Source organism: Suricata suricatta, chromosome 1 (assembly GCF_006229205.1).
Source record: "Suricata suricatta isolate VVHF042 chromosome 1, meerkat_22Aug2017_6uvM2_HiC, whole genome shotgun sequence".
Taxonomy (NCBI): domain Eukaryota; kingdom Metazoa; phylum Chordata; class Mammalia; order Carnivora; family Herpestidae; genus Suricata; species Suricata suricatta.
This window is the reverse complement of record NC_043700.1, coordinates 25,467,923-25,540,011: the sequence shown is the minus strand read 5'-3', so window position 1 is coordinate 25,540,011 and position 72,089 is coordinate 25,467,923. Positions and strand designations below refer to the sequence as shown.

The 72,089-nt window shown below is 44.3% G+C and overlaps 2 long non-coding RNA genes across 2 annotated transcripts; one reads left to right on the top strand and one right to left on the bottom strand.

Annotated features, from left to right (window-relative positions):
- Window positions 1-24,764: 24,764 nt before the first annotated feature.
- LOC115288479 lies at window positions 24,765-42,850 on the bottom strand. Its single transcript, XR_003907036.1, has 3 exons — window positions 42,754-42,850; window positions 27,276-27,470; window positions 24,765-25,508 (listed from the first exon to the last, which is right to left on the bottom strand). It is a non-coding gene; the product is annotated as an uncharacterized LOC115288479 (long non-coding RNA).
- A 113-nt stretch (window positions 42,851-42,963) lies between these two features.
- On the top strand, window positions 42,964-62,096 carry LOC115288438. Its single transcript, XR_003907010.1, has 4 exons — window positions 42,964-43,135; window positions 43,238-43,351; window positions 50,909-50,988; window positions 61,779-62,096. It is a non-coding gene; the product is annotated as an uncharacterized LOC115288438 (long non-coding RNA).
- The last annotated feature ends 9,993 nt before the right edge of the window (window positions 62,097-72,089 follow it).

The following is a 72,089-nucleotide window of genomic DNA, read 5'->3' as shown; positions in this document are numbered from 1 at the left end:
GCAAGAAACTAGATTGATAGAAATGATCTAATCTAAAGACCAGAAAAAGTGGTTAGGTCTACAGAGCCTTTCCCTTATTCAACTCAGCCATATGACTGACTTCCACTCCCTTTCCCCAGCAGAAGGTTTAGGGTTTATTCTCCAGAGAGGGCAAAACAAAAGATCTCTGGGTTAGGAGAGCAGGCATGGTTGAGGGCGGTGGCACAATATGGAAAACAGAAAGATGGGGTAAAAATTTACATACTGAGGCAGCTCCCCTAGTACCCCCTCTAGTCACCAACACCCCATCCCATGCCAGCTCTCTTTTCTCAAAATGTTAGCAGCTGGGCTTCAGGCTTATATTCTCCAAACAGGATATTAGAATGTACTATGTTAGGGAATCATACCAACCAGGCATCAAAGACTCAAAGATGGTGACAGCCAAGCCTCTATTCTACAGCAAAGAGTCTTAGCCAGTTTCCATCTAGGAGAAGATATGCCCTGATGGTTGCATTCTAGGAGCAGGGTGAAGAAAGAGAGCTGAGACTTCCATCATTCCGTATGCAAAGTTTTATAGGATGCTCCTGTTTTCCAGCCCCATCCTCTCCTGTGCCAAATATCCCTCCCAACATGGTTGTCTGAAGAATGAGGCCTGGAGGAGGCTTACTCCTACCTACATTCTCTTTTAGAATTTTGAACTTTTAGAATAAGTATATATTATTCACATTAATTTTTCAGTGCTTAGTAAAGGGACTGACAGATACATGTGAGGAAATCTCTCCAAAAGTACAATGAAAGGAAAAGAGAAGAAAAACAGAACAGAGGTAAGAAATGCAGAGAATCAACTCATGAAATCTGACATCAACTAATAGCTGTTCTAAAAAAAGAATGAAGACAATGGAAGAGAGGAAATTGTCAAAGAAAGAATAGAAAACCTTTCCAGAACTCAATAGTCTGAGTCTCCAGATTGAAAGTAACCACAGAGTGCTCAACACAATGAATGAATAAATAATGAAAAAGGGATGACAGGCCTAAAAAAGAAGATACTAAAAGCCTTGAGAGAGAATAAAAACGGTCACATACAAAAGAAATGAAATCAGAAAGGCGTCTGAATGCTCCAGAGTCACACTGGAAGCTAGAACACATCAAGCCAACACTAGCTTCAAAATTCGGAAGGAAAGAATTTTCAACCTAGAATTCTAATATCAGCCAAATGGGCAATCAAGTGTGAAGGCAGAGGAAAGGTATTTTCAAAGATGCAGGGAGTCAAGAATTTTACCTCCAATGCACCCTTTCTTAAGAAGTTTCTAGAGAATGGGCTTCAGAGAAATAAGGGGGTAAAGATGTCAAGCACAGGAAAGGTGTGAGGAAAATCTGAGCAGCGGCTCGACAGCAGGCGTGGTTTAAAACCAATCCAGGCTGGAGGAAGAGGATAAAGGGTTCGTGAGGGCTACCTCTGTACCTGACTTGATTATCAGATATTTGACCATTTGAAAGTGAAACAGGAGGTGTTTGACAGACCTGAATGATCGTGTGTGTCGTTGTCTATGTGTGTGTGTCTATGTGTGTGTGTTGGGTGGGGTGAGGGTTAACGAAACTTAAAGAAATTTTCTAAAAAGGCAATTAATTATCTCCAACATAAACAAAACGCTCTGAAACAAGCTGTCACTGTGGCCCATCCCTGGGTTCAGAGGTGAACAATATACATACAACACTAACAAAGTAAACACCAAATACAATGTAACCCTTCAGTCTTTGGGAGAATTAGAGAAATAGAAAAGAGGAGTATACAAAAGTAAACTTGACTGCTATACAAGAAATTAATAATATTTAAAGTTGATAAATCTAGAAATAGCAGTATATGCAAATATTTAGCACCAGGGAGGTAAATACCAAAAATTACCAGCTAAAAAAAATAGATTGGAAGTGACCACCTCCAGACAGCAAGAGCTCAGATTTGTTGTAGAAATGGGGAAAGGTATTTTTTATTATTAGCCTTTAGGGGTGCCTGGGTGGCTCAGTCAGTTAAGTGTCTAACTTCTGCTCAGATCATGACCTCATGGTTTGTGGGTTCAAGTCCTGATTTGGGCTCTCTGCTGACAGCTCAATGCTTGGAGTCTGTTGAGATTCTGTGTGTCTCTCTCTCTGCCCCTCCCCTGCTTATACTCTCTCTCTCTCTCTCTTTCTCAAAAATAAACAAAAATATTTAAAAAACTCATTACCCTTTAAGTACAGCTTGATTTTTAACCAGGCTTTGTATAATTTTGATAAATTTGAATAGTAGTTAAAAATAAAGAAGTACAGGGGTGCCTGGGTGGCTCAGTTGGTTGAGCATCTGGCTTCGGCTCAGGTCATAATCTCACAGTTGGTGGGTTCGAGCCCCGTGTCAGGCTCTGTGCTGACTACTAGCTCAGAGCCTGGAGTCTCTCTTCAGATTCTGTGTCTCCCTCTCTCTGTGACCCTCCCCTTCTCATGCTGTCTCTCTCTCTCTTTCTCTCTCCATCAAAAATAAATAAAACATTATAAAAAAAGAAGTACAATAAAATAAAGACTGAATTGTCACCCATCAGAAAAATTCTAGAGAATTACTCTGAGTGAGGTAATAAAGATAGCTAAGAATTAAGTCATACTCACTGTCTGCCCATGCCATTTATTACTAATTGCCCTTTGAGGGGAGATAATTACAGCAGACTCCTGAAATTTCTTCCGTCATCCTCCTTTCTTCTATTCTATGCTCTGTTTAATTTCAATGATTAGAGTTCATAGAGACATATTAAAATAAATTTGGAGGCGCCTGGGTGGCTCAGTCAGTTAAGCGTCTGACTTTGGCTCAGGTCATGATCTCACAGTATGTGAGTTCGAGCTCCACATCAGGCTCTGTGCTGACAGCTCAGAGCCTGGAGCCTATTTCAGGTTCTGTGTCTTCCTCTTTCTCTGCCTCTCTCTCTTCTCTCTCTCTCTCTCTCTCTCTCTCTCTCTGTCAAAAATAAATAAACATTAAAAAATTTTTAAGAAAAACTAAATTTCAATTTTTAAAAATATTCTAGAAACATCATTTTTTTTGACAATAATTGTAAAAAGTAAACATTTTGAAGACTACCAGTTGTATAAATCATAAAATGAGGATAATCCATTGTGTATGATTAATAAAAATCTCTTCTTCATGGAAGAGATTACTCTTCCCCCGAAGTTTCAGATTTGGCAGATCTTTAGAGCAGGACAGAGCAGTCTGAAGACTACTGATCTACAGAGACCCTGGGTTCATAGAGCTTCTGTCCTCCTAGGGCTGTTTAAGTTTGAAGCTGTTTAAATCTTGAAACGTCGCCATCAGAGCTAAGTCATAATTTCATCTCAACATCTCCCTGGGTCTAGAAGTAGGACTTCCCCCCATGTGGGCAATGCCCAATCACACCGATCACTTGGCAGGAAGTGTAAGCACTATCATCACTGTCCTGATTATCACGATTCACGAGCTTCCTGGTTAGGAAACTCTGGGAAGATCAAGTTGGTTGTGATACCCCAACAGATGACCTTGAAATTAGCAGCATAGCACCCTCAGGTTGACCTATGGTTGATAGGTTTGTCAGAAACCGTGATATTTTTTCATAGTCCATGTATATGACCCTGTTCTCTTGTCTCCCGGGTCCGCTTTATTCTCAGCAAGAGCCCCCAGCTCTGAGAATTCCCATATTACTGCAGTTGGTTTTTCTCACTGGGCTCCATGTCACCTGTACTTCTAGGAAAAATGCCTTACTGCTCATGTATCGAACACTGTGCTCACACACAAACCCATGCACCATGTATAGTAAACATGCAGGATAGTAGTCTCATCCTTCTATTAAAGACGAGAAGATGGATTCAGAGAGGTTAATTAACTCGCCTAAAATTGCACAGAGGGATGCCAGCCAGTGCCATTCGAACCGTTATATTAACTGACCCCTCCCTTATCCAACTGTGGTTGGTTTCTCTTATATGCAAGAGCAAAACTATAATATATTTAGATGATTCAGACCCATGGAATATTATTCAAAGGTCAGATGTCTCTTCTTCACAAGTTGGTATAAGAGCCTGGACAAGAAATCACTACTTTAAAGAAAGGTGTGAGATATATTCAGAACCTGAAAAATGTCTTGTCTTTCATTAAAATCACATATGCTAAAGGTCAGTCTAACATTATCAGCGTTGTCTTGGGGGTTTTTGGAGAAGGAGGGGAAAGAGTGGTGTTTCAATCATTTAAATGATCTCTTGAGTCTCTCTTAGTTTCAACATAATTCCTTAGTAAGTTGACAGCATTTATTGCTTTGAAGGGTTTGGGTGTCTATTCAATGTATAGCTTCCCCTTCCTTTGAAGGAAACATTTAATAGTTATCTTCTCCCAGAGCACTCTGGGGATGTTTTAGAGATCTATGCATCTTCGAGGGGGAAGTGGTTTCTTACATTAAAATATTGTTTTAAGCATTTAAAGCCGGCTTTGTTAATCTTCCATTTCTTAAAAATTGGGACATCACAGTGACATTACAAGGGAGCAGTTGTCTATAATTTGCACAGCTAAATTTGGTTTCTGGATTGTCAAATATGCAAACGTATTGTTTGGAATAATAGTTAATAATAGTTTCCAAGCAAGTGGGAAATAGAGCCATTCTCATTGAAAAGCTGGAGCCCAAATGCAACTGCCTCTCCAGTAAGATAATGAGTTAATGAGGAGGACTTCTTTCAAACCAAAAACCAACACTGTCATTCAGGGTTATCTGGGCACCCAGCACCTTGAACATTAAGTCGCTAGCCCATCACTATGTGATCACTAAGAATAGACCCATTGCCGCCTCTTTAGCAAGGGCTTGAGCTAAACAGCTGGCATTTATATCTGGGGCTGCAGGGAACAGATGACTACAAGAAGAATAAGGTCCTGGCTTACAGAGCGTCTGTTGTGAACCAGGGCAAGCTGCTGGATTATGAAAGGCAGTGCATGTAAAACTCTGAGATTCCAAGGCACCTGGAATAGCTCCTTTGATGCCCAGAAAAGCCTTCCACATCCCCCCAGCATAGGCTTTGCCCTGGATGTTCTCCCTCTGTCCCTCCAAACATCCCCTCTGTCCTTCACCACTCTGCCCTGAACCCCCGGAGCCCCATCTATAAGTATAGTACCCACGCAGCTCCTGTGACCTCTGTTTTGGGCCAGGAGGAGGAACCAGGAAGAGCAGAGGATGCAGGGTGAGTGAGGAAGGGGTATGTGTTCCCTGACCTTCGCTACTGCTCTCACAGGTCCCTGCCACCCTCTCTGCACCCTTGACACTCCCCACCCCTCGAACTTGGGGATGATAATGGCTTCCTGCCTTGGGGCTTCACCATCCCTCCATTCTCTCCAAATCGGCTCCACTTCCGTGAACCGATCCTCCAAGGAACTCTTCAGTCCCCCACCTTGAGTGTCACAGCGTCCCTATGGGACTCCGACGGATGCCACGGTCTTTGTCCTCTTCGCTTGTAGCTAACTGAGGTTGGCTCTGCAATTCGAAGACTTCAGCTTTTGGAGAATACAGACGTGGGTAGATGCAGATACTAGGCAGGATGCCTGCGCTTAGTCCTAGCTCAGCTGCTGGCTCTTTATTAGCTTTCTGTGTAAACTTGAGCAACTTGCCAAAACTTCACTGGCTTTTAAAGCTCTGTGTCTTCAGATCCCCAACTACACACCCGGTGCTCTGATTCCCCGCCCTCCCGTCAGGCCTTTCCAGAACTCTACTGCCACACCGGTCTCCACACACGTAGTGCTCAATTATCCAAACACACGAAATATTCTTTGCCAATCGATGCTACTTTTCAACCGCCAAAGTGCAGAGCATGATTCTCAAACCATAATAACTTCCCAGTTCTTACTAACTAAAAGCCTTGGGAACAACTCCATGTATGTAAATGTATATCCATAACAAATTATGATTATCCACGTATTTTGACCAGTTTGCCTTCATGTTCTGTTATAGACTGTTGTATTTCCTTTTCCTAAGCCATTTGGAAGGGTTTTTTCTTTCTTTCTTTCTTTCTTTCTTTCTTTTTTTTTTTTTTTGGAATCTCTATATGCAACGGGGGCTTGAACTCATGACCCCGAGATCAAGAGTCACACACTCTTCCAACTGAGCCAGCTGGGTGCCTCTGGAAGTTTTAAAATGGAACATATAGCACATCCTAATATGTATGTATATAGGTGTGTGTGTGGCTATAACTATCTAAATCTAATCTGTCTAGGGGTGGGGACAGAGGGTAGATCCATGATATATAAAGGATGGTCTCTAGTCATAGAGCTCTGGGTTTTAATTCCAGCTCATGCCCCCTCTAAGTCACCTCAGACAAGGTGCTTAGACTCTCAGATCCTTTTTCCTTTTTTGTAAACGTGGTGGTAATCCCATCTCTGCCTCCAGTTATTTGTGACAATTAAATTATTTATTTTATGTAAAGTGCTTGACATATAGAAGGCACTCAATAAGTGTTCATTTCCTTCCTCCCGGAATTATGACTCATAAACAAAGGAAATCCTAAAATTCCTTGCAAGTTCTGTTTGTTTGTTTGTTTGTTTGTTTCCAAGAGTCCTTGATTCTTTGAGTGAAACTGCCCAGGACCAGATACTGTGACACTAGAGGCTTAACAGTGTGACAAAGTAAGCTTTCTACTGCAAATATCTTCAAGTTAATCTTATCAAAGCCCCTGAGGTCAAATACTTAATCACTGGAAATTTAGGTGATTAATAAGACTTCATAGTGGAAAAGTCTTAAATTTTGTTACCTTCCTCCTGGCTCCTAAGAAACTAGAGACACCTCAAGAAGTTACCATGAAGGTATAAATCAGCTTGTTAAATGGCTTCAGCCCAACTCATCAATCTGTCCTGTCTCAGGAACTAATAAGAAAATACAGATGCAAAAGGAAACTTCCAGATTTGATGCATGTGCTCACTGTCTTGATGTGGTGATTATTTCTGGGGATTTACATACACGTGCAGTTTATTATCACATGCCAATTTTAACTCAATAAAGCTGCTTTCAGAAATTACCCAAGAAAAAGAAATTTTTCAAAAGGAAAAATATCGGGGCTTCTGGTGGCTCAGTTGGTTAAGCCTCCAATTCTTGATATCGGCTCAGGTCATAATCCTCCGATTTGTAGGTTTGAGCCCCACGTTGGGCTCTGTGCTTACAGCACAGACATGGCTTGGGATTCTCTCTCTCTCTCTCTCTCTCTCTCTCTCTCTGTCTCTCTGCTTCTCTCTCCCCCCCCAATAAATATTTTTTTAAAAAGGAAAACTACTTCTTCCTGTACACTTGGATGTTTTGTACATTTTTCTGTATATAAGTTAAACTTCAATAAAGTGCTGCTTGGGTGAAAAATAAAGGATGTCATACAGTGACTATAGTATACTATCTTCTAAGAAATAGAAGGAGTATAGGAATTTATATCTTTATGTGTTGTTAACTGCAGAAGAGTCCTGGAAAATGAAATAAGGATCTAGTGGCGGGGCACCTGAGTGGCTCAGTCGGTTAAGCGTCTGGCTTCGGCTCAAGTCATGATCTCATGGTTCGTGGGTTCAAGGCCCCGCATGGGGCTCTGTGCTGACAGCTCAGAGCCTGGAGCCTGCTTCAGATTTCGTCTCTCTCTCTCTCTCTCTCTCTCTCTCTCTCTCTCTCTCTGTCCCTCCTTTGCTCATGCTCTGTCTCCCTCTCTCTCAAAAATAAACATAAAAAATTAAAAAAAAAAAAAGAATCTAGTGACAACGATCCATATTGGTGGCCCAAAGAGAGGAGGATGAAGGCAGAGGGGTGAGGCTTTTTAAAGCGCACCTTTTTAAGGCATCTTGCTCTTTGAACTCTGCAAAAACAAAAGGTAAATAAACATTCTTTAAAAGACACTGAGTAAGAAGGTGATTGGGGTGGGGGAAGGGCTGAAGCAGGGAGGCAAAAGGCAAGATGAGCATGTTCTATGATCGATCCGAAACAACTTGAAAAGTACAAACAAGAAAAGCCCAAATCGGAACATCTGCAACATTCAATGACAAAACCGTCCACGATTTGAGGTCCCTGAGAAGACATAAGCTATTTGCCACGTGTCTCGTCTCCTGTCCTGGAGTATAAAGATTGCTGTACTCTGAACAGATTGGCCGAAGTATTTGAAATCAAACAAACCTCCCTAGAGTGTACTCTTATTATGATACCAAATCACCCAGCCAGGAAACCTATATCGAGAGACCACAGTCCCGGCCCTGACAGGAACCCAGAGAAGGGTCCCCAGAAGCTGAGGTCCATTCCTCGAGGGACTTCAAATCTGATCACAGGTGAAACGGCAGGGGCCAATTCTTGACTGTTGTCATGTGCTGAATGAGCAGGTCCAAGTTCAAAGGGACGAGCCCAGCCAGAGATGACGTCCTTGACTTAATTTCGCAGCATGAATCCTTAGCCAGTTCACCACCAAGCCCCACAGTGCTGGAAGGGAATGGCTTGAGCTTATGAGAAGCCAGAAAGAGCCGCACACGCTGCTTGGCTGCACCCCTGCTCCCCTTTAGGCAGTGCTGGGGCTCCAGAGGGCCCTTCTCCCTGGGTCCCCTCCTTCCTTCCTTTTCTGTCTCCATCCCCGGATCCTGGGCTCATCCCTCCTCAGCTGTCTGGATTCCAGCCAACAAGTCCCATTGCCCTGTGTGTCTCCTGGGCTTACAGAGCACTTCAAACCAGGTGGCTCGGGACAACAGAGATGTAGCCTCTCACAGTTCCAGAAGCTGTCAGTCTGAAATCAAAGTGCTGCCAGGGCCACGTGCTCCCTCTGAGGCCTCAAGGGGAGGATCCTTCCTTGCCTTTTCCAGCTTCCGTTGGCCCCACGTGTTCCTGGGCTGGTGGCAGCATGACTCCAATCTGTGCCTCTGTCTTTTCAGTGTTCTCTGGGCATGACTATGTTTGTCTCTTCTCCTGTTCTTGTAAGGACGCCCGTCACGTTGAATTAAAGGTCCACGTAACTCCAGCACAACCTCAACTTAACTTACATCCTTTTTTAAGCAGATGTTCATACTTAAAATTTTTGTTTTAATGTTTATTTATACTTGAGAGAGAGAGAGCATGAGCAGGGCAGGGGCAGAGAGAGAGGGAGACACAGAATCTGAAGACAGACTCCAGGCTTTGGGCTATCAGCATAGAGCCCGATGCAGGGTTCGAATCCACCAACTATGAGATCATGACCTGAACTGAAGTCGGATGCTTAACTGACTGAACCGCCCAGGTACCCCTAATTTTTTAATTAAGTAGGCTCTACTCACAACATGTGGCTCGAACTCATGACCCTGAGATCAAGAGTCGCATCCTCTACTGACTGAGCCAGCTGGGTGCCCTTTAACTTATATCTTCATTACATGTGCCAAGACTCTTATTTCCATTCACAAGTATCTGGGGTTAGGATTTCAATCTATCTTTGGGGGGGCACACTTGAACCCACAGCACCCCGGATCCCCAAAGTCTACAGAGAGGGATCTCCACTGTACCAAGTCTTATTTGTCATTGGGTTGTATCTCATAGCAAAACTTCGCTGGGTAATTATGTTTCCTGCCCCCTCCCCCCCCCCTCCGCCCCCCACACAGCGCTGCAGTGTGGGGGAGGACGGACATGAACACAGGGATGAAGAGGGTAGAAAACCCACTTCCTTCCACCATGAGGAGAGTGAGCAGAGACAAACAGGCAGACGGCAGAGACCCCCTCCTCGATACCATCTAAGTTCCGCTCTCTGGAGGGAGGCTGTCGCCGGAGGGGGTGGGCTGTGGGCGAGGAGACGTGCCCTCCAGCCCCCCTCCCCACCACCTCTAAAGCTGCTTAGCACTTCAGATCCCTGGGTTCCCCTGGCTGTACAAGAAAGAGGTGGAACTCCACTGGTTGAGTCCTTTCTGGCTTGCCAGGGTTCTGATTTCAGGGCGACATCTGGGGTTTCCCACCATCGCCGACTCTGGGTTAACCAGAGGTGAGTGGGCGTGCAACCGGCAGGATTGGCAAAAAGTAAGGGGCAGCCCCAGAAGGGTGTGGAATGTGGTTCTTCAGGATGGTGGCCCAGCCCCTCTCCGGCTCCGTTAGGGTGTCATCTGGGTCCTTTCAACTCCTCCTCTTCTGCCAGTCCTTTTCCTGCTCGTTGGCACCCCCCTCAGCAGAGGGTGAGGGAAACTGAAAAAGACCGGCTAGACTTCCTGTCTATCAGCACTTGACTTAGAAGGTCTTAAGCACGGCCTTGGATTCCTGAAACTTGGCCTCCCGGCATCCCCACCCCTGGTATCCTCACCTCTGGTTTCCAGTAGGGTATCCCAGTGCACCCATTGCTCTCTCCTTCTTTCTGCAGGTGCTCCCCTGAACCACCGGGTGCTGGGTTCCTTCCCATACGCTTGTACTCATCCCCACAATCCTAAAGCTGTCTCCCAGAATCCGCAGTGGGAAGGAGATACCTCCCTACGGGCAGTGGGGATTCGAGGCACAATGAGAGTAATGGGCCTGTCTTCTGCTCTGACCTTCAAAGAGGGACACCAGAGGACAGGAGACCAAGAGCCAGGGGACACATCTGATGTTGTGTTTTACGCATTAGAGTTTGACCTCAGGCTACTTGTTGGTTCAGGAGATGGGACAGTTTGTTCTGAGAGTCCCTATAGCTAATGGAGGTGGGATGGCCCCCAGACCAGGTCTTATGTGAGCTGGGGTCTTGCAGGTTCCCGGATGAATGTGTATCCATCCACGTCTCTGAGCTCTCTGCTCCAAATAGTGTTTTTTTTCTGGCAAATATTCTTGATCTCCTCATCCTTCTGGCCTCCAGCAGCCCCCTTGCTTGGATCAGAATCATCCTAATTGTGTACTTCCTCCACTGTCAAAGTTAACATCCAGTGCTTATGACCGCAATTGCTTCATTTAGCTTCTCAAATGTTTTTCACATTGCAACGCAATCTCTACTCAAGATTGATCTCTTCTTTCCTTGGTTACCGTTTCTCAAGTCCTGTTTTGACATTGATTTCATCCCAGCTGTTTTATTTCAAGTGAATCCAAGTGGATTTCCTCTTTTTTATTTCTTTTATTTCTTTATTTTATTTAATTCTTTCCTAGGGAAAATTGGTCTTCAAGAACATTAAAAGACCTTTTGACCTTTTCAAGCATAGAGTCCACTGTCTCGGTATTTTTGCCTCAGTGGCCTCCAACCCAAGTCCCCTCTTCTCATGTGCTGTGGTCCATGCTTTGATATTCCTCTATCCAGTTTATAGGTAGAGGAGTGACAGGGTCACAGGATGCCTGGGATCCTTCCTGGCTGGCCTATAAATCACTCCTTCCATGGCACGTCACAGAATTACAAATCAATTAGCCCCTGTAGATCCAGTTAGTTATTTTTGCAAGCAAACTCCAAATTGGACTCCACATTGGACCACATGCAAGCTCCAAAACTTATTGGGTTAAAACAACCATTCCTTTTTATTATTTTATTTTATTTTTTTTTGATAGAGAGAGATAGCGCAAGCAGGGGAGGGTCAGAGAGAGAAGAAGACACAGAATCCGAAGCCAGCTCCAGACTCTGAGCTAGCAGTCAGCACAGAGCCTGACGCGGGGCTCGAACCCATGAACCGTGAGATAATGACCTGAGTCGAAGTCAGATGCTTTACCGATTGAGCCACCCAAGTGCCCTTAAAACAACCATTTCTTTACCTCACACTTGTCTAATCTAGACAGGGTTTATAGGGGAATTCGTGTCTACTCCACACAGTAGCAGTTGGGGGGAACTCAAGTAGGGACTGAAGAATCACTTCCCAGGTGCCATATTCTCATGCCTGGAAAGTTAGTGCTGACAGCAGGATGGGAGGTCAGGGCTGAGAGCTGGGGGCCTCAGTTCCTCTCCACATGGACTTCTACCTAGGCTACTTGGCTTACTGTCATCATGGTGGGTGGGTTCGAAAGGTGAGCATCCCAAGCCAACAGGGCACTCTGATGACCTAGCCTCAGGAGTCACACAGTGTCATTTCTACCATACTCTGTTAGTATAGTCATAAAGGCCACTTAGGTCCAAGGAGAAGAGACATAGACCCTACCACTGGATGGGGAGAGGGTCAATGTCACATTGTAAGAGCACGGGGGATGAAAGATTGCCTTTTATGCTGAAATATTTGCATACTTGCTCTAATAGAAAAAATTCTGTTTTCCTCTGACATGTTCAAGTAGCAGTCACTCTCCCAGGAGAGGCACCGTGTCATCCTGTGATTCTACAAACACCCCGGCACAAGACTACGTGCCTACAGAGGTTTAACAAGAATAGCCCCACTGACCCAGAGCTGGCATGCAGTAAAGGGTAGTTACAACTTTCATCATTATTTAATAATAATAATGTTAACTGGCTGGGAAATGTCAACTGAGGGGACGATAAAATAACTCTCCCTGATAGGTCATAGTAAATTAAAATCCAACCAACCCATTTTTTTTGTTTCTTTTTTCATTTTTTTAATGTTTATTTTATTTTTGAGAGAGAGAGACAGACAGAATTCAAAGCAGGCTCTAGGCTCTGAACTGTCAGCACAAAGCCTGATGCGGGGCTTGAACCCAGAACCGTGAGATCATAACCTGAGCCAAAGTCAGACGCTTAACTGACTGAGCCACCCAGGTGACCCATACACATTTTTTTTTTAAAAGAGTGAGCTATTTAAAACCATCTGGCTTTTCTACCTTCTGAGAGGCATTGCCCCACTGGAAAAACCCCGGGAAGCCCTTATAAGCTTTACACTTGCCAGGTGTGATTAACATTGGGTTCTCAGATGTCTGCTGTTAGCAGCTGTACCATGCTAACTGATACACAGCCTAACACCGCTTTCCCGAGCTTCTCTTTTTCCGAGGACTTGCTGTTTCCACAGAAAATTCGCTCCAGTAGCAACTCGCAGCTTTGAAATATTTTCTAGCACTGTGCTACTCAAAATGGGGTTCATAGACCAGAAGCGTTTGCCTTACCTTGATAGAAATGCAGATAGACGGGCCTCACTCCAGATGTACGGAATCAGAATCTGTGCTTTTAAAAAGCTCTCCTGGTGATTGTCTTGGGCACACTGGAGTTTGAAAGCACCGTCCTGAGAGACTTGCTCTGGGTCAGCTTAACCCTGCCTTTCCTTCCCGCCGCCCTACAGGGCTGCCCTTCGGGCTGCCATCTGGGCCCTGGTCAGCTAAATAACCTCCCCCACTTCCAGTCCGTTCCCACATCAGCCATTCCCTTGAAAGAGCCCCATCAGTGATCTGGTCCTCATCATAGCACAACCACTGTTTATGCCCCAGCGTCTTCTGCCTCAGCCAAACAGGGTGCAGGTGTCTCTGTTTTATTGCCATGGAAGGTGCCAGATTCACTGCCTGTCATAAACGTTATCCATCTGCCCTGCATTTCCTCACTAGTTAATTGGCTTAAATTTGAAAAAGAAAACCCCACTGTCCTCTAGAATGAATCCACTGAAATTTGATTTCATAACCTCAGAGATTTGAGACATTGCTGTGATTGGGGTTCTTCTGACTGATGTATTGGGTTATTTCATTATACCAACAATCCTACCAATTTTCTTTAAAAACTCTCTGTTGTCTTACTAAGTTTGAATCTGAGACAAGATCTGAAACATTCTTGGTTTTAATCAACTCTTTCTGTCTGTGGTTGGGAGTTTTGTTTGCTTTACCAAGGGGACCAAAGTCTCCTTGGAATACTTATTCCTTATACAGAACAAAAGCCCATATATTGGAAATCCAAAATGAGACACAAATAACAGGCCTCACATTGGACCACATGGCAAGTGTAATATTGGGCTGGTAGCCTGGGGAATACCCGGATGCCACACTGCATTGTGCTCCTTACCGTTGTGTCGTTATCTTGTAAATTAGCACAAAGTTTATTCCTCAGCCTCTAGAAGCTCAGAAATTTGGTTTTGTTGGCACAGAGATGGTGGCTGCTCCTCTCATTGCAGAGACAGATCATGAGTGGAAATCGAAGTGGAAAGCCAGTTTATTTGTTTACACTGTGACATTACTCCCTCTGGAAATGGAAAACCCCAGTCTACATATAATCAGTGCCTTATTTTCCTACAGCCCCTCTACCTGGAAATGAAACCACCTTCTAAGTTGAATGTAGAAATTTTACAATAAGAAATCACTGACACAGGAATTAGAATACTTAAAGTACGTATGACCAAGGCATACTCTCAGAAGGGAGTCCCGATGGAAGCAACATCATAATCTGAGGGTTGCTGTTCTGGGTTTAACTGAGTCCCCCCCCCAACCCCCCAAAAGAAATGTGTTGAGCTCCTGACTCCCATTCGCTGTAAATGTGACCTGATTGGGACTTAGGGTCTTTGCAGGTCTAAGTAAGTTAATATTAAGGTCATAGGGTGACTGTCCATTCTGACTAGTGTCCTTATAAGAAGAGACACAGAGACACACAGACGTCACAGCCATGTGACAACAGGGGCAGATATTGGAGAGATGAATCTAGAAGCTGAGGAACACCAAGGATTGCTAGGAAACACTAGAAACTAGAAGAGCCGAGGAAGCCTCCTCCCTTCCATATTTCAGGGGGAGTGTGGCCCTGTACACATCCTGATTTCAGACTTCTGGCCACAAGAACTGAGAGAAACAAATTTCTAGTGTTTGAAACCATCCAGTTCATGGTGTTTGGTTACAATAGCCCTAGGAAGCTAAAAGGAGTTGTTTTTCTGGCATGGAATCTGAATGAAGGTAATTGGAACAATCCCATGTTAAATGGTAGCACGCTATGAGCGCCAGCTCACCTTTCTTATTACAGAGAAGGCCTTTCAAACGGGACTGGAATATTTGAAGTCCATTATCTGAGGCCACTCCTACATGGACACTGCTTATGGGATTCAATAGTACTTGCGGGGTCAGATGCCATGTTGTTGTTTTTTAATTGTTTTTAACATTTATTTTTGAGAGATAGAGAGAGACAGATCATGAGCAGGGGAGGGGCAGAGAGAGAGAGGAACATACAGAATCGGAAGCAGGCTCCAGGCTCTGAGCTATCAGCACAGAGCCCGATGTAGGGCTCGAACCCTCGAACTATGAGACCATGACCTGAGCTGAAGTCAGACGTTCAACAGATTGAGCCACCCAGGCGCCCCTGATTCCATGTTTAATAGAAATCCCACACACTGAGGCACATATCCCCATTTCCAAACAGCAAACAGACCAAGTACAGTCTTCCAGAAGACCCAAAGATCCTCGGGAATAACTAATTAATGGTATTCCCTGCCACCACCTTTTTTCCCCCCTGGAAATACAATCCATATTCTGACAATGCTGTGTAGCTGGCAAATGTCCTAGAAAAATCTTCCTGGGCTTCACTTCCACAGCTCTTATTCTCTGACTTCTGAGGCTTCCTTGAGGGGTCAACAGACCATTAGCCAAATGAGTCAACTCCTCAAACTCAACATGTTGCACAATTTTGTTCCAAGGATTTAAGCGTTGGTTTGAATTTTGAGTTTGAATGGAAGGTAGAACAACGGGCACCTTTGGGCACCCAGCTTCCCTCAGGTCTCCATAAACCCTGGCAGTGCCTTCCTCCCATCCCCTCTGGTCATGCATGCTCACTGCCACCACCTCTGGCCAGCTAGCTCTCTTCTGTCTGCATGAGGAGAGGTTGGAGGCAACAACTAACGGCCCTCCAGGCCTTCCTCTGAAGAGGGGTGGGTAAGAGCAGTTCCTCATGAGGCACAATCAAAAGTGAAAAAAATCCCAGACTGATGGGCCACCAGGTCTAGGACCCAGGGATCGCTCACGGCCATCACCACACAGGCAGTTAAATCACATGACTGCAAGTCTATTTGCAGAACAGAGAGCTTCTCCAGTCCCGGCTGTCCAAGGATTCCCAGCCAGGGCCCCCCCCAAAAGCTGCCTTCAAAACCTCCCAGGGAGAAAACTGTTACTCAGAGCACCTAAGAGCTCTATCTATAATATGTGTATTTGGTGCCTGCCTATACCAGCACTACCACCTACCCCCACAGACACACACTTTTCTCCCTTCGTATGACTGAGAGAGAGCACAGCAGAAACAGAGCTTGCCCCGAAAACCGAGTTTTCCTTCTGCCTTTAGAGCCACAAGGAGAACATCTCCGGCGAGTTGGAATGTCCATTCTGTGGTTCTGACGGCCCAGGGATCAGAAATACTGAGCTCCCACTCACAACCTCCTGACATTCATTGACATTTTCAGGTTTCCTTTGAAAAGCATGTATTTCGTTTTATCAGCCGGCAAGTTGAAACAGCCAATGTCTGGTTCAATCCAGCAGAGCAGCGCGTGATGACCACTGAAACGTCTGTTTCTGGATCTCATCTTTGCTCCGGATCCTGGCCCCTTTTCACCAAAAAGGGTTTTTCTGTAGATATGTTAATACCTTTCATCTGGACACCCAGTCGTATGTTGAAGATCTGGCAGCACTTGCAGATGGGGTAACTTTATCCCTCTTGCTCTGATCATAAATTAATCTTACACCTAAGATCCTCACAACTTTATTTCCCAATGTGGATGGGGAAATGGGGCACTGGCCTTCCCAAGTACTGACACCATGTACTGCTTTGTGACCTCAGGTGTGAGGACAGAATAGCAGAAACAATAAAAGGGCTATTTTAAAAAGCTGTGCGTATTACGGAAATACTGTTGCTTTTCTTAGGGGTTAATGGTGTAGTGATTTGTAAAATGTCCTTAGGGGGTGCAAGCTGCAGTATTCAGGGATAAAGTGTCACAATTTGTACAACTTACTTCAAAAAAATTTTTTTAATGTTTAGTTTTGAGAGTGGGGGAGCAGATGAGAGGCAGATAGAGAGGGAGACACAGAATCAGAAGCAGGCTCCAGGCTCTGAGCTGTCAGCCCTGACGCAGGGCTTGAACTCACAAATGATGAGATGATGTCCTTGGCCGAAGTGTGATGCTTAACCAACTGAGCCACCCAGGTGCCCCGTACAACTCACTTTTAAATGAACCAGCCAAACACACACACACACACACACACACACACACACACACACATACACACACACACACACACATACACACACACACACACATACACACACACATACACACACACATACACACATGCACACACACATACACACATACACACATACATACACATACACACACATACACACATACATACACACACATACACATACACACATACACACACACACACACACAGCTACATACATGTAGATAAAGCAAACAAGGCCAGTGCTAGCAATTGTTCAGTCTAGGTAAAGCGTATGTGAGTCTATCAATTTCATAAATGTCTACAACTTGTTTTAATTTTAAAGAAAAAAGAAACCGTGTTGCATTCGGCATTCTAGGGTAAAAGGCCGAAAGAGAGATGCCCCCTTTTCCCAGCAAGGCTGGTTCTTGGAAAAGCCAGCGGCGTCATCTAGATGAAATTGCTTCAGACAGAGATGTTAAATAAAAATCCATCTTCATTTTGGACAGGGAGGTCTTTGGAGAGCTTGTTTATGGCACTGTGGCATTTTCCACTCTCCGCCTGGGGCCGGGAGACAGGGAGGAGCAAGAGACGGAGGGTGTCTGCGCCAGCACATGCGCTGTCCTGGCCAGTCCAGGAGCAGGCGAGAGAGAACACAGGAGGTGCTCAGTAGAAAGTGTGGAGTAGCCTGCAGATGGGGACCTGGAGAGCTGGGGCCGCCATGACAAAATACATGGACTGGGTGGCTTAACCAACAGAAATTTATTTTTCACAGGCTGAAGTCCAAGATTGAGGTGCTGTCTGGTGAGAGGTCTCCCTTTGGGTTGTGGATAGCATGCCTTCTCCCAGTGTACTCACACAGCCTTTCCCTGTTTGCACGCACACTCATGTGCAGAGACAGCGAGCTCTCTGGACCGTTTTCTTAAGAAGACATGAATCCTATTGTATCAGAGTCCCGCCTTCATGACCTCATTTAGCCTTAATTGTTTCCTGCAAAGCTCCATCTCCAAATTGGCCACCCTGGGGGTTAAGGCTTTAACTTATGGATTTGAGAGACACACAAACATTCAGTCCATAAATGTCTCATATTGATTTTGCTTCTGTCTTCTGCATTGTAATTCCATTGGACTATCTTCAAGCCCTGGAAAGTTCTTTAAACACAAGAGCCTTAGGTGAACCATTTCTTGGAGAATGGGAGGGTCCTTCCTTCCCTGAGAAACAGACTGAACGGAACCCGTGCGGCACAGACTGGCCAGAAATGGCCAGAGCTGACCAGGGAGGAGCCCTGAGCAGTGGGCTTCTGGAGCAAGCCAGTGAGTGCGTTAGTGGCATCTCTCCTCTGTCCCAGAGGGAGCCTCAAAGACGTGGGGAAGGGGCCGGGTTTCCTGCAGAGTCACAGGAGTGAGGCTCAGAAGGTGTCAGGAGGCAGAGAAAAACTAGGACTACGTGGATTCTATTGTAGCAGGAACATAGCTTTGCTTTCCATCACCCCCCGTCACTCCAGCAAGGGGAGAAGATGTTTCTGGGAAGGTCTTTTTTTGTGTGCCAAGCATGTGGTTGGTTTGTGAAAGCAAGCTGAAAGGTCAGAAATGTCGGCCTCAGTGCCAAACCCCTTGGAAGGGGGCACCTAATCTGCACTGTTAGCGGCAAAAAATTTGGAACCTGGGCTGATCCAGGCTGCAGTGAATGAGACCCAGAGACTGTGGGAGGCACCACAGAGGAGATGGGAGGTGGCAAAAGGCTCGCCACTGCTTGGTGAGACACCGTCCCCACAAACACTCCAAACTTTGACTAAGTTCAACAAGGCTCAGGATATGCTTGGCGCAAGAGAGTCCCTAACAGGAACCAAGTGAAAGGTGGCCCTCAGCATCCCATGGCCCAGGCTGAACAGAGAGGCAGAACATTTAGATAGAGCCGATGACACGCACAGACTTACTTTCGGGTTTGAGCAAAAATGGTTGGTAGGTACTTGAGGTTCCTTAGCACAGGTAACAGTATCTTCAAAAGCCATTTCCTTCCACTTTTACTAGTGGTTTCTCCACGCAGTACGCTCCAGTGTCCTCTTGTTTCACGCCAGTAATTTAACTGCTTTCTTTGCATTGTAATTTGAGGTTTGGCTGACTCTTGAAATACATATCGCGTCGCTGGATTTACGACAGGATGAATAGAGTGCAGAACCAGCTAAAGCCTCAAAGACAAGCACAGCCCCGTTCCCAAGGCAAAAGCGAAAGGCCAGCTGGACCTCCTCTCTCCTCTCTCCCCTGGCCCTCCCTTCCCGTGCCACCGGCCATGACCTTCCCCACACCCTGAATGCTGCTGGAAGGCTGCTCTACATTCTCAGCGTTAAGAGAGCAACTGTCCTGTGATTTGCCGGTGTCCCCCCGGGAGCTGGGGCTGAATTACTGGGCAATGGCAGCGGATTAGTTTAAAGCTCATGTTTAAAGGGAGAGAAAGACAGGGCTTTCTGAGATAACTTGCTCCAAGTGGGTACACCACTGATCCGCGCCCTCAAGGGTTAACAGCTGAAAGGTAATTGGGGTTTCTGGCTACAGGGAAAGCTGCCAACAAGAGTCCCTAACCCAAGCCTGAGCCCCATTCTTTTAATACATGACTTCCTCCAGCATTTCCTCTAGCCTGGGAGAGAAGGATGCAAATTTGTCTAACCTCTGAAAAACCTTGTGGTATGTGCAGAGTGAGCGTTTCAAGCAGAAAGAAAGCAGAGACCAAGGGCCATTTCCGCCCACGCGCCTCAGCTCGGCCTCCAGGGAACACCACGTGGTTTGTCGGCACCCTCCCAGAGTCTTTTCCAGATGCCGTTGGAGGAAAACCTGGGCAGCATGTGTCGCCAGGGAAGCTCAGGTGCGCTGCGCTGGGTCCAAGCAGGCAGGTGCCAGGCCACGGCAGGGACCTCTGGATCTGGCCTCCATCTCCACCGCCCCCTCCTGCATCTTTGAGCCAGTCCACGCAGCGAGCGAAAAGGGATGCCTACAGATCGGCCACACCAAGGTGCGTGGGTGGGAAGCCGAGAAATGACTGGCCCGGTGACAGCCACAAACATACTGGTGACTTCATAATGGGCAACACCGCCGCCCTGCCCAAGGTCTCGGTGAAAAAGAAGTCATTCACTGCAGCTTTTGCGCACTGGGCTATTTATACAGACGGAACCGGAGGCCGGGAGGTCAGAACTCACCATATTCTGATCTTGCCAATCATGGACACCAAAATGGCCCTTTCTTATTGCTTAAATGTATTAAGAAAGAACTGGCTGATTCCACTGTAAGGAATTTGACTTCAGCTCCTTTAAAGACAGGCTCCTTCCCACCTTCCTTCCGCTGCTGCCTGATGCCACAGCCCGAGTGGCAGCTTGGCCAGGTGCAGCCACCCTGAGGGAAAGACCGTGGGTGGGGATGCAGCTTGGAGGTCCTTCCAAGCAGGAATGTGCCAGTATCTGGGCTGGAGGCCACCTGCATCAGTATCCCCGCACCGCGGTAGGAATGCAGATTTTATTCAGTGTAAGTTCCACCCTCTCTGGGAGTGATTACAGAATCTGTTATTTTTTTATTAAAGATTTTTTTATGTATATATTTTTGAGAGGCAGGGAAAGGGCAGAGAGAGAAAGAGAATCCAAGGCAGGCTCCAAGCTCAGTACAGAGCCAGCACGGGGCTCCATCCCACAACCTTAGGATCATGACCTGAGCCCTGAAATCAAGAGTCGGATGCCTAATTGACTGAGCCACTGTATTATAAACAGCCTCTCCAGAAATTTCTTATGCAGATTTGAGTTTGAGAAGTACATCTCTTTCACCACATCGGGAATTCACTAAATGCAGGTTCTCTATGGGGTGGCATAAACACACACACACACACTTGAAGACTCCAAAACTAAAGTTAAGACGGCAGAACCTTGGGTGTGTGGGCAACCTGTCAGGGTGGTGACCCTGCTCATCCGCCCTTACATTGTGCCACGTGGTCCCTCTACACGTAAGCCCGTGATCCCATGGAGAGAGACACCAGTGGTGTTGAGTGCTAACCGTTTTGCTTATCAGCTATGACGTACTCACCAGGCATAAACATTATCTCAATTTTCACATCCGTGTGGGAGGTACGATCTCCAATTTCCAGACAGGAAAACTGGGCTCAGAAAGGATAAGGAATTTGCCTATGCATATGAGTACTAAGCGTCAAGGTACAGATTCAAGGCCAGTCATCCAAGCCCAAAGGCCGTACCTACCAAAATCTGTTTCATAAATTCCAAAAGGCGTCAGAGGATGTGGAACTCTCAGGACAGGTGAGAACTCTGGCCTGACGTGGTCCAGCTTCCTCAAATGCTGGTGAGAGGCATACAGTGTAAACACCAAGTTCCCTCGTTTGTTTTGTCTGGCCTGCTTAGTGTCTTTAAAGAAACTTGAATTCATCAGCATTTAACTGGAGATTTTATATTAAAACCGAGATTTTTCCTGTTTTGAAAAGCAAAAGATTTTATAACCTCGTCCTGGTAATGGTCAACTGTCCTGGTTTTGCTTTGAGTCTTGGCTCTAGGCCTTACTGGCTGTGCAACCTTGGATAAGTCACTTGACCCCTCTGAGCCCCCTCCCTCAACTGGAAAGTACATATGGTAATAGTATCTACCTCATGGGCTGTTGTGAACATGGGATAAGTGAGTACAGGATCCGTGCCAAGCTCTTGTGCTTAAGAAATATTAGTTACTATAAGCTGAGAGGGGGCAGGCTTTGGCAACACGCTGAATACATGACATGGCCAAGACTCACACCCGGATTCCGGATTCCAATCCCCAAGTTGCTTGCACTGCGTCATCCTACCATCCACGCCCCCAGCTCCCGCCACTCCCTGTGAATGCCCAGGTCATCCTGCCAGCAACGAGGAAGGCCGAGTTTTCCGAACGTCTAGCTAGATACATCATTTTGCCTCAAGAAACAAAGTGGTCACGGTGTAAAGAACACGAAATTGAGATTCAGACTGTAGTCTCAGCAGGCTTATTGGCCCCCAGCAAGTCACTTGTCTTCACTGGGCCTCAGTCCCTTCATCTGTGGGATGCAAAATACTCGTGAGCTGACCTGTGTTCCCCTCCAATTCATATGTTGAAGGTCTGAGCCCCAGTACTTCTAATAGAAGTGTATTTGAAGATAAGGTCTTTAAAAAAGTGACTAAAAATGAAGCCTTTAGGGTAGGACCCTCATCCAGTATGACGAATGTCTTATTAAAGGAAAAAGAGGGGGACCTAAGTGGTTCAGTCATTTGAGCTTCCCACTTCTGCTCAGGTCATGACCTCATGGTTCATGAGTTTGAGCCCCACATTGGGCTCTGTGCTGACAGCTCAGAACCCGGGGTGTGCTTCGGATTCTGTGTCTCCCCTCTCTCTGCCCTTTCCCCCTCTCAAAAATAAATAAACATTAAAAAAAAAAAAAGGAAAAGAGACATGTGCACAGAAGAGAGCCTTTCTGCTCACTGAAGAGACAGGCCTCAGAGGAAAGCAGCCCTGTCAGCACCTTGATCTTGGACTTCCAGCCTCCAGAACCATGAGAAAATAAAGTTCTCTTGTTGGACTCATGAGTCTGTGGTATCTTGTTATAGAAGCCCCGGCAAACCAATATAGTCTGTTTTACAGAAGAATCCTTGAAAAGCCTGGTACATAGGAGGTATTTGGAAAGGGTTAGCTATTGCCCTTCTGCAGTCGGAACCAAGAACGTGGGACTGTTTTGCGTTCGGAGGCTGCGCTGGGAGCCGGCCTGCTCTGCTGGCACGGTCTGCCTGGGGCAGCCCGGGACGTGCAGGCTGCGTGGCCAGAACGCCCTCCGCCTTGGACAGGACTAGAAAGATAACGAAGGGTTTGTCGATTCTTGTTCAAGCCACCACCTTCCTGTTTGCACTTGTTGTGACAGCAAACCCTTGCTTCATTTCAATGTCTCTCTGAACAGGCCTTGATCTCTAAATACCAGCTCCATCTTCGTGACATCTTTCAAGATGAGTTAATGACATCTAGGGGGCTACCTGGACTCGTTGGTGAACTATCGCTCAAAGTAGAGTGGATTACTCATAGCACATACTCATAGTTTTTCACATCCCTAATATGCAGATTTTACTCATTGTAGGGCATCTGCCTTTCCTTGTCTGCTGCCCTGACCTATTCTTGGCCTCGACGGTGTCTTGTGATTCAGCAGGCTCTCCACCTGACCCTTTGAAGTTTATCTGAACCTCCAGCCTATGAAGGGCAAAAACAGACCATATTTTCTTTTGGCATCACGGCCTGCATCTGTCATAAAGCAGACATTCCTTCAGCTCCAAAATCTATATAATACTCTTCAAAAAGCAGTAGACATTAACTTACTTTATTTCTGGGAATGGTTCCTAATCATTTATTGGAGAGTAACCCCCATGACTCAAGATTACTATAGTATGGTGTCGTTTCATGTTATTTTGAACAATTAGAAGATTTTCTAATTTAAAAAAAAGTTATGGATGTGTTCCATTATTTAGAACCATGGCTGTGGAGTACCTGAACACAAGAGATTTCAAAGACTTAGTATAAATAATGAGAATGTAAAGTGTCTCATTAATTTTTATAATAATTTTACCTTGGAATTATAATATTTTAGATGCATTGGGCTTAATACAATTTATTCAATTAATGTCACTCATTTCTTTTTCCTTTTTTTTTAAATTTATTTACTTTGAGAGAGAGAAAGAGCACTTGAGTGGGGGATAAGCAGAGAGAGAGAGACAGAGAGAGAGAGACAGAGAGAGAGAATCCCAAGCAGGCTCCATGCTCAGCACAGACCCCAACGTGGGGCTCATGACCATGAGATCATGACCTGAGCTGATTGACTGAGCCACCCAGGTGCCCCGTTTCTTTTTACTTTTTAAATGTGATTCCAGAACATTTTAAATTATGTATGCAGCTCACACTTTGTTTCTGTTGGACAGTGCTGGCAAAGAAGAGAAACTGAGGCACCAGAATATTTATAAGTGGCTTGCTCTAAGTTCCATGGAGAGTCAGGCAGCCTGGGCTCTGCCAGTAGAAGCCTATAATCCTATGAAATGGGAGTGGCATCATTTGGCATGGTTCTTTGAAATCACCTCCCCAATACCAAAATCTCCATCACCCACTTTGTTTCTCCTGAGAGGAAAGAATGTAAAGATGAAGTCAGCCCAGAGGATGACCAGAAACCCATAAGCCTCTATGAGTCTTAAAGGGTAAACTGAATGACCTAAGAACTTTCCATCCCTATGTCTAGAGCAGTTATAAGAGTGGTCTGTACTCCCACTACCACATCAGAACATGTCTGACTCAGAAAGATAGTGAAAGATTCACATGACAAATATTTTCATTCTGTTATCTCTTTTTTACCAACCACAGTTGAGGTCACTCAACAAATCTCCAAATGATGTCACCTAAGGTACTGAATGGATCATTATCTTGCATCTGGACTCACCTAGGTGTGCGTTGCATCCAAGTAAAAACATGAGGCAATGATAGGTCACTCAAGTGACTTTGTCTCCGCCTTGAGGAGCGGAAGGCCACACATAAAGACAACCAGCGTCTAGCAGAACAGACTTTGCTGTGTGGGGACCACACTCACAGCAGAGAGGTCTTTCTCTCACCTTGATCTTGCCCATGTCCTTAAACCCTCAACCCCATCGGAGCCATTCAGGAAAGACCCCTGAGTCACCCACCCACAGTCTGAAATACCTTCCTTATCTTCAGGTCATTGCGAGACCAGCAGGAACCTTGACATAAGAATAAAATAAACGAGTCTATCAACAGCTTGAAGGGCTGGTAGTTCATGGAAACTCACTAGGTTCTTTCCAAAGCTTATTTATTCAGACTTTACAGATGACTATAACAAAGCAATTTAATAGCTTCGCTAGAAATGAGGGGGCAGAAGAAAACAAAACAAGGAAGTACTTCCAAACAGGCTCTGAAAAGATGTCAAAACTCGAGAAAGGGGAAGATGATGAAAAATATTTGCAAACCCAAAAGTACAGTTGCTTAGAGTTGCTCTGTGAGTCTCGGTGTGGTATTCATAACGGCAAAATAAAAGAACTGTGATAATCCAATTCATTGTATTCAAAAATTATTATTCATGTTAATGCCTCAAAGGGCATTCGTGGATGTTTATAATTTGTTCCCTGTTTTCTGCTTTCAAAAGCTCAAAGATATGTGATATTTAAAAATATTTTGGCTCATTTCCCTTAAATGTTTAATCCTTTGCGAGGGGTGAGCGTCAGTTCTGGTTCATTCCCCCAGCAACCCCCAACAAAGGAGGCTTTCTAGGAGAGAGTGTACTAATGATGTTCATGGAACATATGTCTCTGTATCGCCCCAGGCAGAAGTCCATTGACTCAACCCCAGGCAGGAGCCCTTCCCAACCCTCCCTGCGCCCAGGGGCATCATTTGTTCAGTGGCCACACGGGCCAGCATCCGGGCGCAGGCGACGCCCGGGGCCCGCAGCACACTCTCTTCTTCCCGGCAGATGGGCCAACCCTGGGGGAAAGGAAGCTCTTCTGAGATCCTCCTGTCTTCTTCTTCCCAAACGGGCTTTGCTATAAAAAGCAAATTAAACAGTCATTGGTCCTTTCCTCCATGAAGCAGGCAGACGGACATCCTGCCAAATCCCAAAGCTCCCAGATGTTTGCTGCTGGCCTTCCGATGCCTGTGACCACTTAAGCAGGAAGAACTTACCCTCCACTGGGGAATGGAACGTGTCTTAAGTTCTGAGCCTTCCTTTTACACCAAGATCTTTATTTTATTGTATTTTATTGTATTTTATTTATTTTATTTTTACATTTCTTAATAAAATATAGTTGACATATTAGTTTCAGCATATCATTCGACCATTTTATACATTATGCTGTGCTCACTGCAAGTGTAGTTACCACCTGTCACCACACAAAGGTAGTCAATATTTTTGACTGTATTCCCTATGCGGTACTTTATATCTCTGTGACTTATTTAGTTTATAACTGGAAGTTGGTACCCCTTAATCCCTTTCACCATCCCCCATCTGGCCACCCACCTCCTCTCTGCTTCCTTCCTTCCCTCTTTGCTTCCTTTCTTTTTTTTTTCTTCCTTTCTCTCTCTCCCTTCTTTCCTTCTTCTTCCTTCCTTCCTTCCTTCCTTCCTTCCTTCCTTCCTTCCTTCCTTCCTTCCTTCCTTCCTTCCTTCTTTCCTTCCTTCCTTCCTTCCTTTCTTCCTTCCTTCCTTTCTTTCTTTAACCTGAGGCTTCTTCATGGGTCATCCACGGATTACACGGCGCTGGCTGATGTTGTGTGACCGGACTGTGCCATTTCTATTGGAGAAGCCGAGATCTCTCCCTTCACACTTTTGTATGGTCCTTAGGAGAGCCATGAACCACGGATCTCTCTGGTTGATGCCATTACTAACTACAGCAAACAACTCAAATATCCACTTCATGACACTTCAAAAACCTTCAGGCAGAGATCCAGCATTTCCAATAAACCTCAGGGGAGCTCCAGGTACAAGGTGCTGCTAAGGGGCAGTTTTGTGAAAGTCAGTCCCTGGAGGAAAAATAGGTCTGAAAAATTTGGTCTGAGGCTTTTAGCCTCAGGCCAAAAGGCTAAAATTATTCAAAATGATTTACTCTTTCATCTTTTAGAGTGAAGGCTAGAATAGGCATTTTAATCACTAGTTTCTGAAAAGTCAAGGGTACCTACCATTGGGTCATTTCACTCTTACCAGTTCTCTAAACCATTACTAAACTTGGGGGTCTTTGAGGTTTCTTTCTAACGTCAGCTCTCATTCAGATTTTCAAAATGAAACTTCAGTACGTGTTTCCTGAACAGCTTCTCTCTACATGGTCAAGTGGACTTATTCTCAGAAAAGAAGAGCCATTTCTGGTAAATAAAGGACTGAAACAGGAAGTGAGCCCATGACAATCGAGCAGAGGGTGTGAATGGTGTGGAAGGAGGAGGAAGGTTCTGTAGGGGTGCAGCTCATGCTCTTCCAGCCAGAGCTTCTCCACAGCAGGGTCTTCTCAGCTCCCCAGCTATGAGGGTCCTGGATAAAGCTGCTCCTCGTACCCATGTAACCACAGGAGCTCATTTCCAGACTCCTGCCCTTTCTCTGATGCTGCGGTATTGACCAAGCTAACGTTGTGGGAGGCGCAAACTACTAGATTTCTAAGGCTGCTGTGACAGATTACTGCAAGCTTAGTGGTTTGAACAATACAGTATATTATCTGACAGTTCTAGAGGTCAGAAGTCAAGTACAGGTCTTACCAGAGACCAAAATCAAGGTGTCAGCCAGTCTGTGCTCCTTCTGGAGGCTCTAGGGGTGAATCAGTTCCTTACCTTTTCCAGTTGCTAGAAGCCACCTACACACCAAGGCTCATAGCCCCTTCTCTGTCTTCCAAGCCAGCAAAGGCAGCTTGAGTTCTTTTCAAATGGAATCACTTCTGCTTTTCTCCTCCACTTATAAGGACATAGGTTCTGTTCAATCCACAATAATCTGTTTTAAGGTCAACTGATGAACAACCTTGATTCCATCTGCAATGTTTTTTAACATTTATTTAGTTTTGAGAGACAGAGAGATGGAGTGTGAGCAGGGGAAGGGCAGAGAGAGGGAGACACAGAATCTGAAACAGGCTCCAGACTCTGAGCTGTCAGCCCAGAGCCGGACGTGGGGCTCGAACTCACGAACCACAAGATCATGACCTGAGCCAAAGTTGGCTGCTCAACTGACTGAGCCACCCAGATGCCCCCATCTGCAATTTTAATTCTCTTTTGCCACATAGCATAGGACTCAAAGATGTTAGGCTATAGACCTCTTTCAGGGGCCATTATTCCACCTATCCCACAAGCAAACCAAAATAAAAAATGGGCACAACATATCCTGTAGATTAACATACATGAAAATATCTTGAAAACACCAGGAAATAAACGTGAAGTCAAAGGTCAAACATAAAGAAACACAACATCAATTCACTGTGTATCAGAAGAGGTAATTAATGAAATCAGAGCAGAATAAAGCACCCACGGATGATCTATGAGAACTGGGGGGAACTTATGAAGCCCTATGGCTACCATTACTTAGTGCTCAGACCATAGTTCGTGGTCAAACGTTTTCACAGTCAAATGTTTTGATGCAGCAGTCGAAGATACTCAAAGATGGAAACCAGCACTAAGTAACTTGTCAATCATTGCAACATTTCACCTTGCCTTTGAAAGCATCCCTGGCTTTCACATTATTTGTCTGATTCCCACCCCCACCCTCTTCACCTCTGAGTCACTGTTGAAAGGAACTGTTTCCAGCTCATGAGGCAAAGTTCTTACATGCTGTAAAAACATGATATTTTGGGGGTGGGGGGGAGGGCAAGAGCTACTGTATAGCAAATTGAATCCCCATTACCCTGTGTGTTGAGGTGGTTGTTGAAAATCTAACAAATATCTGATGCCCCGTTTGGGTAACAGTGCATCTTTGCACACTGCTTGAGACCCAAAGACCAATCTCTCACTCCATCTCTTAGAACCTATTGAGATAAGGAGGCACTACTGTCTCCATTTGGCAGACAAGGGAGATTGAAGTTCCCGGAGAGCTGAGCTGGAATCTAGACCTTTCTAGCCCTGAGTCAGCGTTGTTCTACTGTATTGACAGTCGGTCATCTAATCATCTGTGACACTGCAGAGCAGGTGAATTCCTGGCTGTGTGTAAATGCTATCCAGATACGCAAGTTAGTTTCACTAAATAGCTCTTTCTGTCTCTCCTCTAAGTTTTTCCAAATAACCAATTTCATTATTTTTTGCTTTTCTATGAAATATTGCATCTATAAAACTCTCTTTCAGGGTGCCTGGGTGGCTCAGTTAGTTGAGTGTCCAAGTCTTGATTTCGGCTCAGGTCAGTATCTCGATGTTCGTGAGACTGGGCCCAGAGTCGGGCTCTGTGTGGACAGCGTGGAGCCTGCTTGGGATCTCTCTCTCTCTCTCTCTCTCTCTCACTTTCTCTGCCCCTTCCCCACTCATGCTAACTCTGTCACTATCAAAATAAATAAACATTTAGGAAAATTTAAAATAAATAAATAAATAAATAAATAAATAAATAATTAAAACCCTCTCTTTCTATCTCTGTCTTTGGCTCTCTCAGTCTCTCTCTTCCCTTCCTTCGGAAATTCACCCAGTGTGTCACGTCTGGTATCACAACTGTATTTCGTAGTCAGGAAGAGACTAGCTGTCTTCCATTGTAGATGTCTGGATACTTCCTGATCTTAAGCCAGCTCCATTCATTTTGCTCTACGTCTCTCCAGCTGGAGTGTCTTAGTTCTAATGCACTTGCCTTTCCTAAGATGACTTAGAGCTCTTTTCTTAGTCTCTGCCCAAATCACTGGTGGGCTACCTGTGAATCCCAGCCCCCACTCCCATTGCTCCGGCCCTGCTAAACTCTGCCTCTTCCTCCTTCTTCATCTGTTCATTTCAGCCACATTTATAAGATCCTATCTAAAGTGTTCTCATGGGAGGATTTTACCCCAGACCCACCCACTCCCCTCTTCTCCTTCCCCATCTGGTAAACTCTTGCAAAATTTCCATCTGCCCTGCAACATTGTCACAACTGCTCTGCTTTAACAAATACACCCTTTCCTCTAGGGTGGTGGGGTATGTGAATAACAGCAGGTAGCAATTTTTAAAGACAAGATCCTGAGAAACAGTCTGACATTATAATTCATGAATGTAAATTCATGCAAGAACCGGAATGTGTTCTTCCCTTCTCCTCAGGAGGGGCTCTACCCTGTCAAAGGAAAAAGAACAGGTCTTATCAAGATACTCAGTCCGCTCCATTCACTCAACTGCTGAGGTTTGTAACACCTCTCCGGTGAGAGATTTGCAAAAAGAACTTTTGCTTTGTTCAAAAGCCTCTGTACTGGAAAAGGAAAAAAAAAAAAAAAAGCTCCAAGCTTCAGAAGAGCAATTAAAAGAAGCCGTGGAGCTTAAGCAAGGCAAGAAGATCATTTTCCCTGGTGAGGCAACAGGTGAGGGAGGAAAGCGTTTGAAGATCAGAGGAGACGGGAGAGAATGCTTGGCTAGCAGAGAAATCCCAGATTGTCTTTCTGTATGAAGGGGAGGGACAGCAACACAAAGCTTGCTTTAAACTGAGATGCTTTACCCCCACTGTCCGCCTCTTAGCTTTAAATTTGAGAGAACACCAGGAAGGGTGACTGTCCAGAAGTTCAAAACTATTTTGTTTTCCCTCTTTAAAGGCTTGGGGTAAATACCAAATGGGAAAAACTGGACCTGAATAAAGTTGAAACAATGAGTGGAGGCAAGAACATTATTCAACACTTCAGCCCCCAGCCCCCAGAGAAGAATGGATGGACTTCAGGGTTCAGAGCTACTCAGAAACTCTGGGATTTTCATTACACCCAAGGGGAGAATGACTATTATTTATTTAGCAACTACTATAACGCCAGGCATGTTTCATTGCTCTAAGAATTACTGTAATCCTGCAAGAAACATATTTTCAGGTCCATTTTACAGTCGTGGAGACTACTATTTTATCGACAAGTTGGTAGAGCCAAGACTCAACTCAATCTGATTCCACAACTGATGTTCCTTCGCTCTGTGAAGGCAAGAGAGAAGAGGCGTACTCCTCCATACCCTGTCACTTAACAGTCTTCCCATAGGAAGCTCAGTGATCCCCACCTTTAGGAATTAATGTGAATGTCAGTCCCAATTCAAATGCTTTGCTCCATAGTCCCCTTAAAGACTGATATTATTGAACTATTTTTCTTGATGTTTAGACAGTGAATGCAGGTATTTCCACATTATTAACACTCAGAATGAAAATGTCAACTGTCAACACAGAAGAAAGGATTCTTCAAGAGAGATGTGAAACTGACAATTTCTGATGAGACTTGAAAATCACTAGTATTTATGGTTAGCATTCCTGGCTGCACCTCTGACTCACCTGGGGAGCTTTATAAGCGAAATGCCCTGCTCCGTGCCTGGGGACTCTGTTGGGGAGAAATGGGGCAGGGCTCAGCAAGCTGTACTTTAAAAAAATCGTTCTAATGGTTTTGATCTGCAGCCAGGGCTGGTACCCACAGACGCGTGGTAAAAACAGACTTCAGATTTCCTCTCTGTTCTGTCACTTGCAAATGCAATCACAATGCAATCAAAGAGAGTCACAAATCCCTAATCCAGAAACCCTTCCAAAGCAACACAAAGCAATCACAGAATCGTGTTTTTTTTTTTTTAATGAAGGCCAACACTAAGCAGAACTGGAGCAGGAAACCACCAGATGTGAATATATTAAGCTTTATTTTAAGAGATTGCAATTGGAAATTGTTTAAATACTAGAGGGTGCTGTGAGCTGACAGATGGCGAGCGGCACCAAGGAGGAAGGCGGCCTGGACTAGCAGGCACTACCTTAATCCCGGTCACCACTGTGGGACATGCAGGATTGTGTCCTTGACGCTGCTGGCTGCACCTGAACTGCTTTCATTTTCATGCAGATGTGATCCTTGAATAAGGTCTCAAATGCTACCATTTTTGGAACTGGAATTTCAACAGCAACATCTCATATGTATTATGCGTGTATCCCATGTACAGAAGCTCCTCATTATCCTGATCATCACCAATCATCACAAAAGCCATGGGTTTTAAACCCAAGTACACAGAGTGCTGGGAGAAGGGCGGAAGCAGTTCCCATAAACCATAGGAAAGCACGGCACACCATTCCTGCTGCCTTTGCTTAGTTTGAGGACCACGTGGGAATGCCAGGGATTCCCCCCAAACTAGAACCGAATCTGCCTGCTGCAAAGTGCTAGGCTCCGGGATCCACTCAGTTAGTTCTAAAGGTGTTTTGATGTCTTATTGTGGTGCATCTTTAAGAGTTTGGGGGTCTCTGTCCTGGATTCCCAGAGAGTCAGCACATAAACCCTGCAGTGAGCAGAGCTGGGCTGGAAGGTTCGGGGGTGGGGAGGTAAGGGGGGGTGTGAACTCCTCAGGTAGGGCTTTGGAGGCAGCTGTGTAGCCCACCCTGGGCAGCCCTTCCCCCACATGCTGCCCGATGGGGCTAAAGCAGCCCACCCCGCCACCTGAGCAGAAGGGTGAGGGACACGTCTCAAAGAAAGTCAGACTCAGTGAGCTAAGAAGGGAAGAGTGTAAAGAATTCACCTGATAAAACTGGCGTGGGCAGAGAACAGCGTGTGAGCAGAAACGTGGCCCATTCCAGGTGACAGAAGTTCAGTGAAACCAAAATATAAGGACGGTGAGAAACCCCAGGAGTTAGAGACGAGGCTGGGTCAGCAGCCTCACTGACGGAAATGGCCTTGTAAAGCATGATCAGGAGTTTCAGCTTTATTCTAGAAGCCGTGTATTTGAAAGGTTTAAAGCGAGGAAGTGCACATTGGCATTCTAGAATTATTCTGGGCTGGAGAATGGACCAGGAGGGCGTATAACCAGTAAAAGGAGACCAGTTAGCAGGTCAGGCAAGGCGGGAATGAGAGTACCATGCAGAAGCGTTGTCAGCAGGATGTGAGGGTTAATTTGATGGGGGGACAGGAGTTAGAAAGACACAGGGAGAGAGAGAGAGGATCAAGGTGGTTGTGGTGCTGTTTATTGAGGGTGAGGAAGTTCTGAGACCCTTTGGGACTGGTTGAGTTTGAGGCACTGTGGCATATGCAAGCGACTGTGTCAAGTGAGCAAATGACTAATGCGCCTGGGGCTCCTTCAGGTCGTCTGCCTTCTCCCCACAAGGTCAACCCAGCACCCAGTACATTCAGCCCTTCTATCAGCTCTCTGTGTTTCTCCCCAAGTGACATACTAACCATCACTAAAATCTACTCCAGGAAAAATGAATGAAAAAGGCAAATGCCCTGTGGTGTACTGGTAAATATTTACAAGTGTTTATTCCTCCCATTCCCAAGGAAGCCTGGATTTGGGCTATTTGCTGATTGCTGTGGTGTGGCCAAGGTCAAGATACTGAAGTGTCGCCTCTGGATGCGGACTTGGGAAGCGATGTGCAGAATCAGCTGTGGCGAGCCAACATGAGCCAGCGACAGCACACCATTGCACACAGCCCATCAAAACTGAATCAAATCAATGAAGCCTTCAGGCAGAGGCCAAACCACACTGGCCCATCAGGTCAACTCCAGGTGACTTCTACTCTCCAAGACCTGTGTCTCACAAAAGTCTTAGAAAAACATAATTCTATTAGGTGCTTGGGAAGATCAGAGACCTTATAGGGAAGTTGGGTTGAACCCGAAGTTGAGTTGAACCCTTAGGTATCTGTTCTCTAAAACATGGGCCAGCACATTAGAGCCCTTAGGCCTACTTTTAAAGTTTGCCAGCCACCAATGATTTTTCCACTTCTAAATGATGGCATTCTGAATAGTTACGTAAGTACATACATCATAGCCTTCATTTTGTGTTGACACACAATCCCTCAGGCTTAAAATAGTTACCATTTGACCATTTAAGAAAAAGTTCACTGACTCTTGTGTCCTGAAGGTCCTGAAAACAAAGTCAATTCTGACCCCTAAAAGTTTTGAAGCAGCGCTGTAGCCAGTGTTTTTCCCTCCCCACATAGGCCGTCTCCCATCTCCTGATTGGGCCAGGCCCACAATGGAATTAGGAGACCATCTTTAATCGGCCTCCCCTCTCAAGGGCTTCCCCACCACTTGCTCCATCTGAGGCTAGCCCTGGGAGTCTTCGGGAGTTCCCACTATGCCTGGATTTGCCTGAAGTTCAAGTCCAGGGCAGGAGATTTGGATTTCCCTGGAGCTGGGTTATGCAACCTACAAGTCCAGGGCTTAACTTCCCACGGGACAAACCTTGATCTATGAAAGACAAAAGATAGAAGGGAGCCAACATACTGCTTCTCCATTCCTCCTCCAGGGGACTATTCTGAACACAATAGTTTCATGTCACCTGCCTTGAATCATCCCGTGTGGCTGAGTAACTAGCTGTGTCCCTTATGGAGTAGCAGTTAGTGCAGTAAGGTAGCTTCTCTACCTCATTTCTCTTTTCCTCAATTCTGGCTACCCTGGATTGCACCTCTTAATAAAGTATTAGCACTTAAGCTGTGCATTAGACTCTTTTTTTCTAGGAAACTGGCTAAAAAAGAATCAGATGATTGCTTCTCAGCCTTTTGGCTAAGATCAAGTATAAAAAATCAGATGATAAGATATTATCTTTGATAATTCAACTCTGTCCCTAAACAACAACAACAACAACAAAAAACTAGGTCACTATGCCTTACTTCCTAAGTAACTTCAAATGGTACACAATTTTTTTTAAATAGGCATGAAAAGAGGTTTTCAGAAAACTACAGAAGACCAAGATATGATAACATTTTTAACATCATAAGAAACATTCATTAGAAAAGAAAAACCTAAAAAGTCAGGTATTTAGAAAAGAAATTACAACTGAAAAAGAATGAGCAGAGGCAGTAAACAAAGCAAAGCAAGACTAATGTGGGGAAATGACTCAGGGAAAAATAAGAAACTATCAAGACTCGGGTACTTGGGGTGTAATCTGACCTTAAAGGTGAGGCCCAAGCACACTGGCCAGAATGGATCTTACTTCTTTATTGACCAGGGAAATTGAAGAAATGAAATGGAAATGGAAACCCAGAGTGGGATAGAGAAACCAACTGCAGAGATGTGGTGAATGTGTTAGGGGTGTCAGGTGGGTTGCAGCTGATGTGTCTATGCTTATGTCTCTGTAACTTCCAACACTGTTTTGTCCTAATGGTCATTCCTGTCGGGACAACTTTGCCTCCTACATAGATCTGTGCTGTGCTAAGAGACACTACCTAAAAGCATCATACTTTGGGGGTTGAAAGTAGTGGATCTCCAGCAACAGATTCTTGAAGGTGGGCAGGGCCTCTTCCCTGCCCTTTTCCATACTTGTTAGCCTTTTTTATGAAACTCCATCAAGCATTTATTGTTTTCTGTGACCCTAGATGAAGGTCTTAGAACTCGATTCATGGTCCAAATCCAAGAGCATCTAGGTATATGAATAACAATTGTTCAGTATCCAAGGTCATGCCTGGCACTGTGGACACCCACTAAATACTGTTCAGGAAATGGCTGAATGCATGGCCAGTCCTTGAATATCTGTTTGTCCTTTTGCAAAGTGGGAAGCCCAGAATGCACTGTGTTTGCGTGCCCAAGCCCAATGGATTTCAATGCGCTTTCCAAAGAATCAAGTCATTTCTTCCTTTGAGAAAAGAGTGAGGAGCAGGGTCACTTATTCACCTTACTCTACCACATGATTGAAAATTCATCCATTTGGGCTAAGAAGTTGGAAAACACCTAAGACAGAAGATTCACTGGCTGCCTCTTTGCCTGAATAACCACTTGGTGAGTCTCAAGAATTAAGTGAAATAAGGTTTGCAAAGCATTTAACACAATGTCTGGCACAAAAGCTAAATAAATGTTAATTGCAATGGTAGGTTTGACTTACTGTTGTTACTGTGGTTATGACTTACTTGTTAACTACTCTAGTGCAACAGTGAAATCATTCTTCACATGCCTGACTTTTAATGAGTTCCATCTAAATGAAAAGTCTTAGAGTAATCCTTTATCCAGACCTGCAGAGGCTTTTCTGAGATGATTTCCAAACATAATCACACACTTTAAGCTTTTTAAAATATGGAGGGTTTAGGAGAGCATTCTATGCAACAAAGGGAATTGAAGATTTTATAAGAAAAAACAAAGAAGCAAACTGACAAACACCTTCCCTGAGTTCAGGACAGGATTGAATTCTCCTAGAGAACAGTAAGCATTTGGCCAGGAATGCTTTGCACACGTAGAATTCCAGAAAGAAGAACATTCCACTAATCCCAATGCCTCCTCCTCCTGCAGTGTGCATGGCCCCCTCAAAGAGGATCGAAACTTAACCACTGTTCTCACGGACACTCATGACCCCCACGTGCCCAACCTCCTTTCATCCAGATTGCTCCTGGCTTCAAAGAATATTCTAAAATCCACAGGGAGAAGTAGGTAAGGTCCTGACCTATTGGTCATATTTACACAGTGTAGCCATGTACTATCTAAGTTTATGGCATTGAAAATGGAAACCAGAATAAAGTATTGAATTTCCTGGGGCACCTGGGTGGCTCAGTTGGTTAAGCATCTCACTTTGGCTCAGGTCATGATCTCACTGCTTGTGGGTTCAAGCCCCACATTGGGCTCTGTGCTGACAGCTCAGAGCCTGAAGCCTACTTTGGATTCCGTGTGTCTCTCTCTCCCTGCCCCTCCCTTGCTCACGCTCTGTCTCATTCTCTCTCTGTCTCTCAAAAATAAACATTTAAAAAATAAATAAATAAATAAATAAATAAAGTAAATTGGCCTGATGTTGGGTGCCTGGGTGGCATAGTCAGTTAAGTGTCCAACTAAGGCTTAGATCATGATCTTGCAGTTTGTGGGTTCTAGCCCTGCACTGAGTTCTGGGCCTACTTGGGGTTCTCTCTGCTCCTCTGCCCCTCATCCTCTCTCTCTCTCTCCCTTTCAAATAAAAAAAATAAACTTTTTTTTTTTTAATTTAAAGGAAACAGACTGGATGTCTCTAAGGACCTCTCCAAACCAGCGACATTCTGACACTTCATGAAGAGTGCCTCAGACTCTGGTGAAGACCCAGAATGAGAGAAGGTACTTGCCCTTGGGTGCTTGACCTAGGCTAAGAGAGCAGCACTTGGAAGAGACCAATTTAAGGGGAGACACTGAAATATGAAGAAGTGGTGACACCATGACAGTATCCATGATATTCATGGATTTTAAGTCAATACTAAGAAAGCTTAGTGTATCCATTTAGTCACCCTCAACTCATTTCAATAGAGACAAAAGAAAGGGAAGGGGAGATACTAAAATTTTACTCCATCATTTTCTAGAAATGTCCTAATTGTCCAGTTGAGATCTGGGGGAGAAAGTTAATCCAGAGTCACGTTTGACTAGTCAGATATCCTCACAAACTTGGGATCGTCTATATGAGCAGGGGGATGCCATCTTTCAGGGGCTGCCCCTGGTCACTGTACAGCTGAGTCCCCAGAAGTGGAACAGCTGTGCATCCTCCTTTCAGCCAAGTCCAGATGCAATTTCTGCCCCTCTTCGTGAGGCACGCCATGCACTAGTCAGCAGGGAGAGACAGCAGCAGGAGTATTTGAACCAGAAAGTAGGTGTTACGGACTGAATGCTGGTGCCCTCTGAAAATTCCCATGTTGAAACTCAATCTCCAACATGGTGGAACTTTGAAAGGAGATTAGGTTTAGATGAGGTCATGAGAGTGGGGTCTCCATGTTGGGATTAGTGCCCTTATATAAAAAGAGATACCAGAGAAATCGCTCCCTCTCTCTCCCTCTCTCTCTCTCTCTCTCTCTCTCTACCATGTGTGGGCATGGCAAAGAGGTAGCCAATAGCACGTTGGGAAGAGAGCACTCACCAAGAACCTAGCCACACTGGCACCCTCATCTTGGACTTCCCAGCCTCCAGAACTTGGAGACGTAAGTGTCTGTGGTATTTCATACGCCCCATCTATACTATTGTGTTAGAGCAGCCAGAGCTAAGACAGGGGAAACTGCTAACAAAAACCAGAAGTAGGTCCAACCACCTTTGCAATGCCCTTTAAGCCCTGGAAAAACAGCAGCTGCCTTGTTTTTATCCAATCCAATCTTTCAGAATTTATGTTCCTTAATTCTCCTATGTGGCCTCAACACAGACAGAAGAAGCACATGGGCTTTGCCAAATCAGGTGTCACCACCCTGCCGAGTCACAGTCCTCACTTAAGAGCCAGGAGGCCCTTGTTCCTCCAGGCAGCTACCCTTTCACATATCTGAACACATGGCACCTCGACGTTGGGTAGGTGAAAAGTGGTCTGTCTGGGAAAGTGGAGCTTTCCTAATGATCTAAAGAGGAGGCGGTTTCTTTTCTTAGCAAAGAGTCACGTGGATTAGATGGGCCCTGAGGTCCTTCCCCGGAATCAACACCCAAGCGCTTGGATGCCCAGTGGAATATTCTGTACGACGGCTTTGGGGGGCCACTTTTCCTCCCAGATGCAAACCAGGGTCAGAATGGGCAGAACTCACTCCTGGGGGGCTCAGCTGAACTCCAGCTGAACTCTAAAGCACCTGCAAAGGTGGGTGCAGAATTCAGCCACTAGGAACTCCATTGTAACAGGGTGATGATAAAGACCGCCAAACGCCAAATAGAAGCAAGGCAAGATTTTATTTACAGCCGGGCCAAACCTGATCTCCCTGGTGTTAAGGAGCAGAGAATGGCCCAAACAAAGGTGGCAGTGAGCTTATACTGACTTTAGCAAGGCATCAAACATCATCATTTAGTTAACCAATTAGAGTTTACAGCATTTCAGGACCCCCAGTCACATTTTTACAAACAGACAGTAGTTCTGGCGGGACCCTATCAGTTTTAAAGTTCTTTGTCTTAAGAGGGTCTTGCAATGACCAGTTATAGTTAGGCACTCCCGGCTCTGTGAGATAGTGAATACGTGACATCCCACATGTATGATTTGTCTGGCCAGCTTCAAACAGGGGGGCGGGAGTGCAATTTACCATCTAAGTTGTCTGTTTAGAAAGCAGGCAAATTTACAGGTGAGGTTAGCACCTTCTGATAACTCCAACAGAGAGCCACGTAGTGGTCACCACGTAGTCAGAACAGTGAACAGAGAGATACATTTGCAAAGCAATTTACAGAAGCCCAAGCAGCAAGTTAATGATTTTCAATTTTTTACTCAGTTTTGCTAACCTACAACAGCCATGAGCTCTCTTTAAAGAACTTGTGATCCAAAACCAATGCAGGCTAGAATGGGATCATCTGGATCTACGTAAAGGAATCCTGACCCGGAAGCAGATAATACACATGTGATTTATTTGCCTGTTTCCAGAGCCAACTTTAAACAAATCACATCAAAGTAGCGTTTCTGCCCAGTGTTGAGCTTGTGCTTTGGCCACGTCGGAGGCTTTGGTGGTCCTGGGAGGCCTGTTGGGTCCCCAAGGCCAAGAGCACTGGAGTGGGGCTCTAGAGCTGTAAGTGGGTGAGCAGCGCTATAGAAGCAAATGACCCCTTTGGGAGGCCCAGTTTTCTTGAACAAAGGGAATTCACTTCATGTAAATGGGCACTTAACTGAGAAGAGGGAACACATTTTGAAATCTGTTGTTGTTGCTGGAGATACAATCCTTTGCCAACACCACATAGGTGCTGTGAGAACAGGGACAGGGCGTGGCCTTTCCTGCAGTTTTTTGACAGTAGGAAAAATGGCACTTCTGGAAAATGGGTGACTTCCACAAGTGAAAATCTGGCTGATTCCATCCTGTTGAGAAGGAGCAGATGGATATTTGCCCCCCTGCCTTCCCTTGTGCTGACTTTTACGGTGGTAGCGATTTTTTTTCTTTTTTTGTTTCCTGGACAGAGAAGACAGAATTGGGGTCTTAACATTTTCTGTTCCCCTCCAGCAGCCATTTAAGAGAGGTTAGAGGGACCGTTGCATTTGGGGAGGAATTGGAGAAGGACTGGACAACAATGTGAAGGAAAGGCAGTCACATCACACGTGGAAGTGCAGACAATTCGGAGAACACAAGTGAATGGAAGGACCCCAGCTGTGCTCAAAGGGACAGGAGGCAAAGGGTCAGCACGGACCAGTGAATGGCGCACGCTAGAAATTAAAGAGAGGGGCATCAGCTTTTCCTATCTGGGCGATGACAGGCATGATCCGGTTCCCTTATCTAATATCAAATTTTCTCGTGCTAATACCCTGCCTGGGACACGCGGACATCTGTACACCATGCTTCACTTTGTAAATGGTGCAATAAGGTATGGAGTCCACGAATTACTCGCTTGAGATAACCCAGCAGGCACTCAGTGGCAGAGCCAGTACAGGGCTTGAAATGTCCAAGATGGTGGGACAGGAATTTGAATCATCGTCTTGGAACAGTTGAGTTTTTCTTAGATGCTGATACATACTCATGTGAACAAACACCAGTCAGAGTAGCCAGGTAATATACAGGAAACCTGGTATGTTAGAATTTCAGACAAACAACAAATAATAAGTATGTGTCAAATATTATATGTGCCAAGTACAGGACATACTTATACTAGAAAATCATTCATTGTTTATTTGAAATTCAAAGTTACTTGGGCATTCATTTTATTTACTCAGTCTCACAACTCGAGTATCAATGGCTTTTCCTCCCTGGTCCCTGCAGTCGGGCTGCTAGAAATGCTGTCTCCTCTCCTTGCATCTATTTAAATCACGCCCACTGTGTAAGGCTTAGGTCACACCTTGCCTATTCCAGAAATCTACTGACTTGTCCCACTCATGCCATTGTCTCCTTTTTGTGAACTGAACCACATTGTGATGGAGCGACTCGGACCAGCCGGGGATACACTGCGATGCCCTTCTCACATTGCTTCATAGGCTCTCACTGCCTCTCTCGTCAATGTTTCAAGCCCGAGGGTCAAAATCAATGTCTGACTCTCACTTTGTATCGTCTCTTGCATCTATGATGGGACCAGGCAGAATAGTCAATAACGGATGGAAAATTATTTGCTTTAGAGCACACAGAATTAGACAACGAGAAGAATAGGATTTTCATCCCCCCCGTCCTAGTTTCTCCCAGGGATAAAAAAGGCTAAGGATAGAAGAGGAAGAGTCTAGAATGCTCAAAAAAATGATTTGTACATACATTAAAGATAACATTTGTGTGTGAGATAAGAAGCCACAACCAAATTGTGAATTAGTATCGTAAGAGCAGGTGCTATACTGACCCGTAGATTTGCTTCTATGGAAATTCTCCTCCCCAACTAAAGTCTCAGCAAATATTGATTCACACACTGAGCATTAGAGCTGGAAAGACCTTAGACATCATCTGGGTCAGATTATCATTGTACAGGAAGAGAAACTGAGTCCCAGAGAGGAAAGTGGCTTGTCCACAGTCATGCAGTTGCTTAAGGACAGTCTCCTGGTCCCCAGGCAAAGCTCTTCCAATCTGTCAAGCTGACCTTTATGTCCCAGGGCCAGAGTCTCATGCCAGGAGGCAGCTTTCCAGCTCTGCCTATTTATTTATTTATTTATTTATTTATTTATTTATTTATTTATTTATTTAGAGTGCCAGCAGAGGAAAGGGGCAGAGGGAGAGAGAGAGAGAGAGAGAGAGAGAGAGAGAGAGAGAATCTTAAGCAGACTCCACACTCAGGGCAGAGCCTGATGCAGAGCTTGATTCTCCAGCCCTGAGATCATGACCTGAGCCGATATCCTGAGGTGGACGCTCAACCAACCCAGGTGCCCCTCAGTTCTTCTCATTTGAATAAAAAGACATCTGTTGTCTTTTTTAATCTATAAAAGATATTTACTTTTAGCAGTCAGAAGATAGAGAAATACATAAAGAAAAAAGTTTAAGTCCCAGTAACCAGAAAAATTACTATGACTATATGATGTATTTGCTCCCATGCCATTTCCTATGCATAAGAGACTACAAACTCCATGAAGGCAGGGATTTAATTACCCTTATTTGGTTCATATCCTCAGCTCCCAGCACAGTATCTGGCTGATAAAAGTCACTCTATCCATCCTTGTTGAATAAATGACTACATAAATATGTATATGTGCATATAATTATGTTTATGTGATTAAAAAATTGAAGTCATGCCATTAGAGTTCACTTAATGTTTTTTTCAGTTAATATTATAGCATAAACATTGTCCCCTGTCAGGGGCATCTGGCTGGTTCAGTCTATTAAGTGTCCAACTTCGGCTCAGGTCATGATCTCATAATTCATGAGTTTGAGCCCCACATTGGACTTTGTGCTGACAGCTCAAAACCTGGAGTCTGCTTCAGATTATATGTCTCTCTCTTTGCCTCTTCTCTGCTAGCACTCTGTCTTTCTCTTTTTCTCTAAAAATAAATAAACATTACAAAAAATTTTAAAACAGGATTGTTCCCTGTCAGTAAATATCCTTCTATAACAGTATTTCTTTTATTTATTTGTTTATTTGTTTATGTTTATTTATTTTTGAGAGAGAGAGACAGATGGACAGAGCACAAGCAGGGGGGAGGGGGCAAAGAGAGGGAGACACAGAATCCCAAGTAGGCTCCAGGTTCCGAGATGTCAACACAGAGCCTAATATTCTCTGTGTTGGGAGGGCTCGAACTCACGAACTGCGAGATCATGACTTGAGCCGAAGTTGGACACTTAACTGACTGATCACCCAGGCACCCTAATAATATTTTTAATAGCTGTAAAATTCTTCTAGTGTATGGCTGAACCATAATTTATTGACCCATCTACAGTCAGTGCGTGCTTCCTTTCCAAATTATTTTGCATTACAAATAGTACGATGATAAATATTTCTAGAGATAAATCTCAGTAAGAATCAGTGCATGGGGAAACAGACTTTGTCCTCACTGTTGGGTAAAGTTTGGGCAAAAGAGTGTAGCCAGTTTTGTGCCTGGGATCATCTTCGCGGCTGCGTGTGCCATTTTCACTCAGCTTCCCTCACAAATCACAAACCTCAGATTGGACATGCCAAACTCTGACAGCAGGTGTGAGGTAATCAATTTCCATTTTATGTCCCCATGTGGGTAAGCTAAAGATGTCTGAACCAAAGACCATTTCAGAGTTGAGTTCACCAGCCTTGATCTTAGCCAAAGAGCACTAAACCCTAAATAAATGAAGTACCCTCCTCTCCCCAGCAAGTTCAAGATGTGTATTCCACTAGGAAAGCGACTTCAAATTCAAGAAAAATAGTATAGATGATCCAAATCCCAAACTAAGTAACAGATTTCTTTTCCCAATGAAATCTGTTTACATGAGTTTCCTGCTTACCCTCATTTGGCGGAACATTTTTTACAATGTATATTACACATCCACTGACATTCAGCCACCTCTGAGGTCAAGCTGACTCTTTTCTCTTTTTGCTGAAACAAAGAAAAACCAAGCAGATCCTCCAATGGCCTCAAGTTTCTGTTCTGAGATGCCAAGGGGGTCATTGTGACATCACTGTGTGCTGCCCTGAGCACTGAGATAAAGGGGAGTGGCCAGGGAAGAAGCAGGTAGTCCTTTCCCATCAATGTCACCTGTTTCTGTTCTCCCGTGTCCAAACCCAGCTGAGTTCCTGGAGTGAGGAACCAGCATCCGATTCCAGGATGAGAGAGAGAACTTTGGTAACCTTTCTCCTGTAAAATGTCCTGGTGTCAATATTTTGGATGTGAGTACAGACCACATCTGTTTCAGGATCGCTCACACTGCTGCCCTGGGAGCCAAGTCACGCCAGGACATGTAATGCCTCTTTCATGTAACTTTCTGGTAGGAATTCGACTAATACAGAAGACTGTGGCCATTTCCAGTCCCACTTTATATCCTGCTAAAGACTCAGAGCTAACTGGACTCGTGCAGCAAAAAACCCATTTGTTCCAACTGAAAGGTAAAGAGACTGGACAAGAAGAGCACATATTTCTCATGAGCTAGTTCAAATTGACTAGTGGTAACTTCCTGCATTACTATCTGAGGGATATCAGACCTCGTCCAGAGCATAGAAGGAAAAAGTTTCAGAGTCACAGTGATGGGCCCAGAAAGAAAACCTAGCACACTCAAAGCCCAGAACTGTGACCCTGAAGGTAGGCATTTGTCTAACTCATCTTGTAACCCCAGTGGCTGACACAGTGCCTGGCATGTGATGGACACTGAGTACATGATTGAGGGAAGAAACAAATTCTGAAAGTCTGACCACAGGACTTATGTTAAACTGTTACTGCTGGTACAAACAAGGAAATTCTCTGCAAAGAGAACATATTGCCAACACTTCATAAAGATCAAAACAAATCCTAAAATGAAATACACCTCACCAGGGACTGCTAGGGAGGCACAGGACAGAAAGAACAGTGGAGATGCTGTCTCCCCTCCACCTCACGCTCAGCCAACAATATGCTGAGTATGGTTAACAGGGAAAGACTGTATCCCATGCCCACTGGTGACAACATTCCTGGAGCAGAACCATCTGGAATAAGTAGGTCCCTACAAAACTGATGGTGTTGGGGCACCTGGGTGGCTCAGTCGGTTAAGCGTCCACCTTTGGCTCAGGTCATGATCTCATGGTTCGTGGGTTCGAGCCCCGCGTCAGGCTCTGTGCTGACTGCTAGCTCAGAGCCTGGACCCTGTCTTCAGATCCTGTGACTCCTTCTCTCTCTGACCCTCCCCTGCTCACGCTGTCTCTCTCTCTCTCAAAAATAAATAAAAACATTTAAAAAATTAAAAAAAAATTGATGGTGTCATTAGCCTAACCTTCTCCCCCCCCCCCACACTTATTTTATTCTAGGGGAAACCAACTTCATTTTAGAGAGCTAAAGCATCAGATATCTTAACCACCTCCTTTGCACAGCTTGAGCATCTGACCCAGTCTAGAAAGGGTTTCTCTGTAGTCAAACACTGTTTTGTCTATAGATGATCCCTTCAACCTTGGCCATCAACATATAACCATGAGGAGATAATTCTAAGGATGCAGCCACTACAGGGAGGAGGGTAGAGGAGAAGAATGGGGGAAAATCCAGTCCCTGGTAATACTGTTGAATGCTAGAAGTGACCTGGAATGCCCTAATTAAGGAAATTTTTATGATGTATGATTTTAAAATTGTATTATTTAAGCTCCTTGAGTTGGTGTTGCTTTCTGTTAAAAACATTCTATTGGATGTCCCCAAGTTTCATGGCCACAGAAGGGCTGTGATAGGTATGACTCTAGGATCCAATTCACCTTTTAGAGCTGGTACCAGATCTTTAATACAAGGGATGGACATTTTCCCCTAGAAGTACAGGGGAGTCATTGCTATAGCCCAAGATTGGCTGGTTGTGAACGACAAAGCCAGGCCGAGGAAAAGAAATTGTTCTAGAAAGGAATCATCCTTAGAAAACTGAGAAGACATTGAAACTTGCATCCTTCCCTACTTTCTGCCTCCTAGGAGATTTTTCTTGAGGCTATGAAAAAACAAATCAAAGATCATCAAAGTAAAACAGATTACTTCTATTCTATTTCTAGCTTAAAGGTGATAACCCTGACAGCAGCACCATTTATATCCTTACTTTCTTTTCTAATTACTACTTTTCTAAGTGAGTATTATAACACAGTGTCACCAGAATTCTCATAGGCAAAAATGAAAACATTTCGGTGGAGAATAAAGCTCCTTTAAAAAAAAAAAAAGGCAGTAAGGCAGTAGACTCATTCTGCAAAGTTGACTGATAGTAAGAAAGAAGGAGGGAAGGGAGGGAGGAAGGCAGGAAGGAAAAGGAAGGAAAGAGAGAGAATGGCAAGGAAGAAGGAAAGAAGGTAGAAAGAGAGGAAAAGCATCCATTATTACAACAGATGTTCTAAATACTTGAGTAAAGAAAGGTTCCCCCAGGACAACTTCACTACTGAAAAGACTAGAACAATCCATTAGTAGGAGGCAGTGTGAGACAACAGGAAGAGCACAGACTTTGCAGAAAGGACACACGGATCCCAGCTATGCTAGTTGCTCTCTGCAAAACTCAGACCAGAGGTCAGCAAATTACAGTCCACAGGCAGGTCCCCTATTCTGTATATAAAAGTGTTTGCTTTTTTTTTTTAACACAGTTGCAATCATTTGTCTACATATGCTACAATAGCAGAGCTGAGTGATTGCACAGAGGCCACGTGAATGCAAGCCTAAAATATTTACTATTTTGCCCTTTAAGTAACAGTTTGTCCACCTTTGCATAGGGAATTACCTAACCTCTTTAGTACTCAGTTTCTCCACCTGTAAGAAAAGAGTAGGATTCAAAGCAGATTTGAGCTTACAGGAGAAAGAATCAGTGAACTTGAAGACATATTCATATAAATTTTCCAGTCTGAAGAACAGAGAGAGAAAACAGATTAAAGAAAAATAGTCTCAGAAATCTGAGGAAAAACATCCAGAAAATACACGTGTAATGAGGGTTCTAGATGAAGAGAAAAAGAAGCAGAAAAAACATTTAAAGAAATAATGGTTGAAAAGTTCTCAAACTTGATTTAAAAAATATTAACCTGCAGGGGTGCCTGGGTGGCTCAGTCAGTTAAGCATCTGACTTTGGCTTAGGCCATGATCTCATGGTTTGTTAGTTTGAGTCCCAAATCAGGCTCTGTGCTGACAGCTCAGAGCCTGGAGCCTGCTTCTGATTCTGTGTTTCCTTCTCTCTCTGGCCCTCCCCCATTTGCATTCTCTCTCTAAAAAAGTTTTTTAATTGTTAATTTACAGATCCAAAGACCCCAAAGAACCCCACATAGAATGCTCATAAAGACCTCCACACCCACATACATCACAAATTGCTAAAAATCAAAGAAAAAGAGAAAATCTAAAAAAAAAAAGAATAAATTGATAGATGGTGTGCAAGGAAACAATACTATTAATGTCTGACTTCACATCACACCAATGGAGGCTAGAAAGTAGTGAGACAACATATTTAAAGTGCTACAAATAAAACACTTGTCCCCGTAAACCAAGAACTATTGGCGAAACTATTCTTCAAGAATAAAGGCAAGATAAAGATGTTTTTGGGTAGGGTGTTGTATGGAAAACAATTTGACAATAAAATATTATGGAAAAAAAAAAAGATGTTTTTGGGTAAACAGAAGCTAAATGGATTTTTTTCTCTAGTTGTTTTTCATGTTAAAAGACTATGACAGGAAACTAGCCTGAATCCACAGGAAGGAATGAAGAGCACTGATAATATAAAGACTGGACCAATACATTTTTCCTCTTAAGTTTTTTATAACAACATAAGACTGTATAAAGCAATAATTATAACACAATTGCTGCATTTATAATATATATAAATGTACAATATATGACAATGATAGCATAGGGTTGGGTGTGTGGATGTAGTGACTCCAAGTTGGTCTATTTTGCCAGAATTAAGTTGGTGTTTACCTGAGTAGAGTGTGTGGATTTAAGATGCAGACTTAATGCGTAGGGCAACCATGAGAATACTCTAAAAAATTGCCTACAGAATCAACATAGGCACTACAATGGTGCACTAAAAACGTTTAACTTGAAAGATGATTATAAAGAAGGCACAAAAGGTTAACAATTAAATGAGTTAACATATGTAAGACTTTTAGAACAGTGTTGGCAGAGAGGACATGCTACACAAGTGTGGTCATTAGTGTCCTTGTTGTGGCTATTGTCATTCAACTCAAGGAGGAAAAAAAACTTACCCAGGAAGCTTTCAGGATGGCCAATCACCAGGTGTGGAGAGTGGGAAGGGAGCAAGCAAGCATCTGGAGAAAACAGTATCACTACAAAAAAGGACACTCTCTGATAACTTCAGAATTCTCAAGAAAATGTAAGAATTGATGGAAGATGGAAAGGAGTTGGGGGGATGGAGATGACAGGTGCACTTGACCTAGAATAAACCTTGGAATTTAGCCCAGAGAAAGGACTCCCATAAAGGTATCATTCAAAAGGGGCTCTTCGAAAGTTGTGTGAGTGACAACAAGAGCCACCTGAAGCTTGAGGCTGATGTCAAGTTAACGAAAGACAAAGACAAAGCAGAACCCCACCCACTGGCGCTCTGTAGCTGCATTCCAAAGAAAGGCTCACTTATGGGCTTGACTATGTGCTAAAACTTCTCACTGAATCTTGAAACCCAGGAAGGCAGAAACTAATGTCTCCCACCAAACAAAGAAAGGAGTTGCACCTTGCTCAGGATTGGGAGCACTTAAGTGGCAAGTCAAGATTCAAGTCCTGCCTTTTTTCCCTCTGTTACTGTCTTAGTCAGTTAGAAGATCTCCAGTCTAAAACTGTAGATGTTGAGGGAGAGCTGAGCGAGCAGAGCGAAGGGGCAGTAAGGAAGTACTGGCTTGCCTTGCATGGGTACAGCAAGGTCCCCCAAGCACAGAAAGAACCGATGTGTTCATTTCCTGCAGCTGCTGCAACAACGTACCACAAACTGGGTGGCTTTTAACAACAGCACCTCAATCCAGTATGGCCTCATCTTAACTAATTACACCTGCCAAGACCCTATTTCCAAATAAGACCACATTCTAAGGTTCTGGGTGAGCATAAATTCGGGAGAATACCATTCGATCCCATACAGGTGTCATGTGCAGACAAATGCCACGAGACCCTTGTTGCACATACAAGAAAGCCAGAGGGAACATGCAGGGTGAGGAAAGAAGAGGATCAAAGCTAGAGCCAGTTGTGGGAGGAGGCATCCAGACATAAAGGGGGCAAAGTGGAACTCTTTGAGACCCGTCCTGAGAACAAGAGGTAAAAGCACCATGGAAGCCATGGAAATACAGAGTTTCAAGAGGGAAGACGTGGCCAATGTTACAGAAAGCCAAGCAATAAAACCCAAGTAGGCACCAGGAGATGTGGCAATAAAAGCTCATGACGGACCTTGCTGCATGGTTTTGGTGGAGCAATGGGAGTGGGGGCCCGGTTGCAGCAAGCTAAAGAAGGACGTGAGGACTGGGGGGTGGTAAGCAGGGACTGCTCTGTGGAGCATGTTCCATAAAGGACAGGGAAGGTAGGTAGTCATTGAAAGGGGTGCTGGGTCGGGAGAGACTTTGTATTCAGGTACTGTTTTGAAGATGAGAGACACTTACCCATGGTTATATGCTGAGATAGAAAAGGCAGGCATGGTATATAGATCGTATAGTTTTCACAAATAAATGAAGGGGAAATTGATGAATCAGGCAAACTGAGGGGGTGGCCAAGGGGAGGAATGATGACAGTTTGAAGAATAAGCCTTAGACAAAAAAAGAATCCCCTGAGACACAAAGAAGGAAAAACGCGTCCAGTTTAAAAGAGTGAAAGTTGCCACAGGAGATTAACTTGACAGCCTGAATCATAATGATGATAACAGTGATGGTTTTGTTATTAGTACTTGCTGTGGGAAGGGTCCAGATCAAGTGCTGAAGCAAACACAGAGGAAGCCAACCAAGCAGAATGGCAGCAGAAGGTTGGGGACCTCAGATTTGCAGCCACGCCCACCTGCACTTCCTCCAACCAGACTGCTCTGCAAGGAATTGATCTAAGTTCCAGCATTTGTGCCCCAAACCACCACCCAAGTACAGGGTGGATGGTGTATTATTTTAGCAGTAGCCTGCGCGACATTGAATTCAGAGTGTTGTAACTGAGTATCTGCTGTCTTAAGTGCATGGTGTGTTCAAGATGGTGCTGCAAGTTCATGGTTCATCACACCCCATCTGCTCCAAACACATAAACATGAGGAAAAACATATCAAAAGAGAAATACAGTAAAACACAGCCAGCCTCAGAAACAAGTGAAACATCTCCATGGACCAGAAGCAGATGGGAACCAAAGCAATGGGTAGAACTGGAGCCTTGAGCATCTTGGGTTCTGGGGTCTGAATTGGACAGTGGTAGCTAAGAGGTCAGCTGCTTAGAGAAACAGGGACTAAATGTGTTCCTGCTTGAGCCAGAGGTGGTGCCGGAGTTACCACTCTATGCCACCCATAAGCAGTGGCTGAGAACATGGCAGCATTCTGCTGCCTGCAGCTGTGGCTGAGGTTTATGGACAATGGTGGCTCTATTTCCTGGAGAGGATTAAGACTCAGCCTCAAGGCCAGGAACAGAAGTAACTGCTCACTAACTGGGATGCTGGACATGCTACACCCCAAAATCCCAGGCAAGCAGAACTCCCACCTGAATAACTGTGGATGGGAATATGGTTCAATGTGAGGGCCCCTCAAACTCACTGAACAGAGTGAAGAAAAAACAGCAAATGAAGTAATTGGCCTGTTTGAGCAACAGCAAGGAGGCCAGAGTGGAAGAGACAGAGGAAAAAAGGGGACAGTGGCAGAAGATGAGGTAGAGGGGAAGCCAGCGGCCATATTGTACAGGACCTGGTAGGCAGTGGTGTTTGGGAATGTGATCCCAACAGAAAAATAACATGACTTATTTTGGGATCTAGATAAGCTGATCATGAAGGTAATGTGGCAAAAAATTTAAAGCCAGGTTATCCAGAAATTTTTGAAAATGGAGAACAAGGCGGTAATATTAGCCCTGCAAAACATTAAAATAGCCACAAGAAATAAAATAAGGTAATATTAATAAGAAGATAGACCAAGATAACAGGTCTTAAAGTCCAGAAATAGATCTCAATATAAATATTTTTAAATTTAGTATATACAAAGTAGCACTTCAAATCAGGGAGTGGGGGTAATCTACTATAGACAGAGACTGACTTCACTAAAACATAGATAGGCATCAGTATTCCAAAGAAAAACAAGCAAAAATATAAAAAGTTCATGGGGTGCCTGGCTGGGTCAGTTAGTGGAGTTGTGGAGCATACAAATCTTGACTTGGGGGTCATGAGTTCAAGTCCCACATTGGGAGCAGAGTTTACTTACTTAAAAAAAAATAGAAAAAATGAAACTGTTTAAAAATCAAGAGTTCACAAAAAGGGAAATGTAAGTGGCTCTTAAATACATAAAAAGAATTTTTAAAAAAAGAAAAAGAAAAACAGATTGTTTTCATCTACAAGATTGGCAAAGAGCTAACACATTGGATTATAGGCCACATCGGTGAGCTTGCCAGTCATTTGCCTATTTTCCTCTCAAATCCATTGCCAACTCTTTCCTTCCTGGCTAGTTTTAACATGTACCATATCACCACGAAGCAGAAAGGAATCTGCTGGAGCAGAAAAGAATCTCTCGGTGCCTCTTAGTACCACATGACTGGTAGTGAATGGAAGACACTTTACTCAATAAAGGCAGGACTATTAAGACATCAGATCATTGGGGAAAGAAAAAAGACACTTGCCACTCCACCAGCTAAAGGTTCCCCAAACAGCCAAGTGCTGGCAGAGGACAAAGGGAATATTGAACAGGTCATGGAAGGAGAAAGTAGTAAACATCCCCTGCAACCCCGTGGCCAGTTACAGACACGAAGGCTGAACAGCTGTATCTGCTATTGTAGGTAGATACTCATTTTTTTTCTTTCCCGCTCCCTGATGATTATGTATGACAGATGCCAATGGGACTTAAGTTCACAATCAGAAGAAACATCTAGACCTGAACGGGAGAGCCTAGGCCATTGAGACACCTGTGGTAAGTGAGGGGCTTTATATGTCCCCATCTGGTGGGGAAGGGCTTAAGTGCTGGTACAAAGGATAGTTGTGTGCTGTCACTTTGCACAGGACACTATTGTCGCATGGCCATTAAATACGGGCTGTGAGTGAGAAATGAGCTGAGCACAAAAAGATGGGGCTGTGCCGGTCACTGGCCTGATTTGCTCTCAGATCTGCTCCCCTTCTTTCTCTGCTCTGGTCTGTATTCATGGGAAAATGCATTTCCAAAGCTCTGGCTGAATCCAGGTCCTTTTCAGAAACGCGAGGCCGTGGCAGAGAGACTGGGGGGCAGTGGAAGGGAGAAGTCGGGGTATTTCGCCCCTTCACTCGCTGCCTGGCAGGCATTACTATCCGGGGGCAGCCACTTGTCCTCCCGCTCCCTCCTGTTTAAAATCCCAGCAGAGAATTCTTTTTTAACAGGCCCCTGGTTGATTTAGTGAAAAAATGGGAAAACCAGCAGGTGGACATCAGAAAGAGGTAGAACATTCTTTTCTGGCGGGAGCGTAAACTGGCAAAATTCCGTGGAGGCTAATTGGACGACATCTTTAGATCTGTCAGAATTACAAAACATGCACCTTTTGTTCAGGCACTTCCACTTCTGGAAATTTCTTCTACAGGTACATTTGCACATGTTTAAATAATGTTTGTACAAGATTATTCATCACAACATTGTTTGTAAAAGATTGGAAATTACCTAAAAATCCACTGATTGGAGATACGTTCGGTAGACCAGGATACATTCAAAAGTGAAACTGTAGTCACCCAAGAGAATGAGGAAGTTCTTTAGGCACAGTTAGGTAGATCCCTGAGATCTGAAAAGGCAAGGTGCAGAGCATAGCATATAATGCCACCCTAAAATAAATAAGTGTGGCTACTGTATTTATTTGTATTCACAGTGATCTAACTTGGAAAAAACTAATAATTTTTTTGGCTGCCTCTGAAGAGAGTCTGGAAAGATGGGAAAAGATGAGAAGTAGAGTTTTTACTGTTTCTTCTTTACTATATTTAGAATTTGGTAATTTGTGGTGGATTACATATTTAAAGAGTACATAAAGTTTAAACTAAAAAAAAAAAAAACCACACCTCTACACCACTTGCAAGAGACATACCTAAAATATACACATGCCTGCACAGAGAGAGAAATGTTGAAAATAAATGAATGGAAAACATATACTATGAAAAACTAAGTAAAAAACAAAAGAATGCTGGAGAATAAGTCAGAGTAAGACAAAATACAAAGAAAGGCAAAAGCATTAATGGAGATGAAGAATGACATTATAATTTAATGGGAAAAAGCCACCAATCGCAAATATGTATAATCATGCCAATCTAACCACATAGTCTTCAATGTATAAAGTTGGAGAATCATGGGGCCTGGGTGGCTCAGTCAGTTGAGCATCCAGCTTCGGCTCAGGTCATGATCTCACGATTCGTGGGTTCGAGCCCCGCGTCAGGCTCTGTTCCGACAGCTAGCTCAGAGCCTGGAGCCTGTCTTCGGATTCTGTGTCTTCCTCTCTCTCTGACCCTCTCCTGTTCACACTGTCTCTCTCCCTTTCTCTCAAAAATAAATAAAACATTAAAAAAAATAAAGTAGAAGCAATCACAAGGAAGAGATTGATTGTACCAATACAAAATAAGTAAGGGGCATAGACAATTAGAAGAATAAAATCAACAAGTCCGAGCTAAGAGACATAGAATCTGTCACCAACAAAGGGAGACTCTGCATTCTTTCCAAGCGCAGAGGAGCAGACATGGAAACTGACCGTGACTACAGGGATGGAAGAAATCCCAGCATGTTTGGAAGAATCCACCTCGTATAAGCCATCTTCTCTCACCGCCTGTTGATTAGAAATCAGCAGTAAAAAGACTGTTTTATAATATGTTTGGAAATTTAAAAATCTGTTTTTTAAGTATGAAGCAAACCTAAGGAGACATCACCGTGGAAATGACAAAATATTTGGAATGCACCAACAGTGGGTGCTACTAAATATCAAAACCCATAGGAAGACTATTCAGAGGGAAATTGATCGTTTTGAATGCATCTATTTTAAAAAAGCAAGAAAGACTGAAAATAGATGAATAGACCACTCGTGTCTCAAAGCTAATACTTTTTTTTTAAGTTATTTTAAAATTTATTTATTTCTGAGATAGACAGAGAGAGAGAGTGTGTGCAAGGGGGGAGGGGGACAGAGGATCAGAAGCAGGCTCTGCACACACAGCAAAGAGCCCACTGTGGGGCTGGAACCCAGGAACCCGTGAGATCATGACCTGAACCAAAGGCAGGTGTTTAACTGACTGAGCCACCAGGTGCCCCAAAGCTAATACTTTTAAAGAGAATGGAAGAGAGAATTCTGGGTTAGGATATTTGAACCCATGCACCTAATTTTCCCCCTCCACAGGCTCCACCATGAAGGTGCAGCGAAGGAACTACTTACAAGGACAGAAATGCGCCAGCGCAGGGAGACAAGGAGAGGCAGAAGCAGCACTAAGCCGTAGACGCTAGAGCCCGGGTGGATAATGGGAAAGGATAGGCCTCAGCCCAGGCCTCCCCTGGCCGTGGGGGGAGCTGTGAGCAAGCCTGCTTTACAGGCCGGCACCCTCACAGGCCCAGACACTGGATTTGGAAAGAAGGGGGAACAAGTTAATGAGGATTTGGTGAAAGTCGTCTGGGAAACAGTTAACCCTTAGAGCCCCTCCTGGTCTCCACACTGCAGATGACCAGGCAGGTGGTTGACCAGAAAGTCTTCTGGGCTGGGGGCCGCTGGGACCCAGTGGAAGGCATGGGTATCTGGGATGGTCTGAATGTCTGTGATGGTATTAGGAAGTGGGGCCTCTGGGGGGTGATGAGGTCATGAGGGTGGAGCCTCAGATCGAGTCCAGAGAGAGCTCCCTGACCCTGTCCACCAGGACACATCACGGCAAGAAGATCAGAAACTAAGCACTCACTGGACAATGAACCTTCTGGTGCCTTGATGTAGAACCTCCCAGCCTCCGGAACCATGAGATGATGTTTGCTGTTTATAAGCCTCCGGTTTATGGTGATTTTGTTATAGCAGTTGGGGGAGGGGGGGCGGTTGGCGAATGATCCAGTCTCCTGCCCCAAAAAGGGAGATGAAGTGGCCCAGGCAACAACTGAACACTAAGGTCCCAGCCCTCTTCTGCCACTTGGTAAAAACAGGAAATTCTAAAACTTTTTCCAAGAAAGGCACATGGGTGGCTCAGTCAGTTAAGTGTCCGACTTTGATTGTGCTCAGGTCATGATCTCACGGCCAAGCCTGGCATTGAGCTCCACACTGACAGTGCAGAGTCTGCTTAGGATTCTCTCTCATTCTCCCCCTCTGCTCCCCATCCCCGCACACACATTCTCATTCTTTTTCTCTCTCTCAAAACAAATAGACATTTAAATAAATAAATAAACCTTTTCTCTGGGGAATCTGAGAGTCAGAGAGGAAAGGTAGAAAGACTGACACAGAGTTTCTCCAGCAGCCCCCCTCGATAACTCTGCAGTGAAGACAAACGCTGATCAGCCTCACCATTCTCTCCATACTCCCAACCAGCTTTTAGATCTCTCCTCTTAAATATGAGCAGGTGCCCAGGATCACGTTCTCCCAGAGGGATGCATAAACTCTCAAGCAATCTGAAGCCCCCGCATGACTGGAAGATTCTATTTAGCCTGTCTTCTCTGGCAGGCTTGCCCTTTTCTTTGTGCGGCTGACTTTGCCGGGCTACCCAGTTTTGGAAAACCTCCTTTCAAACTGTCCTGAACTGGGACGCATACAGGTTGTAAAACTATGGTGAAACTGAGCGGTGCCTCCCCGGGCAGAAGCACCGAGCAGATGAGGCAGATCTGCGCCATAGAGGACTGGGCTGGCTTGTGGTCCCTGTTTATACCCCGCACTGATCCCTTCGCTGCCCTGCTCTGACCCCTACCCCTAGGGAGGCGACCCCCACACGCTGCAGCTCCAGCCCTCTGGCTGACGTCCTCTGACTTCCTTTTGGATTTGACCAACGGCCAAAGAATAGAAGGCCTGAGAAGAGACAGGTGGAGGTATTTATTCCCATGCCCCGCCCCCACACTCCTCTGTCAGGCTAGACTAGGTCTGATGTGTACGGATGTACCTCTTGTGAGCAGCCCCTCCTCCTCAGCTCCAGGACGCACCCCGTGACCTCTAACTCCATCCCCGTGCCTTGCACCTTGAGGCGGAACTGGATCAGTAGGGGAAAGTGGTGTTCTGGGGAAAAAAAAAAAGTTCTGGGGCAACCAGTGAGCTTTATAAAAAATATAATAAAATTAAATCCCTGTACCGCACACATACAAATCAATTCCAGGTCAATTAGAAACCTAAATTAAGGTTCACAGGCCCATAAAATTTAATGAAGAAAATGTAGCATATATAATTTATGACCTCTGGTGGGTAGTAGGAAGATTTCCTTAAAAAGGCAGAAAAAAAAGAGGGCAAACCTTTAACAAAACATTTAATGACGTTAAGTTTAAATCTGTTTGTTCATCAAAAGACATATAAACAAAGTTAGAGACCAGGCACAGTCTGGGAAAAGATGTTTGCAACATTTAAAACTAACAGAAAATTATGTGCAAAATTTATAAAGGATTCCTAAAAATGAGTAAGAAAAAAAGAGAAAAACATATCCAAGGCAAAAGAGGCGAAGTACAGAAAGAGGCAAACCACAGAAGAACACTTAAGGTAAACATATGGGAAACATATTCGCCAGCACAGATAATTAGTGAAATGCAAATTAAAAAAATTTTTTGAAGTTTATTCATTTTTGAGAGAGCGACAGAATGTGAGTGGGGGAGGGATAGAGGGCGAGGGAGACACAGAATCCAAAGCAGGCTCCAGGCTCCAAGCTGTCAGTACAGAGCCCTACGCAGGGTTCGAACTCACAGAGTGTGAGATCATGATCCGAGCCGAAGTCTGATGCCCAACCAACTGAGCCACCCAGGCTCCTCTAGGGAAATGCAAATTAAAACAACACTGAGATACCCTCAGATTGGTGAAGACTGTGAATGTGAAAGAAATAAGCTATCAAGCCATGAAAAGACATGGAGGAACCTTAAAGGCTCATCACTAAGTGAAAGAAGTCACTCTGGAAGGCTATGTATGGTGGGATTCCAACCAAATGACATTCTGGAAAAGGCAAAACTATGGAGAAAACAAAAAGATCAGTGGTTGTCAGGGGTGGGGGATGGGAGACGCATAGGCAGCACACAGGATTTTTTTTTAGGGCAGTGCAAATATGCTGTATGATATTATCATCCTGGATGTTTTTCCTTACCTGTTTGTTCAAGCCCAGAGAGTGTGCAACACCTAGTGAGCCCGCAGGTATTTGGGTCATTATGATGTGTCAGTGTAAAAAATATACCATTTTGGTGAGTGATGTTGATAATGAAGGTGATGCACACGTAGGGGCAGGAGGGATATGGGAAATCTCTGACCTTCCTCTTAGTTTTGTTGTCAGCCTAAAACTGCCCTAAAGAAAATGAGTCTTAAGAAATGGTAATATGGGTGCACCTGGGTGGCTCGGTCGTTTAAGCGTCTCACTCTTGGTGTCCGCTCAGGTCATGATCTTGCGGTTTCCTGAGTTCAAACCCCACGTGGGGCTTTGTGCTGGCAGCATGGAGCCTGCTTAGGATTCTCTGTCTCCCTGTCTCTATGCCCCTCCTTCACGCATTCTGTCTCTCTCAAAATAAATAAATAAACTTTAAAAATCTTTTAAAAATATGGTAACGCCATGATTTGGTTAGAATACAGAGAAATGGGACCTCATACACATACTCACAGATGTGTATTTGGCAGTATTCATAGGTCCAGCAATTCTGAGAGGTGTACATGCTGGGAAAAAATGTCTGTGTCCACAAACTAAGGAGTAGACACTAGAATGTATATTGCCAGCGTTTTGTAAGAGGCAAAGGAAATAGCACAAATATCAAATGGAGAGTGGATACACAAATTACACTATATTCATAAAATGCAATTCTGTATAGCAATGTAACAAAAAAAAAATGAAACAACATGAACAATCTCCAAAAAACAAAATGCTAGATCAAAACCAAGTTAGAAAAGGCTCCTACCAGATGACAACATGTATGTAAAGTTTTGGAATGTGCAAAACAGCACTGTATGTTTTTAAGAATATATACGTATATAGTAACAGTGTAAAAAAAAAAAAAAAGCACACATATAACTGAAACCTACCAAACTTGGGGAAATGGTTACCCCCCGGGGAAGAGGAGTGTGAGCCAAGAAGCAAAGGAGAAGGGGAGGGATATGAAATGGGATTCCCAGGAGATCAAGTGTAACTCCAAGATTTTGTGGCAAAAAAAATTAAGAAGCTTTCAGTAGAGTTGGGAAGCAGGTACATAAGCGTTTGTGATTTTCGTATGTTTGAAATATTTCCTAATAAAAAGATTTCAACCTACTGTGATCTTAAAGGGTATTAATAGGAATGTGGCACCAACGTCATAGAAAGAAGACTTCCGCTCTACGCTGTATTAGGAGGATTCCTTAGGAAGTACCATGTGCGACCCGGACCACAGACGAACAGGTGGTTGGCTGGTAAGCAGTGACCAAGACCTGTCAACAAACACTAACGAGGTCAGGAGGAAAAAAAAAAACCCAAACCCCAACCCAGAAGGATGCACCTGGTATGGTTAGCCTGGAATCAAAGACTTTCTGACATTTTACAAGCAGTGGGGAATGCCAGCAGCCCATGGAATGTCATCCTAGAAAGTGGCAGCTGGCCAGTGACCACTTTGTATTCCACAAAGGGTACAAGTTGAGATGGAAGCAAATGCTGTGCGGTTCTCAGCCTCACCCTCCTTGTGGGGCAGCTCTGACAATCCCGCTCCATCGTGAAAAAAGCTGCCCAGAGCCAAGCCTTCTGGGTCTTGCCAGAAAGGCCAGATGCCCCGACTGGCCTGTGGGTCCCGAACCAGATCCCCTGAGAGGCACAGCAGCCCAGTGACAAAGTCAGGGTATCTTGTGGTCTTTCAGATCATCAGTCTTGGTCTTGGCCTGCGCCCGGGAGTGCTGTGTCTACGTGATTAGATGCAGTGATCTATTTACATTCATCGAGCTAACCAATAAATGGGCAAAGCGCTCGTTTGTGACACTAAGTACAGCTTTCTCGCTATCATGCAGTCAACAACGAGCTTCCAATCACTTCTATTCCATTAAACACTGCAAATGAGAGTCCAAGGAGGAGGCTAATTTCCAATCAGACAGAAGAACCAAGGGGACCCAAATCTGTTCTCGTTTTTGCCCAGATGGCCATGTAGGCACACTCTCACAAGCCAACTCGCCCACTTCAAAATATAACAGAGCAAACACACAAAAATAAACAAGTGACTGGATCCTGTGTCACGTGCTCTTTTGCTTTTATTATAGACATCCATTTTTGGAAGCAACTCAAGGGACAGGCTTTGGAGGCTCCAGTATTTTGTAGAAAGGGTACAGATACTGTAAAGGGGTTTGCTTCCTGACTCGGTCCTCTTGCACGGGCGCTAGAAGGTTTTGCCACAAATGCGCAGGCAGCCTCGAAGCGCGCTACAGTCTTCCGTTTGAGCTGATCTTATGCTCGGCCAAATGAGAGCAGTATCTCCACATTTCAGACCAATTTATTCTACTTGAATATAATGTGTCTCATTAATCTCTTCCATCTGTTGTTTATGTGCATGAACAATTCTAGTGGGAAATATAAAGGACTGACACAGGATTTACTACTTGGGCCTCTGAGTCCAGCTTTAATTTGTAAGGAGTTACTATTCCTCCAGATGGGACACAGATATCTCAGAATTGGCTCTCCCCCAGCCCCAGTGACATTGTGAGAACTTCCCCGTCTGCCCCGGGCAGTGTTCCCGTGGCCAGTGCCACACAGATGCTCATATGTCAACCTATCCTGGTATCATCAGAAGTCAAAGGCAGAATAGGATTTCCAAGACAGGAACAGAGGGCCGCCAACTCTGTTATTCAGGCGTTTTTCCTCTGCCTCCTGCTACTGCTGCTTTCTGATCGACTCATTGCTCAGTGTACCTTTCCCCAGGCTCCGGACAGGACAGACAAAAGTCAATGTCAGCTGGCTTTATACTTGGTAACAGTGCAGTTGAAAGTGCTCATGTGAGAAGACTCTGACATTAAATTGGTTCCACTGAGGATTGAGGATTACTGCCTATGCAGCTTCCAATCCCCATATCATCAGGGATAATCAACATCTTTAAGGGAAAAATTAGCACCTTATGAAAAGCCAATATGAAAACCCCTAGTATAATTAGATGAGGATAGCTAAATGTGTTTGTTAGTTCAATGCATTTCTGAGGGTCCAATATGCACCATGCTTTGTGGTAGACCCTGGAGCACTCAATGGTATGTGAAACAGACAATCCCTACTTGCCTACACTATCCAGTGTGTTGTGTGCCCATCCCCCAAGTTCAGATGTGGAGTCCTAAATCCCCAGTACCTCATAATATGACCTGATTTGAAGACAGAGTCATTACAGAGGTAACCAAGTTAAAATGAAGTCATTAGAGTAGACCTTAATCCCATATGAAAACACACACACACACACACACACAGGGAAGATGCCCAGCAAAGACGAAGGCAGAGATCAGGATGATGCTTCTATAAGCCAAGGAGCTCTGAAAATTGCCAAGAAACCATTAAAAAGTAGGCAAGAGGCATGGAAATATTTTCTCACCCAGGCCTTATAGGAAACTAGTTCTGCCAACACCTTGACCTTGGACTTCTAGCTCCCATAACATGAAGCAATGCATTTCTTTTGGTTAAGCTGCCTAGTTTGTGGTACTTTGTTCCAGCAGCTCTAAGAAACCAAATACACATGCCTTCCACAGAATAATGTCACCTAAATGCGAAGGATTCATGAAAAATTAGAAAAAACTCTCCTGATTTTCCTTCAACCAGAGGAAAGATTCAGCTTACAATAAACATGGCTGACTTCCATAACTCCCAAAGGCAACAAGCCTTCCCAGCTATGCATAACCAGCTGCCTCTGAAGGAATGAGGGCCAGAATAAGTAAGGGCTCCTTGGAGGCTTGTAGGTAGGACCTTAAGGGCCAGTGGAATAAGCAACAATAAGAAAAAAACTCTCCAAAATGTGAGGATTCCAGGATCATCCTGCCCCTTTATTTGTCTCAAAAATCTCTGGGATGTACCGGCTAACTTCAAAGGTATAAAATTTCTAATTTGCTATTTCTAACCTGGGTTCTAATCCTATTTATGCTATCATAAACTCTATCACCTTAGGCAAGTCTTGTCTCCCCTCTGAACCTCATTGCGCCCATTTGTAGAGCAGGAGTTTAGACCACAAGATACATAGATTCTCTCTTTAAGTTCAGTTGCTCTGAAATTTGCAGCCCACTAGTATTGGGTAGTCTACGAAAGTGATGATTGTGATGATGATGATGATAATGACAAATGTGAGTGCTTCTTTTACCAAACTTTGTACTTTGGAGTTTTATAAATTAATGAATTTAGTCCATGAAACTCTTCTGTAAAAAGAAAAACAAATAGCTCTTGGTCATTCTCTAATTTCTCTGCATACCCAGATTCAGTGGAATAAAAAAAGTTGTCACAAAGAAGAAAGTGACCATCTCAGCAATGTATGAAATGGTTCCTAACCTTTAGAGCACCAGATGAAATGGCTTGATCTGCCCTGCATGCTAGACCTGGGGCCTGAAGTCAGCTGCAGACGACATGTCCCAGGAAGACAACCTAACACAAGAAGTGGCCCGTGTAGCCTATTAGCAAATTCTCATAAGCAATTATATAGAGACCAGTGGCCAAAAAGCCATTGACAGAGAAGAGAATTCAGCATGTGATGAAACCATTGCTAAGAATTCCACCTAGTCTAGAAACATTTTCCATGAAAAATAACTTCTCCCAGGAAGAGGTTTCTTGGTAGGGGTCAATACTTTTATCTGGAAACCAGAAGCAATGGGGCCAGCCTGGAGGAAGAGGTCACTGGGGCCATCTCTCCTCTCACAGAGCAGGACGATAGGATCAAAACAACTAGGCACACTGCATAGTGGCCACCTGCTACCAGGAAAGAATTTATGAGCCCAGAAGGAACACTTCTTGGATCTCTCAGTTGCAAAGACAAGGAAGGATATTGCAAAAACTTGTGGGCTTAGTTCAGCCTCTTTTAATTACCTCTTTGTAGAGGATCTTAAAAAATTATACAAGTGAAAGCACTTGGAAAAGTGAATTAAAAGATTTTAATCTTTTAGGAGAGCCTGGGTGGCTCAGTCAGGTAAGCCTCCGACTCTTGCATTCACCCAGGTCATGATCCCAGGGTTGTGACATTGAGCCCCCCATGGGGCTTTGTGCTGAGTGTGGAACCTGCTTGGGATTCTCTCAATCTCTCTCTCTCTCCCTCTCACCCCTCCCCTCCCTGTTGTGCTCTACAAATAAGTAAATAAATAAATAAATAAGATTTAAAAAATATTATTTTTTAAAATATTCTTATTAATGCTAACACTAAAACTTTAGTGTGCATTGTCTTATAACAAAAGACAAATTGTTGATTAAATTTGAATCAATTATCCATTATTAAATCTGCTACTATTTAGTCATCTCTATAGATCAGTGAGTTTGTCTTAAAGCATCCTCCTATAATGAACTCCTGAGTAGAGGAGCAATCAGAAGTATAGATTCATATCTATATGAATAATCTATATGAATACATTGAACAGGAATCTTCTAGAATATCTGATCCAACTCTCTATCTTTTTACAGAGAATACCGAGGTGTGGAAAGAAATAAAGTGATGTGCCCAAGATCACGTAGCTGGTTAGAGACTAAAAGGAACCCCCACAGCCTCTGGCACCAGGTGAACCTCAGCACTGCCCCCATCACCTCCTGGATGTCCTCAGATCCTTCCCTGCACTCACCTCAGTGACTCTCCACTGGCCTGCTTCTTCATTTCTATCTCTTGTGCGTGAAGGTTTGGGGACTGACTATCTGTGAAATGGAAGCACCTTTAGAATTATATTTTTTAATATCTAGGAACATCATTTTAAGTAACTAGGCTTATAGCCAGAGTTTTCCACTGAGTTCTACCACCAAATAACTTGAATTTCATTTGCCTGACTTTTGTCTCTAATCTCCCTTCCCCCGTCCTCTATTAAGACAAACAAACAAACAAACAAAAACAAAACAAACAAAAATCAGGAACAAGGAACAAGGAAGAGACTCTACATAAATTCAAGAATGCAGAACCAGTCCCTCGTCCATCAAGGCCTGGCTGAAGTCCAGGAGAAGGTTGAAAACAGTTTTGAGGAAATGGGCCCCTCTAGAGGGTTCCCAGGGAAAGAAGCAGTCATACTGGGTGCTGACTGAAGAGCTAGCTTTTGTAGGGAAGTTGCTCAGGTCAGTGAAGTTTGATGGGAAATAAGTCGGGGAAGCTCTAAGCCATGGCTTCCTAAACAGGACCCTCGGCCCTTAGCACCCTGGTGCTTAATGTTCTCGGCTTCAGCGTTGGACACACAATCCCACAGTCCATGACATACTCATCTGTAACTCTGGGGGGACACTAGTTTGAATCACACACTTTGAGGGAACCGTGAAGAAGTCGGCCCCTTGGCTAAAGCATGGGCCTACCTCAGTATCCAACTGTCATACTTCACTGGCCCTGATTCATTTTCTTCTGACCCCAGCTTCTAACATGGCAGGGTATGCTAGAATGGTATCTGTAGATGTGAAGGCTTCCAGAGCTCTAGTATTTATCTACCACGTCAAAGATCCACTCTGCACCACCTATCTCTGGGATTCCCTCAGAGATACTCATTCAGCCCATGGCTGAAAACTGAAGCAGAACAATCCTTTCATCTACTTGCCCTGAAACTGAAATGCTTTTTTTTTTTACAAATTTGTTTTTGTTTTTTGAGAGAGAAAGAGAGAGAGGGTGCAAGTGGGCAAGGACAGAGAGAGAGAGAGAGAGAGAGAGAGAGAGAGAGAATCCCATGAAGGAGAGAGAGACAGACAGACAGAAGGAAGGTTCACCCAAAGTGGGACACAACTTCCCCCAATGTGGGACTCGAACTCATAAACCGTGAGATCATGACCTGAGCCAAAGTCAGACGCTTAACTGACTGAGCCACCCAGGTGCCCCACTTGCCCTGAAATTCCTTCACCATTCTCTTGGCAGTTTCCCTGCCATATCCTGTTAGTCTTCAGCTCTATTCCTTCTCCTTCATTATGGCTTTTTTCCTTGCTTGTCTAACCTGTAGGGTCTTTCATGTCTCACTAGGGTAGTGGTAGATCTCCACTTTCCAGAGCAGAGGGTCAGACAGTGTGCATATAGAACTAGTGATCATCTGTTGCATCTTCTAGTACCCTGCTCGCTGGTTTCATCAGCTAGAAGAACCCTAGGGAAACCTGCTTGTCCATGGATAGGCATCAGGTAACTACAGACATGTTCAGCAAGTTGGCAAGAAATGAAGAGAAGGCACACTGCACAAGGAGAGATCTGTCCTCGGGGAAGGTGGCAGCCAGTGTTGACTCAGCAGTCAGCTAAGAGGTGGAAGGAAGTGGTCCCTGGAACAACACAGGGACTGTTTCCTGTGATCCTCTCCCCAATCCGATACTCCAACAGCTTTTGTGGAAGACAGAGGCAGAGAAGCTGTGCCCCTATATATTTCGCAGAACAGTAAATATCAGCAATCTGGAATGTAGCAGCAGGACGGGCACTGAGTGAAGTCTGGGGTAAGGGAGCTCTAGTGGTGGGCGTGCCTGTCAGGTGGAGAGGCAGACCCAGGGGAGAACTGTGGCAGGTGCCACTGCCCCTCTGGGGTAGCCATGGCGGGTCTGCAGGAAACAGTCCCTACAGATCAGTGAGCAGCACTGCGGCCACCGTAGCTCTGGAGGATCCCACGGGGTGATCCGCCAAGAGATCAACACAGGGGGGTGAGACAAACATCTTCCAAGAGGATCGTTTACATTGAAGACCTCCAGTGAACTCAGACATTCTACCAAAGGGAGGAGACTGACATGGAAAGGGGCCTCAGGTCCTGCAGTCAAGAAAGTGGGAAGATCCAGCAGCATTTGGGCCTGCATAGGAATGTGATCTTACCTTCCTTGAGGGTCATGAGGTCGGACAACATGAAGTTTAACAACACAAAGAGTTTGTAGACAGCTCTGAACAATTCACAGAAGAGGGTCCCTTCATTTCTCTGTGAACCACTGTGCATGCTTTGGTGTAGATACAGGCATAAAAGAAGTAAATCATAAGAACCAAGCAGGCAGGTGAACCCACCATGGGAAACACAGTTGGCTACGGGTAGGGATGCACAGACATCATCCTACCAAGTGGAATTCCAAATTGTGTGATATAGAGTGTGCACGCTTTTATTTCTTCTCATTCTTACGGTAAGCAGCATTTTTGTGTATGTGTGGACTCAGATTATTGGGCCTCCTCTTTGAGCTCTAGTTTACCCAAGTTCTATGCACCCTGGTATGGCCCTCCAAAAATCGTCGAAGATTGCCCTGAAGCCTTTCAACCACTTGCTGTCACCTTAATGCTCTACATTTCGCACACTTCCTTTCTACCGACTCAGTAGGGCACTGTCCTACATTCTGGGACAAGAACGCTAACTGTTCTCCACAGGAAGGCTCTGAGGATGGAGGGGGCTTTCTTTGTGGAGGCCATAAAAATCATTAGTACTTATTGTTAAAAAAAAATACAACTTAGATTATAGAAATGCATAAAAGTAAAATATAAAAGTTACTTGGTTTTCTTTTTTAATATTTATTTATTTATTTAATGTTCATTTATTTTTGAGGCTGAGAGACAGAGCATGAGTGGGGGAGGGGCAGAGAGCAAGGGAGACAGAATCCAAAGCAGGCTCCAGGCTCTGAGCTGTCAGCACAGAGCCCGACGGCAGGCTCGAACTCATGGACCACAAGATCATGACCTGAGTTGAAGTCCAGACACTTAACCGACTGAGCCACCCAGCTGCCCCAGTTATTTGTTTTTCAACAGAATTTACTCCCAAGCAGACAATCCAGACTTCCTAAAATAGACTCTTTGAAGGGACTGGGGTACATGTTTTTATTTTCCAAGCATATCCAAGAACCCTCCCCCCCCACACACACACCAAGAAATGTAATCATACCAAACATAGTATATACATTTTGCTATTTTCAATCGATACTCTCAGTCTTGGCCAACTTTCCTGTTAGCACTTACGGATTTTCCTTATTATAGTTTTTAATAGCTGCATGGTTAGCTTATTCTATATATGAACCATATTGATTTAATCCATCTTTCATTTATAGACATTTAAGTTATTTTGAAGGTGATCCAATTATTCACCTGACAAACGCTCAAAGGCTTGCTGTGTGCAGAAGCCAGTGGATCACGGGACCCTCATCCATTTTTCCCTCAAGGAACAAGGATCCAGTTGGACTGGGTTATTTTGAGTTTTTTGCTTTTGCAAAGCTACAAAACTATCCTCGTGCAGATATCCTTGCACAGTTGCATGATTTATTTCTAAAGGTAAATTTCCTGAAGTAATGTCGCCCGATCAGAGGGTGCATGTATGTTTTGTATTTTAATGACTATTTTCAAAAGGTTGTATCAGCCTATCCTCCCACATCGTGGTGTTTGCGGATGTGGAGTGTGTTACTGCTTCAGGTCCTGAGAGATCCTGATCTCGCCTATTGGGCTGGGAAATAAAATCTTGGAGTGTCTGGGGGTCTCAGTCAGCTAAGCATCCCACTTCAACTCAGGTCATGATCTTGTGGTTTGTGGGTTTGAGCCCCACGTGCTAACAGCTGGAGCCTGCTTCAGATTCTGTGTCTCCCTCCCTCTCTGCCCCTCCCCCATCTCTCAAAAATAAAAACATTAAAAAGATTTTTTAGAAAAGAAGTAAAATCCTGGACTTCCATTGTGACTAAAAGAACTCTCTGGTGCTCTTGGCCTTTAGAAATGCAGCAAGTTCACACAGTTCCACCAGATTGTTTACGGACAGGGTGGTCTTCAGCAGTTACGGGGGAGGTGCTATTTCAGAACCACAGAAGGTTGGCGCAGTAGGGTCCCCAGGGAGATGGCTGCAGCCGACCTCCTCATCTGACAGATGAGCAAATGGAGCTGTGGGCGGATGCTGTCTCTGGGTGTGCATCACCCTGTCCCCATCCTTCTGTGAGATGTGGGTGTTCATCAGTCATCCAGAACTTCTGGGTCTTTCCATTGCAACCTCGGTGCGGGGGTGGGGGGACGGGGGGGCTTTGCTTGTGGAGGTATGGCCGGCCACCAAGGCTGCGAGAGGTGTTCCCAAAATGTACTTCATCCAGTGTGAATATGTGGTCCCTGCACTGGGATGAACAAAATGATGCCACGGTATTTGTTGGACAACAGATCGAGGTATAAATCTACCTCTGGGGCATGACTCACCCTCAGCACGTGATCTGTGGGAGCATCCCGCTCCATCCCAGCCTTCCTAACTCAGCCATGAGGTCAGCATGTCTACCCCTTTCCCCACCTCTCTCTCTCCTCACCAGAAGAAGAAGCCGGTTTCCTCTGAGTGGTCAGACTGGCAGGAAGGAACGGCTGCCCCTGGGTCCTGTACCAGGAGAGGTCTGCCCGGAGCTGCCTTGTCAAGCGTGCGGGCGCATACCCTGAGGATGCGCCTGACTGTGTGTCCACATGCATGTGGGGATGGATGGGCAAACTGACTCAGGATCCCCGTGGCCCTCGTTCTAAGCTGATTCGGTCCGGCTATTCAGAGAATCTTTTCATTGGACTTGTGTTTCGATCTTTGATTGATACAGAACTCACAGGAAGAAAGGAGTTTTTATTAATTGGCTGTCTTAAAACCATAACATTGTCCCTCAAAGGCTGTGAGGTTGAGGACAGGAGAGACTGATCCAATTATTCACCTGACAAACGCTCAAAGGCTTGCTGTGTGCAGAAGCCAGTGGACCACGGGACCCTCATCCATTTTTCCCTCAAGGAACAAGGATCCAGTTGGACTGGGTCTCTCAAGTGTATTCAGTAAGAGGATGCCCTTTTGCAGGAACTTCCTGGAACTTCAATAGGCTGGTTAGCAAAGGTGCAGAGGTGCCTGCAAAGCTAAATTGCCCCCAAGGATTGTGAGACCAAATACATCCGCGCATGCGTGCGCACACGTGGGATGGGGAACAATTAGAAAATAATTAAAAATATAATGGAGCCATAGCCCATGAATCGTGAGGAATGTTACTGATATGTTGTCAAGGGAGGAAAACCAAAGAACAAGTTTGCAGACTAATGCATTTACTTTAATTATATTTAAGTGAAAACAAACCAAAAAAGAATCTATCTCTATGTAAATATGCATTTGCATCTGTTTGGATGAGCAACGGAAAATTGTGGAAAGTAGATAGCAGGTGTTAATGCTGGTGGTTCAAGAGGATAGGCTTGGAGAGGAGGCCAAAAGAGATGACTGCCTTTCATTTTATAAATCTTTGTACCATTTCCATCATTACAATAAACTTGTATTACTTTTATATCAAAAAAAAACTGACAGGAGAAGAAATTAGATGAAAAGGAAAAGGAAAATGTCAGTTCCAAATTAGTGTATTTCTCTGTGTTTGGGGGGCGGGGGGAGCAACAGATAGAATAGTGTGTACCATATGATCTATTTATGTCAACAAAAATGATTCATTCACACATATGCTATATTGCATCAAAATATATTTCAGTACAGTTTGAGATATTTGTCATGGGTATGCAATTCCTTCATCTGTCAAAAAAACTTAATCATATTTGTGAATAATTTATAGCAGAAGGAGAAAATGCTAGCGATGTATTAAACAAAAGCAGTGTATCAACCTGCTTACATATTAAAATTTCAATAGTAAGGGAACATTCGGGAGAAATGCACAGACAAAAGGGTGGGTGAAAAAGTGCCATAATGTCAACAGTGAAGGTTAAACTCTAGGTGGCATTTGCTAAAATTAAAACCAGGTCCTGTGAGCATGACTTTACCTCCGACGCTTCAGGGTTGGGAAAGGTCTGGCCTGGTTGTTGATAGACAGCAGATTCTGGGACCCTGGCACCTTCCTGGCATCCGTTGGGGTCCTACATGGTACACTTAGTATAGACTAGGGCACGGGAGGGATTGTGCAAGAAACAGTGCAGCCAGCACAGAAAAGCGGCTGCCAGCCCTCATCCTAATCACAGGCTCAGCACCCGTTTCTCTGACTACAGACAGTGTAATGAAAGATGGGGAAAACACCCCATTGGTTTGAATAGAAGTAAAGTAGGTTCTATGCTAAACAGCAGCCTTTTACTAGAGAGACTCAGAACACGGCCCCTGGAGTTAGACTGCTTGGATTCAGATTCCGGCACTGCAATCCGGGTCAGGTGCAGGCTTTTTCACCTCTCCGCTCCTCGATGTTTTCATCTACAAAATGGGAAAAATAAAAATAATGGCATGTGCCTCATAGGATCCTCACAAAGGGTCAACAGGTTAAAAGATATAAAAATCTTGGGATAATACTTTGAACATAGTGCTATATAAATATTTGCTATTGTTATTAATGTTATTCCTTTCATATTTAGAAAATGATGGCATTAATTCTTTTTTGTTGTTGTTGTTTTCTTTAATAGTTTATTGTCAAGTTGGTTTCCATGTAACACCCAGTGAGGGCATTAATTTTTGATCTGTGGTCATTGCTTTAATATTTGTACAGTTTATTGGAGGTCAAAATTGTGTCTGGAAAATACACAGATCTCTTCTGAGGAAAGGTTATGGGATCAAAACAAATAGTACATGAGAACCTTGCCCTAATTGGCGCTCCCAGGCAGGCTTGGGGTGGAGATCCTAGAGGTCTTGCAGAAAAATTATGCCATGGGGCAGGTGGTGGAGACAAAAGACATTCTCAACAGGAAACATCTCACACCAGTCTTGGAATTTTCCTTAGCAAATTTAAGAAGCTTTATACTTCTTCAACTCATAGAGCTAACCAACCAGGTCTGAAGCACTCCTTATATTTCAGGACATGGTCTGTATTGTTCTTGGAGCCACCACATCACATGCAATTTCATTCATGCCACGAACCCAAGTGGGCCCAAAGGAAGATTTTGCAACTGATATGCCATTTGCATCTCCTTGTATAAATCAATAGGTAAAGGTCAACAGCCACACAACTAAGTGAATATCTGTAAATATTGTGCATCCAATTTCAGGTGCTATATAATTATTTATTGGGAATGCTCATATCTTCATTCATCAAGTTCTGCCCAAGTAGGGTCCTGTCTGACCATGTCTTCTGCAAAGTGCCCCCTACTAGTCACTCCCACATCCCCTGGATACCCTGCCTTTTGAAATTCTTAAGCCTCTTTAATAATTCCCAACTTATTTCTAGACTAACTTGCATTGTTATAAGTGTTTCATATGTGTTTGTCTCTCTTCTTGATAAACTTCCTGGTGGTAAATGGTATAAATCTAGTCCTCCTTCCTCCTTTCCCCATACCTGGGAGGGAAAAAAATAGCTGAGCGAATTTAATATAGAGTCATAGGCTCCCAGAATTTGAGAGCTAGAAGGAACTCTAATCTATGGAGGGACTCCTTTTATAAGATGAGGAACCTCATCTAGCATCATCTACCAGGAGGACTATCACATCTAAAGAGCAGACACGCCAATGAACACACACAAACATACACATTCTTCATAGCCGGTCCACATGACATCAAATGGGCACCATCTACTATGACAGACCCAGGCTCGGCAGACTTTTAAAGCAACCTCTGATCAGGATGACCTAACATGTCTTTCTCTGTCTGCTGAGACGGGGGTCATGAGATTTCTAGGCGCTGTTCTTTTTTACTGCTTTTGCCTTACAGCTGCCAAGGGAAAGAGGCTCGGCTTGACTAGCCCTAAAGTCTCAGCCAATAAACCGTGGACACCAGCTGTCTAATTCAAACGGCAAAGCACTATGTTCACACAGTACTTGATCCTATTAGTCACATTAATCGGGAAACTGTGCAGAGTTTTATACCTTTATGCTAATCTATCTTTCTCATGAAATGTGAATAGGGCCAGACATTCAGCTCAGGATACTTTTCACCATCCTATGAAAAGAAGGAACTGCTGGTTGGGGGCCCCGTGTGGGTGAACATGGCCCCAGCAACAGGGCCGTGTCTTGGTTTCTTCTTCCACTCATGAGCACAGATAGAGGCAGGAAATCGGTTCCCATAGTTACTAACCGTGACTTTGGGGGTAAAGCAAACCCCGTGCTTTCCTCACTGCATTTATCAAGCGTGCACGGTAAGAAGGAATGGGACCTCACTGGTCACCCACAAACTTCTTGAATCCTGTGAGTCAGAAGTGCCATTGCAAATGGGGAAGGACTTTGCAGCTTGCGTTTGGTGGCGGGGCTTCAGAATTCTGATGTGATTAATCTCGGAAAAATCTTCTTCCCCTTACCTTGCATCCATTAGATGATGCACTGATCAGCAATCGTGTGTCATTTATTTTTGTATCCTCGAACTAGCAAAGAACCTGGCATGTAGTAAGCGCTCCAGATGTACTGATTGAACTGATGTGAAAGTGACCAGACTAGACAGTGGGCAGGCTAGGCCCCCTGACAGTAACCAGCCCCTACAAGACGCTTTTCCACTATCCACCACCAATCGGCACTCCTTTTCCTCTCTGCACATCTCCGAGATTGAACAGGTTGGCCCTGACTACAGATCAGCCCCCAACTGGCTCTCATCTAGTTTAGAAAACTGACATTTGTTCACAGATGATCCCAGATTATGCAATGCTTGCCACTTTCCCCAAATATCATGCATCAAAACATAGCCTGAATGCTGATAGTAAAATGATCACTGATGTTCTGTCTTGAGGCCTTCCACAAGCTGCAGAAAGAATATTAATTCGGTGTCCTATTTGTTTTCCTTGCCTCGGGGAAGCCCAGGACAGACACCAGTGCATTTTTAATCTCCTCTGTTTCCTGTCTGGGGAGGGGCAGACTGACTGCTTACACAGACTTTCATATTCAACCCTATCCATTCTTGTCAAGCTCCTGAGCCAGGAGAAAGCACAAAGGCATCTGAAGGAAGATTTTCCCCAAGTGAGAAGTACCATTAGTGTCATATTAATACCACAAGACCTTACAACAGTTCTGAAATGACTTGCTTCTCCATCTATTCAAACACAGGATGTTTCTTCGTTCATGAGGGTCCAGTATAAGGACTACCAGAATGTTTTGCCTCTCTCCCGAGTTCTGTATCTCAAAGTTTACCCATAGCCCAAATTTCATACATATTGAACTGTAGAATTACAAGAACCCCCTTAAGATTACCAGATAATACTAAGTATCTTTTTCATTCCAGAACTCTGTCCTAAAGGTTTGACTAGCCTTAAAGTTTACGTCTTTCTGTAACATCCTAGGTATTTGTAGTCTTATATTCTAATAAAAGTCCAAAGAAATGGAACAGTGGCCATACATATGATTTAGTTTCCAGCATTTCCTGAAATTGATTTAACCATACTGTAAAGTGAGCTTTAAAAAGGGAAGTATGTTTAAGGATCTAGAGTCTGCTCTACTTGGACTTTGAGAAACCCTGCTCAATTTTCTAGCAAACTTGGAAACCATTTCTTAAAATAATTTTTAAGCAACAGAAAGGATTTTCTGATAATGCTTTGGCAAGCAGTAATCTTTGACAGGATAAGCCTTGCAAGCGCTTTTTTGACCTAGCTTTTTCAAACACACTACACGAATCATTCTCACTATTACATTTCTTTTAAAAGAACATAATAATATGTTGAATGCATTAAGGGACAATAAAGATTATACCAACTAGTCAATCAAAAAGTACACGTGGGCCTTACTAGTGGCAACGGTTGGCCTAGATTTTCAGTCTGCATAATTGATCTTGCACAGAGGTAAGCACTTTTGCAGCCAGCTATGCTGAGGGTGAACTGGAGCTTTCTTCAATGATTCCAGCCGACGCAACATGCTCACAAGGGAATGTCTCCTGTTACGTGCTGCCTAGCACCACAGTCCTTGTGGGTGATGAGATCAAACAATCACCACTGGAAAATGCACACGCAGGC